At 42.9% G+C, this 70,943-nt stretch overlaps 4 protein-coding genes across 5 annotated transcripts in view; 2 read left to right on the top strand and 2 right to left on the bottom strand.

Moving 5' to 3' along the window:
- fgf16 (fibroblast growth factor 16) overlaps positions 1-3,681 on the bottom strand; it is a 4,059-nt gene extending 378 nt beyond the window's left edge. Inside the window, exons 1-2 of the mRNA XM_068759196.1 lie at positions 3,378-3,681; positions 1,936-2,039 (exon numbers count right to left, since the gene is read on the bottom strand). Of these exons, the coding sequence (XP_068615297.1) occupies positions 1,936-2,039; positions 3,378-3,681 (408 nt within the window). The remainder of the gene's footprint in view (positions 1-1,935; positions 2,040-3,377) is intronic.
- A 31,925-nt stretch (positions 3,682-35,606) lies between these two features.
- Positions 35,607-39,516, top strand: LOC137916072 (palmitoyltransferase ZDHHC15B-like). The gene is made up of 11 exons (XM_068759192.1): positions 35,607-35,724; positions 36,115-36,141; positions 36,243-36,337; positions 36,444-36,564; positions 36,816-36,885; positions 37,171-37,203; positions 37,280-37,400; positions 37,560-37,692; positions 37,859-37,985; positions 38,265-38,383; positions 39,053-39,516. The coding sequence occupies exons 1-11, from the start codon at positions 35,607-35,609 to the stop codon at positions 39,091-39,093; spliced, it is 1,005 nt and encodes a 334-aa protein (XP_068615293.1). The 3' UTR covers positions 39,094-39,516.
- An 11-nt stretch (positions 39,517-39,527) lies between these two features.
- Positions 39,528-46,621, bottom strand: LOC137916073 (uracil phosphoribosyltransferase homolog). Of its 2 annotated transcripts, none has more exons than XM_068759193.1 (8): positions 46,600-46,621; positions 46,116-46,428; positions 45,224-45,266; positions 45,078-45,147; positions 44,813-44,875; positions 43,501-43,662; positions 42,248-42,346; positions 39,528-41,505 (listed from the first exon to the last, which is right to left on the bottom strand). In XM_068759193.1, exons 2-8 carry the CDS (start codon positions 46,334-46,336, stop codon positions 41,399-41,401), a joined length of 765 nt encoding a protein of 254 aa, XP_068615294.1. In that variant the 5' UTR covers positions 46,337-46,428; positions 46,600-46,621; the 3' UTR covers positions 39,528-41,398. The 2 variants fall into 2 exon arrangements, with proteins under 2 accessions (XP_068615294.1, XP_068615295.1); XM_068759194.1 differs by having other exon boundaries at positions 46,116-46,337; positions 46,600-46,608.
- Positions 46,622-46,696: 75 nt separating this feature from the next.
- On the top strand, positions 46,697-69,586 carry abcb7 (ATP-binding cassette, sub-family B (MDR/TAP), member 7). The gene is made up of 16 exons (XM_068759195.1): positions 46,697-46,843; positions 47,550-47,628; positions 47,707-47,784; positions 49,354-49,473; positions 52,325-52,457; positions 54,198-54,466; positions 55,099-55,187; positions 55,693-55,780; positions 59,017-59,191; positions 59,601-59,758; positions 61,406-61,569; positions 61,732-61,861; positions 62,974-63,145; positions 65,901-66,004; positions 66,611-66,718; positions 68,118-69,586. The coding sequence occupies exons 1-16, from the start codon at positions 46,698-46,700 to the stop codon at positions 68,337-68,339; spliced, it is 2,235 nt and encodes a 744-aa protein (XP_068615296.1). The 5' UTR covers position 46,697; the 3' UTR covers positions 68,340-69,586.
- The last annotated feature ends 1,357 nt before the right edge of the window (positions 69,587-70,943 follow it).

Here is a 70,943-nt window from a genome sequence, read left to right as displayed (position 1 = left end):
CGTCACGTCGCATGTGGGTTCCACTCATCCTGGCTTTTGTTTCGTTGTGCATTTCATTGACTATTCTGAACGGCAACACGGAGGCTGAGAATGAACCGGGAGAAACTCATTGAGGCAGGCGCTCGTTGCGATAAAGGATGGAAGTCCTTCTGCTCCCACTCTCATTCCTCAGAGCTGCTAACCTCTTGTTTTGTGTGGAGAGTTATTTCTCTCCCTGTGATACAAGAACAGTGAGCTTCCATTCTCTCTCTCTCTCTCACACACACACACACACACACACACACAGCAGCCTCCACTGACAGCGCAGCATGAGCGATGGCTGAGGGTTCAGCAGGTGAGAGTGTGCTGGCTGAGTGAGTATCTGAGAACAATAAGAGACATCAGGGTTAGAGCTGCTCTCCTGCCAAGACCAGTCAAACATGCAACCGCTCTGCAAGAGGGTCAGGCTTCAGCCGAGTCAAGTGTATCGCTGAGGACTAAGTCCGTTATAAAGGTGTCCCACACACTCTCCATCCTCCACTCGACCTTCTAAATCCCTTCCAGCAAATCTTTTCTTTGGACCGGCATTATTATTATTTTTTTTGCCATCTCTAATCAAAGATCAGTCAATCTCTGTCTTTAATAACACATGTTCTTAGTTCTCGTGAGTGTTTGTGCAACAGTCTCAGTTTTTAGTCCAACAGCAGTTTGGTTGATTGGCTGTCAGGCTCTTCTTGGCTGCGGCGGTGTGGTGAAGCTGTTGTCTGTAAGCGCAGCCCAGAGGGCGCATGACTGGGCCAGCGCCATCCAAATTCGCACACACGGAAAAAAAAAAAAACCCTCACTGGATCAAAAGCTTCTCAAGGTCGTGGGACGACAGCACAGTTCTACCTGTTACCCTCCCCTCCCCCCAGCTTCTGGCCTCTCAGCCTCAGATAGACGCGTCTACGCTGCTATCTCCGTCTGTCAGGTGACTCAGTCAGGTGCATGTGCAATCCCCCCCCCACCCCCCAACAATCGCTGGTTCCTACCGTCACCCCCCCCCCCCCCCCACCGATCCAAGGTCAAAGCTCCAGGATGCCAAACTGATAGCAGGCAGTAACAATATCTGCACTTTCAAGATAACGGTCGTGCTGAAAAGTAGCCTCTGTTCAAAATGTTCAGCGGCAGGGGGAGCCGGGACCCCTGAGAGGGCCTCAGGTAATGTCCTGGGACACCTGATACAGGTAACCCTCACATATTTCCCGTTCGTTGTCTTCATCTCTCCCCTTCTCTCTTCTTGTTTGTCTGTCCCCAGATAGCAAACGCGAGTTAGACGGTCAGCGAGGATGAAAACGATCATTTTCACCTGCTACATTTACAGGCAGTGGGAAAGTACCGGATATTTCTTCTGCATTTAACACTTCAGTCCAGCTGTGCACTGAGAGGTAATCTGTGAACTCACCCCACCCCACACAGCCACAGTGAGCCCAAACGTTCCTGTCCCCACTTTGGGGAAAAAATGTAAATATTTCTGTACATCTCAAAACTAAATGAAGAGGTCGGTTTGCTCTCTAAAGCAGGAGAACAGGCTTTTTTCTTAAAGCTCCTCACACGGAAAAGATCATTTTAGTTTCTTTTATCTCGCTAAAAACAAATCATTTCTGGGTTTTTAACCATTTTTATTAACATGAATACGAGCAGCAGAGAGAGAGACGTGAGTGACGGAGATTGTGAGACCATATAAAAAAAAAGAAACACACTTGTTTTGTCTTATTGTGGGTTTCCCCATCTGCCTCAAACAGGATCTATAGCTCGATAACAGATCTCTCTTAGATTTCTCCTGAAAGAAAAAAATAATTGCGTCTCCTGTTATGCAAGTCATGTGTATCAAGTCCTAGACTTGTGAATGAGAACCTGGGCTGTTCTGCCGGGGCGGGGCTGAGTGAATGAAGCTTCTTTTTTTTTTTGACTCACCGACCCATAGAGATCTCCTTTCTCATTCATGCCGAGGTAGAGTCCAGCATCCACCCCTCTGATGCTGACCAGACCCACCGCCAGACTGATGAACTCCAGGATACCTGAGGTCACGCAATGCACAGAAACCCATCAGACATGCAGCAACAAAGCGGCTTCCATTTATCTGATCAGCTTGGCCAGTCCAAACGGACAAAAAGTCTGCAGGATGTGGGCAAGAAAGCTTTAATTTACCGCTGAATTTGCTGAATTGTTCATTTGTATCCTTTGTATTTTAAGTTAGTATTATTTATATAAAGAATATTAAGCCTCTCCTTGTTTTTAGGTAAATAAATCATTTATTTAATTGATTTACAGCAGAAAGACAAACAGACCAGATACGGATCTGCTTCTTTGTAATTTTTAGGCTGGCTTTGAGGACATATATATCACTCACTAATCATAAAAGGTTTGTGGCGTCTGCAAATGTCTTTAGAACTTCCCGACTGGCAACATATTCAGACTGAGAAGTGACTTTTACGAAGCTGAAACGAGGGCAGGTTTTTAATGGGGCTGCTGACTTCACAGGAAGTTACAGTAAAGTGAACATGCACTTCAAAGGCGAGGAGGAAACAAGGTGAAATTAAAAGCCATTGGCTGTTGTGATGCGGCGCTTAGTCAGAGAGGATCCAGCTGGCAGAGACCGTCTTTACTGCCACCTGGTCCCCATCTCCAGGACCTCATGTGATGCCAGAGGATGACAGAGAGCATCCCTCTAATCTCTATGTGGGGTGCATGAAGAGTGCGTTTTATATCCCTCTAATCAAAGCCATTTCTGACAAAAGACCGTTTTAAAGTGAAGCCAGAAACAAATAACGCGGACCACCCATTCTTGTAAACCGGCTTGTTTTGCCCCCCCCCCAAATAAATAAATATGGGAACATAAACCCTTCCATGAATCCTTACTATTCCCGTCTGCACCTGTGAGATGACTGCATGGATATGAGGCACGAAACATGTGCGTATCTCATGCCCTCTGACCTCATCTTGTGCACTGTGCGTGAGCCGCACCCCCCCCCCCCCCCCTCGCCCCCCCTTGACATTATCGGTACCAAATCTTTAGAACTGTCGCCCCCCCCGGGCTCGTCGTTGGAGAGACACCTGCCTCCCATGCGCATCAGGGGGATTGCGCGCAAGGTGACGGTGACGCACGAACGTTCACTGGGAACGCGCGGTAGGAAAAGCCTCATAATTAAACTCACTGCATCCAGATTTAGAGCCGCAACAGGGGAAATGATTACCAATCGATTGTGAGCTCGAGTCTCTTATTTAAATACGATAATTTGATTCCTTAACTATTTTTTATTTTTAATCTCTGTTCATTCAAACCTATTTTATTCAGTGTGATGTTTGTGTCTGTGATTTAAGCCGAATGAAATATCTTGGTAAAGTAACATCCTCACCAAACCGGCTGTGGTCCTGTCTCGTCCCGTGCACTGTCCCATTTGGGAATACCTCCAGCTGAAAGCCGGTCCTGCAGTAGAGCTGCCGCCGCCTCAGGATCCCTTTGAGATGCCCGAAATCCGTCGGCGACCCCCGCTGCAACCTCCCCTCAATCTGCCCCAGCCGCTCGCTCAAGCCCGCCGGAGGCTCCGGCGCTGGAATATTCCCGAATGAAGGAAAAGTTTGTAAATCCAAGTCGATTGTCCCCAGGAAATTCCCGACCTCTGCCATTGTGTGCACGGCTGTCAAATTAAGCGACGGCATTTAAAGTCGACCGTGATTCAAAGAGGGGGGGGAGAAAAGTTTACGCAAAGTCCGGTCCATGTACGCACAAAAGCGTCTCCAGCACGCTCCAAGTCCGAGGCCGCCTTTCACGTGTATTGATCCGTCCTCTGCTGCAATCATCAGATTGATATATCTGTTTATCTGGTGGAAAGGCTTCTATTATATACATACTCAGATTGGATATTCACCCACAAGCCACGCCTGGCTGGCATCCCTTCTTACGCGCAACTTTCCGTACTCAATCTCACAGTCCAGTTTTTTTTTTTTTTTTTTTTTTTTTTACCGCTGATGATGCCGCTGTCTGCGCGTCGCTTGAGATCACTGCAAGACGGAGCAAATCCAAGCCCAGAAGGATCTTCCCAGTGATCCTGCGCTCATGATGACCGCGGTCCGAAGCTGTCTGATAAAACCCACATAGGGAGGGGGGATGGAGGGGGCAGGGGGTGGGGGGGCAGGAAACGCTGGCAACAGTTTGTGTTGCATTGAAATGCGATAGATGCAGAGGGAGAGATCATCGATGTTCAGTCAAATGGAAGCGGACTCAAATGCGTAAAAATGCGTAAACCTGCAACAAAGTGTAAAAAAACAACTTCCTCTTGAAAGCGATCCATAATTGACTGATCTTTTTTGGGGGGGTTACATAATATACTCTTATAGAAAGCAGTGGGGGGGGGGGGGGGGGGGGCAGCAAGCATCAAAAGATGCGGCAACAACAAGATGCTCGAATTAACCCGTGCGTAATGTTAGCGCAACCCAACGTTCCTGCGCAAGTGGCAGCGGCAACCATTTTCATTTGGACGTTTTCGTGAAAGCATTTTCTCCACCTCTTTTTCGGGAGCAGGTGCTTCCTCGCCCCCTCAGCTCAACGTCTGCAATGCGCACCGGCAGCTTAACCCACTCGAACTATACCGGGAGGAAAAGGGGAACGAACAAATACCCATCCCAAGTGGTGATGACGTGAAGCATCAACCTCGACTGGTGCAAACTCATTACAAACGTGGAATGATGATGATGATAATGTGTGACCCTGCCGTGCACGCTCAGGCAACGCATCCGAGTTTCTCTCACACAAACAAGCCAATGCTCAGTGGAGACTTTATTTCTGTGTGAATGTTTTATTGCTTCAATGTTCAATGAATTCAGGAGCAGTTTTTGCCCATTAGGCAGGGAGCCCCCTTCCTGGGGGGCTCTCACCTCAGGAAGGGGGCTCCCTGTGCACAAATATGATTTATGACAATGTAGTGCTTCATTAATGTGTTAAATGGGAAGTTAAATCACCATATATATATGCAGTAATTATATATATATATAATTATTTTTTGCTTCTTGTTTTTTTTGGGTAATTTATCTTCTTTTTTGTTGGTGGAAAAATCTGTTGAAGTCGATGTGATTGTCTTTCTGAGCAAGACACAGTATTCCTGACTCTCCAGAGCATGCAAGTCTTTTTCATGCTACTAATTTTGCCACTATAAATCTTACGGGTGTGTCATCATGGCTGCATTGAAGTCAGAGGAGGGACAGTGGCTTTCAGCTGGTACCAGGATATGAAAGGTGGTGCGGGCGATGAAGGGCCTCTCCTTGATGAATTGGGAATGGGGTTGACGAGGAGTCGGGAATGGGTCGGGCTTTGCGTGGACAGACTCCAGCGCCCTCACTCATCTCCTGTACTCTAAAATGAAATCACTTATCAAAGCTGTGAAGAATAAAAATCTCAAGGTGGTAAATTTCTATTAGATTTTTTTGGTAGCTATTATAGAGTTATATCTCATGCTGGCCAGCAATAATTTATAGGTGACATAGATTTATAGCTACACACACACACAAAAAAAACAAAAAAAACAAATCCAGCCTTAAAATGTTCCCATATGCTGAGAACTTGCAGAGGATATAGAAATGCAGATAACAATCTCAAGCTTTGAAGCTGCTCCCCCATGAGTCACAAGCAGAGAGTCCAAATTGAGAATGAAGTTACACTTGTGGTGGGGATTGGGGCTAATTAAGTGCCCCCACTTGTTGATCTGGATTAGACAAACTTTGTGTGTGTCCTCTTCAGAGGGGTCCACTAGGCAAACAAAGCTGGTTGTTGTGCGGCTGGAGAACGCTCGTCTGTGTTTTGTGGAGTCATGTTCAATGGAATCGTTGCTCCAGGAAGTAGCCTGACTCACGATCTGTGTATAAAATGACATCTTTATTTTACATTTCAGTTTTAATATATTTTGCAATTGGTCTCCCTTTTTTTATTTACTTATATTTGTATTTCTATTTTATTGATCTTTTTTGCTACGCTAAGCTAACAAGCTGCTATAACTCCATGCTTGACAGTGGTTGCTGTAAACATTTGATATTGCGATGATTTGATGTTGTTGCATTCTATTATCTTCAGCATCAGAGGTATGTTAAAGTAATGCCTTCATACTGGTTATAGTGGGGGCAAGTAGCAGCCTCCCTCTCCCATGATGGTTGCCCAGTTTAGAAAAAAAGCCCCCCCTGCTGCAAACCCCCCCTGCTGCTGCCGATGGCTCGCACGTAATCGTCGAGCCGGGATCAGGTTCCTCAAACCCCTCTTAACCTCAGCCAAGTGAGGGCATGAAGGAAACGGCTGACTCCAGGTCAGCGGTTATTACAAATGAAACCCACGTCTCTCCAACTACCCGGTTAACAAGGTCACCACCCCTGCATCTCCTGGGTGGAAAAGCAGCAGGCAAAAGCGTGGCTTCAGACGAGCGCTGCAAACTCCCCGTTAGAGAAAGCAGAGGAAGGACATCATCTGTTCTTATTTTACCTTTTGTAAAGCAGCGTGTGGAAAATGATCTTCGCTGTGAGTTATTTGCAGAGCTGGATTCCGTGTTATTTCATTCCCTAGCAGAGACATAACAGAGAGGGTCTCCTCTTTCACGCAGGTGGTCCTTCGGCCTTGTTCAAGGGCGGCGCTGTGTGCAGTGGGACAGGAGTGGGGTGGGGGGGGACTCAGACAGATGCATGCGAATTTAGGTAATGGTGTAACATTTCAGCCGCCTGCTTTCCTTGGCCACCTTGTGTAAAGATAGTGTTAATTAATTTGTTTGCTTTTGCTTTGAAGCACTAACGAATGGAGCCTCCGGGTTTGGAGAAGCCACCAGTCTGCGAGGAACACGGCCTAAAACCAACATTTGTCGTACAAATTGCTTGCATGTGTTCTCGGGAGAGGGAGAGCGATCCTTGTCATGACACCCCAACAGAGATGTCACACATTTCTTTTTTCTTCTTCTTCTTCTTTAACTCAAAGGCAAACCTTTGTTGGAATATTCCGGTTTAGAAGTTAATTATCCATATTCCAAACTTGTGGTTTTGCTGTTTTCATCAGATGGAGGACTTTCATCTCAGCTGGAACTCGGAGTGCTGTATTTCCTGTCAGCCTCTTTCACCGGGGATCCTCTTATTGTCACAGCCAGCCGTTTATCAGCTGAGGCGGCGATGCTCATCAACCGCAGTGTCACATCAGTCTGCCCCCCCCCCCGCTGACAGGATCTGTCTCTGTTTGAGCGATGTTCCACCTGTCCCCTCCATGCTGATGGCTGAGGCGTGGCGTAATGACATCAGTAACAGCCCGACTTGTGTTTCTCAGCGCTGCAGCCCTGTGGTCTGACGTTAGAGAGCGTGTATATGCGTGATCATGATCCAGTCTGATGAGGGAACAGGCCCTCAGAGCGAGACTATTATTCTTACAACAACACAGAGCAGGAATCTACCCTCAAACAGATGTTAGGAACCCTTTGTAGAGCCTCTGGCTTGAAGCCCAACCCTACCTATCTGCACAGCTATTTACATGGCAATCCAGCTGCTCAGTCTCTCTCCTTTTCTTCTCTCTTTTTCTTTCACCCCTCCCTTGCTTTTGCCCCCCCCCCCCGCTCAGCCCGGGTCTATACATTTACGTCCCCCCCTATTTCTCTCCCTCCCTCCTTTACCCACCCTCAATTTTTGAAATCAAATCCCAGCTCTCCTCTAAACTTTGATCAATCAAACGTTCTAATTTGCTTAGTTGCTGAGACAGTGACAGTTACACTGAGAAAAAAAGGCCAGGCGTCCTGCATCTCAGAATAACTCGGTGACGACGCAAAGCTTAGTCGCACACTTTATATATTCTCACTCGCTTTTGCAGAAAAGCAAAAAAAATATCCCCAAACCATTTACCTGCTGAGGGAAGCTATTTTTTTTATTTATTTGAGTTTATATTTGCGTTCTCACTAATCTTTTGACATGTTATAAAATACCTTTATGTATGTATATTTTAGACAAGATGGCCATTGATATTTGAAATGCCGAAACCTGTAGCAGCCATTTCTTTTTGTCATTAAATTTCATTTAATTTATCCATCAAGAGAATGGCAGGGGCCGTACAAGAGTTTCTGTAGTGGGCTTACCTTTGGACTGTCTCACGTATTACATTTCAAGATTGAGATTGAGTTAAAAATTCAACTTTAAAAGTATTTTTAAAGAAGGCTTGCATAACGATTCAATCCAATGATAAATGGTCTCTTCAATTTTCACATAACTAAAATATGACAAATGTATGTTTAGCTCTCGTAGAGCACAAATAATATTTTTATATGATAAAAAATTAAATGAAAATCACAGTCAACCCCACAAGGGAAAAACAGAATAAAATAGAATTCAAGGACAAGCTTTCTCCACCTCTCCAAAAAATGTGGCCAGCCCTGCCTTCAGCAGAAACTTCCTCCTTTTCTTCAGTAATAATTTCTGCACGGTCTCTAAGAACAGAAGTCAAACTGACGTTGCTGCAAAGAGTCACAGAACTGTGGAGAGACAATATATAAGACTAATTGATCATTTATCTACTAGTTTATGACAGGTCCGTGGATGAGCACCCTGTTTTACGTCATATATATTATCCTGTTGTTGCATATTATTCCAAATGTTTCCATCTGTAAGCTGCAAGAACTCCAACGGTGCAAAACGGCAGAGCGGATTGAATCTGGTCCTCATTAGCAGGCAGCTCAGTGGCAACATTATCACAAGATGATAATTAGACAAGCAACCTTCATGCAAATGAAAGGAAATGACTTCAAATGCCTCTGGGGGGCCCCTCTGGAGCAGGCTGGCTCGTCAGTAGAGGGTGCTGATGTTCCCCCCCCCCCCTCCCAGAGTCCAGCCAACATCTCAAATTGCCTCAGAATCATGCAATGTCACGCTATGACAAATGGAGATGCATTAGTTAATTAAAGTGGGGGGGGGGGGTCTGAAACATTTCTCCGTGTCACGCTGCAAAGGCGGCGCAGAGTCCAACTCGCTGACTCTCCTGGCGTGGTTGGATGAGTGCTCTTTCAGCTTGTCTGTAATCAAGGCTGCTTCAGCTTCTGACGTAGCCGTGCTGTTATTCTCCCCTCTGTTGTTGAGCGAACGCTCTGATCTGGTGTATTAGGGGGAGGTAATTCACAGGCCACAGTGATTTACCATTTGTTGTGACAGTGGGGGTCTGTGTGTGTGAGTGCTTCAAGTTTGTTTGGCAAGCAGGAGCTCTAAAATGTGTGCTTTTTTTTTTTGGCGTGTTAATTCCACAGTTTTCCTCTCAGAGATGTTTAACTGACATGAAGAAGAAGAAGAGGAAGTACCAAAGGAATTAATGGGGGGGGGGGGGGGGGTGAATGGGTTCAGTGTTGATGACTAAAACTGAGAGGCAAAAATAGAACATTAACCACAGAAACCCTGTTGTTAAATGTAGTCTCCAAATTCTTTGTCTTAGCCGTCATGAGAGCGAATAGTTGTTGGGCAGATTCAGCCTCTTTGCTGCCAGAAACAAGGCTGGAGGCTGAGACAGGTGCATCGGTTCATCGCATCCCGATGGAGGAGGTCGAGGGCCAAGATGTTGTCCTCAACATGTTGGAAGTATTTGTTCACAGACGGAGACATGTGCTGGCAAGCGTTAGCTCACTTTGTCCAGAGAGAGGGGGACGGGAAAAGGATGAGGTGGAAAGCAACATTGAATTTCCAATGGCATGAAGGACATGGAGATAGAAAGGCAGACAAAGATAAGGATTTTATTTTAATACTTGCATGTCGGACGATATATTTTACTGCTTTAGATGCTTCTTGTGTTTTATCTGTCAATCCAGTGTTAAAGAAAATAGTCGAGTCTTGGTTTATTCACAGGTTTTGACTTTAATATCCAGCTGCAAATTGTGCAAAACCACAAGCAGGTTAAGGACCCCCCCCCCTGAAGAAAACATTTCTTTCATCCAATGCCTGTCATGCTTTTTCTTCGTTACATGTGTTCCTCCCCTGAATCCTCTATCTGTGTTTGTATCACAGCCTTATTTCACTTGTAAGGTCATGCAGCTACAGCTGGCATCAATATGGCAGGGGCTTTTTCTTTTTTTTCAAGACGTCCAGCACTGGAAAGTTATATTCATAGGGCTAATCAGTTTAAAAGATAATGAAAGCAAAGATTGTTTACAGAGATTAGGCCTTTGGAAATGGAGTAATCAGTGCTTTGAAAGGGCGGATGACAGCGGCGGGCTGGATCGCTGTCTGTAGCAACTGAGCGAGGGTGCTCTAACTCTCTAACAAGCTCTCAGAGCCCTGATGTCATCACAGATAGAAGATAGAGTACCTTATCCTCCATTCCTCTCCATTTGCTCCTCTTTGCTGGAATGAAATTACTCAACGTTTAACAGATGGGGCACCTGTCAGCCAGATGTTTTAGAGTAATGAACAAAATGTAGGATGAAGTAAGCGTTTTGACAAAAATGTCTGCAGAACATTTCACAATAATAATAATAATAATAATAATAATAATGCATTGGTTTTATATAGCGCTTTTCAAGGCACCCAAAGACGCTTTACATTGTGCATTATTCATTCACTCCATACTTGGTGTATTAAGTGGCTTATTTTCTTCATGACCACATTTTTTATTCTGCTGTCTGATTTTTGTGGGGATGGATCGATTTATATCAGAGCAGAGATAATGGATTACTGTAAGAACATGACTTAATATAGAGCATGAAATATTTGCAGGGCTTTGAATTATATTCTCATTTGGACTTAAACCACATTAGCTGTCGGCCAGCAGTGACGTTTACCTCTCTTGAGGTTGAATCTTAATCTTTGTGGCTTTCATGGTGTTGTTATTTGCCTCTGCCATTCGATCCGGTTCCCACGTTATTGATTGGAGAGACACGTGGGGCCCCATGTTTAATTGGGGAGCGGTTCCCTCACCCCAGAAAAGCCATGAAAGTAACGATCAGTATCTGAAATCTCATTTCAGTGAGGGGAGAACATGTGTTTAGGATTTGGACTTACACGGTTGCCCCCTTCGCCAGCCAAACACAACTTGAATCCTCTCACAAACTGGTGGAGGTACGTATGTAGCAACGTGTCTTTGGACAGAGAAAAAAAAGATCTGTGAGAAAGATAGATGCATGTACAAAATGATAGTGTGTGTGATGTGCCAGGAGGCAGAGCAGCTTGTTCTGGCTCAGGATTTGACTCAGTGTTTGGCTGTTCACAAGCTTTTCCTTTTGCTATTGAGGGAAGGAAGAGGGGCGGCACCAGATGCACGTTCACCCCACAATGCTCGGCCTTTTTGCTCAAGTGTATGAAAACCTTTTCCACAAATATACTCAGGTTAAAGATAATTTAGCAGCAGGCAGAGCCGCAGAACAAAAACAAGTGTCCTCGGTGAGCGGGATTCTTCTGGAGGGAAAAGGATGGGTGTGAATCTTTTGTCTTGGTCTGAGTCTACTTTTGGCGACGAAGCGCTTGTCAGTTGAAGAGCCCAGCGAGGATAAGCCCCAACCCTCCGTCTCTGACCAATGGCTCTGGCATCCTCAGCTTTGGCTCTGCGGAGACCTCGGAGGAATCGTTACTCTGATCAGAATAAAAGGCAGAAACCGCCCATAAAGTCCCACGATAAGGTCAGACGGCGAAACCAAAGGTCGTTCATCTTTTCCACTCGTTCTGAAAGCCCCCCCCCCCTTAGATCTACTGCCACGCTGCAGCTGCTGTCACTCTCTGAGACATTTTAAGGCCGATGTAAAAGTTTGGGTTTTGAGAAGCGCCGCACGCCTTCCTGTGTTATCCGTTAGTGTAATGCCGTTGTTTAGGGAATATGGCCACTGATTGTGAAGGAGACTCTGACGGTGCACTTGACAAACAGTCCACCGATCCATTTCCTCCCAAAGAGGAGTGACAGAGGGGGCCTGCCTTTGCTGCGAGCGGCCCCATTGTGCGCCTCTGAGAGCTGAGAGTTGGGTGGTCTGTCCGTCAACGGCAGATTTGGGCTCAGGCCTGAGAAAAGCAGCTCACCCCTATCGGTTTCAAAGAGTGAAACCCAAAGCGCTGGCCGCTCTCTGCCCACTGCAGCCTCGTGCGCACAAAGACACCTGTTGTTTGACTCTGGTACAGAGGATTAATCAATCGAGGTGTTTGCAGTCCAACAAACACAAATGTCATTTTCTATTCAGTTTGTTAAGTTTCACCTGAAGAAAACATGTTTCGTTCGTTGGCACTCACGCAGTTGGCCGACTGCACTGATTGGATATTAAAGCGAAACTACTGATTACAAGGTTTTTTAAATGCCAGGTCTCACACCTCGCAAGATGCTTAATGTAGATCTGACTTTCTAGATCTGCAACACGAACATGGTAATCTAGAGGAATGAGTCCTGCAGGACACCAGGAGGAACCTCTGAACTGTCCTCTCCTATAGAAAGGGACGCCTTCTAATCTGTGTCTCTGTGGGCCACACATAAATGACCTGCCTCACCCTGTGTGCGTTGGAGAAGGGTTGTTTTGTTGTTGTTGTGTGTCGTGTGTGTGTTTTTAATTACACTAGGTAATTGATTTCATCTAGCGAAGCCAAGCTGGGATGACGTTTGCTTGTTGCTATTGCAGAGACCCTGCAGCCTGGTCTTTGGTTCGCGGCTACTTGTCCGTCTTGATTTTGATTCATGATGAGGGCTGACATGCAGAGTAATTTCAGTGATTATCTTTGGACGACACTGGTTGATTTGTGTTTCTACTCTCGGGAGCAGCAAGTGGGCGTCGCCAGCTCATGAAGGCCATGATGAACTTCTCATTCCAGTTGAACAAATAAAACCCACGTTTGCTTGTTTTAAAAAAAAAAAAAAATTGTAATCACTGCAATGGCACTCGGTGCATGCCTACACCAACCTAAACGTTCAGAAAATAGTAATGGATCAATGTAATATTGAACCTTTCAGAGATATATGAACTCCATTTGATTCATTCTTCATCATCTCAGCTACATTTTGATGCAATGGCGTGTTTCCGCCCCTCTCCGTTACTGTATGGCTGTATTGCCCCAACTCCAAACATATATTTTACCTGATTATGATGCAGATTATCAAAATGATTAGTTTATAATAATGTTAAATTCAAATTGTTGAAAAAACTTTGAAAAAAAGGCACTATCTAATAAAGAAAGTGCCAAATTCTAATCAGATTTACCACCACCAATTAAAAAATAAGAATCAAAATCCAGTTTAGGCCAAACATCTTTAGAAACAAAACAAAATAAACTTTAGTGATTACAAAACCTGATGGCAAAGAAAACTATTTTTTAGACTGTGAAAGGTAAAAGGTTGAAGAATTGGGATATTTTAAATGTATTTTTTTGCTTTATTTTCATTGGTTGGTTTAAAATAAGAAGCCCTAATCTCACTGCTGCTGGCTGTGCATCTGATGCTATTTAATCCAGCAGCTAAACAGTGACAATTAGGACAATCTAAGGCTGCTGCAGAAAGATGGGATTGGTTTCTACCTAAACCTTTCCAGGGGAGGCAGATATGAATAGCTGTGGTAATTGGATGAGGCACTGCCTCTCCTTTGGGATCACACACTGAGAGGCCTTGTTTACATGCCAAATGGATTTGTCGAATCAAATAGAACTTTTCATTTCCTTGTTTAAATTGACATGCAGGGGATTAGAGGGGGAAAAAATGTGGATAAAGATTAAAGGAGTTATCAGACACACTGTGGAGAAACAAAAGCTCTTTGGTTTAACTTTATGGATCGCTGTTGGTTAGACTCCAAGAGGGTTGGCATGTTTTTTTTCACCTAAAGTTTTTTATTATTTTATAACAAAAACATATTACATCAAATAATATATATAAAAGAATTTAGCTGGTGGGCCAAAGCAAAGAAAATATCTCCCAAGAGCATCTTCTCAAAAGAAAAAAAAGATCTGAAATCAAAACTCATACAATTCTAGGAGAAACACAGGAAAAGATTGGAATTGATTAAATATATTGAAAATGACAACAAAAAGATAATTTACGCCCTAAAATGGATTTAGTGTTCACCATCAGAGGAACATTAACACATTAAATGTCATCAGTCATCAAGAGAATTGGTTCTTAACTGACTTGGTGAAATAAAGGTTAAATACATTTTTCTTCATGCAAGCTAATCTAGCAATGTAGAGACAATGAAACATATATTTTGCCACCCAGCTGAAGATGAGAAGGGAGCTCTCATCTCTTTTGAAAACCATGCCACATTCTATTTTCAGCATATTGCAACATGTAAAACGTCAGGAAATATCTCTTCAACCTTTCTTAGTAGTATGAAGTTTACAAGATACTAGAATAAATCAGTATTGCACAGTATTCACCATCAACTTGTGACAAGCATCACCATATGAAACTCTCCTGGACACCACTGACCATCAAATCCGCTTCGTAGGACTATTTGTCACGGCATTGTGTGCATTTTGACTTTAAACATGCTCTTATTGGCTCTGAAGTGTGACGCGCAAATGAGGTTATTAATTATCGGAGTCCCACAGCTCTAGTAACAGCAACAGCTGCATTTCATGGGGGGGGGACTTGCAGTCGGCTTTGTATATAAAGACAGAGACAGGAATAGACCTTCCTGCCTGAGAGTGATCAGTTTCTCACAAGTTCATCAGAGAGATAGAGTTACTGAGAAAACAGACAAAACCTTTTTCTGAAATATCAAGTCTGCCAAATCTGATGAGAAGTGAGCTGTAGTTGTTTCCTCTTCTCCGCTGCATATTCTGACACGACTGGAATATATTCGTACTGGTCGTTCCTGCAAGAACTCTGATTCATGTTTCCATTGTCGCCTTCCTGCACGAACCGTGTCTTCACATTTCTCTTTTCAATTATATGCTGTGCCTGTGTCGTTCGGTTTGGGCATGAGAAACCTATCTTTTTTTTTTTTTTTTTTTGCCTCAAGCAGCCTGGAACTCAATGCCTCCTTAAATATATCTGCACAAACAAGGCCACACAATGTTTAAATAGATACTAAATTTAACTTGTTGAGGAGGATCTCAACCCATTCACCTCTATAAAGAAACTCAGATCATCTTCATCTTCATATTCCTCTTTAGGCTGACCAAAAAAAGGGTTCACTCTCTAACAAAACTGAATCTGTGGGCTACAGATAGCTCACTGGGGGGGGGGGGTGCTTGCTATAAAGCAAGGCTATTGTCCCTTAGCGGTTGATGCTATCTTGCTTGCACCTGTTGCCATTTGTGACATGAAAAAAAAGAAAAGGCAGATCAGTTGCTTTTGCTATAACTGTCAATCTTACACACAATGCAGCAAACAATCTCAAAAGGCACTACTTCATCACAAAAAATAATAATCTTAGAATGTTTCTTTCAAGCTATCTTATAACACCTGCCAGTGAAATCTGTCATTCCATCTCTGTCTGTTAATTAGACCTGCTAGAAATGATCATGAGCTCAAGGAAAACAACTGTTGTCCCAGCCACTTTAGAAAAAGTGCACGGCATTCTTATCATAATCTCGAGCACACGACTTCAAAGTGTGGAGAACCCCAAGGCTTACAGGTCTGCCATGTCCAGGTGCAGTTTCCAACCCATGGTTGGAGGAGATAGGAAATTAATGAAGCACCATTAAGCCATAATGAGAACTGCAGCTAGAGGGTGACTTGAACATGTTGGGGACAGAGGAAATCTGTAAAAGCGCACTTCCTTCTGTTGAATTCAGCATGAGGATGATTGAGACAGAACACACACACACACACACAGTGGCAGCTTCTTCGGAAGATATGAGCACAGCCTTTGAAGTGACTGCTGACAGTAGTTCGTATATCTGCCAATGGTTTTGTCAGCTGGACACTCGTCTATAAACACATTCCAGAGGTCCAGACATAGGCCGTTTTTCCAGAGAAGGTGGACAGCGGTGATGCTAAGATCGCAGGCTTGTTTCGCTTGTGCAGAGTGATCACTGCATTATGAAACTTTAACGTCTCTGACCCCCGGGGTTCTGGAAATGCCCCACGTGGACACACGGCTTTTTTGTTGTCCTCACAAAGCCTGTGCATTGTCTGCCTCCAGTCTCTGTGTCTCAATCAGAGATTCTGACGCTGCTTTGCGGATGCATCTGGCCCAGGAGGTTTCAATCATACGTCCCGCAGCTTTGGACTACAGTAAATCGACGACAGCTACACCGAGTGCTGCTAACGTCTTTTAGCACACTGCTCTGTGGTGCAGCATTCGGAGTCACTGTCTGGACAGGATAGATCTTAAATCAGACTTATCATGCGTTCGGGGGAATGATTACAGGGCTATTGGAACTTGAAAGGCTGGTTACCAGGAGGTGAGGAGTCTGAAGGTACTCCGCTCTTACACAGGGCCACAGACTCGGAGAGGACTCATCATGAGCCTGACAGATGTGACTCTGCCTCTGTTCCTTGTCCGGGCGATCGTGGCAGCCATTCGATATACTTTGTCAGGGGTTTAGAGCAGGGAGTAGAGGTTCGGGCCTCGCGTGTACCCTCCACACACTCTTCATCCTGACAGCGTGGGCGGATGCCGGCTAAAAACAGGCAGCGGCCGATGATGTCCGAGACTGATTGAAGTACCGTATGTGCATTCAGTGAAGAAGACTCTATTAGCCATTGGTGTGAATGTAAAACTTTTGTTCATTGAGGACAAGCCTCAAATAAATGAGGGGTCATCTATAGTCCTGTAATTGAAGCCACCTTTGTGTTTGCGCCGCTCGCCCTCCATCCCTCTCTCTCTGTCCAGTGAGTGATTTCATGACTTTTGTCCACTGGCGTCACAAGAAACAGATGTGAGCAAGATTCCCTGCTGGTTTCTGTTTTAGATCGGAAACCTGGTCGATGGTGGAATTGATGACATTTTGCTTGTCTGTGAACATTTTCTTTTCTCGATTTATGGGGTGTTTCTCTTCTTTCAAAACACCTGCTGCGCCGGGGCAGATGTCAAGCCAACGCTGATGCTCTTTCGTCTCAGACATCACTGCGCAAAGGGAAATCAAGCCCCCCCCCCCCAAAAAAAAAAAAAAAATCAATGGTAAAGCCAACAAAGTCAGGAATAGACTTGATCTGTGAGTTTTTTCAATGTTCAGAAAAATTTGGGCAATAGAAGCTACATTTTGTACACCAAGGAAAAATAGTCATTAATTTATACCCAATCAAAAGCATTATCTTATCAAATCTGACAACTTGCTGGGATGAGAAAACGCTGATATAGCATGTGTAGCCATATGTTTTAGATTTAGTCAAATCATCACACAGATATTGATAAATCTGTGATCCACAGTCGAAGTAGACGCTGTCCTTTCACCATTTATCAGTAAAATTCAGCAACATTTAATCAATAGTTTGTTTAACCTAAAGAAATAACCTGTAGTTAACCTGATAACTCCTAGAGCAGCTCTGGAAAGCAGAACGAAGCTCTACTCTTAAAGCGGCTCCAGAGCTCCTGTCACTTCGCATTAGATCTAACAGTCAGCTGCACCCCGGGCTGGTCTGTCTGGCACTCGGCTCCAGAGCCTGAAACACCTGCTCGTGTTAGACAGTTTCCATGGAACAATACAGTAATTCCATCAGGAATTGATTAGGTTTGGGAAGAAAGAGGGTGGGTGGGGTGAGGGGGGGGACAAATATGCACCAGCACATACAGTAGACTCGATTGGAAAGAATGCCGCTTTTTGTTTTTTCGAGCCACAGGGAGAGAAAAAAAAAAAAAACGCTCTTCTTTTGCTGCTCAAAGAAGTTTTCTGAAGCTGAAATCACAAGACAAACCTTGAGGGAGAGCTAAAATAGTAGATGAAGCCTTAACTCCTCATACGACTTTGTGTCTTAGTGGTATTTGCTGGATCAGGTAGACATACTGGAAGACATCGACTCTCTTTTAAACCCTTCCAAACCCAAAGAACTCCCTTCAAACAACCCATCTGAATTCTCCTCAAGACACCATTATTCACAAGTGGTATCTTTGCTGACATTATGCATATGCTGACTATCAGGCTTCAGTCGACGTGAGTCTCTCTTCAGGGTTGCAGGTGCAAGGGTGCGGGTGCTTCCATGTTTCCAGTTATTCCCAAATGTCGCCGCGTATGCCAGCATCAGACGTGCTGCAGGGAATGCATGTTATTAAAGGGCCGGGAGAGTTTAGAGCGAGGGGAGGCATTCCTCAGCAGAAGAACAACTTCTCATATATGCATCATCACTCCAGAGCCCATGGTTCCTCTTCCCGCAGCAGAGGACAGAGTGTCTCGCTCAAACCGGCTTTGCCTCTGCACATGCAATCTGAATTCCTGCATTCCTTTCAGCGCATCTTTCTCATAACTTCCTTCCTCTGTGATTGCAGTTTGTTTGACAGACTATCCTTCAGAGCAAACTACGGCCTCTAGTGGTCACCAGAAAACATGATCTGCAACGTGACTGAAGACGTGAAATGACCCACCTTGTGTTTTTAACGAAGGCAGCTTTTAATTGGCTTGCATCTCTCTGTTTATTTTTATTGCGATATCCAGTAACGACTGACACTTTGATCTTTTCTCATATCAAAGCTGTGAGCAGTGGAACTTTCCACCTGATCAAGGAGCAGGTTGTCATGTTCCTGCTGTGCTCGCTGTTTACATTGTCTCCTCAACCTGCTAAGACATGAGGTAGTCTCCTCCTGCTCATAAGTATTCCCCCCCCTCACACCACACACACACACACACACACACACACACACACACACACACACACACACACACACACACGTTTGCGCAAAAAAACAATTTCCCCCTGTGTTGATGGCTGAGGGAGAAAAAACATTCCTCAGTCAGGAGTTGGAGGCACCCTGAAGGATTGTGTGCGAGAGAGGAGAGGTAGGAGTCATTTCACTGCACACTGTCCCCCCCCGCCCCCCCCGCAAAACAAAGGACACTCAATGTAATCCTACTTTTAGCAGTAAACATACACACTTTGCATACACACAGTCATCAGAGATGTACTTGTGCTGCAGAGCAAGGTCAGGTGGATTTCATCTGGAGTTGGGACTCCAGGCGATGCCTTCACATACACGGGGCATTCCGCTTTGCAAGGGGACGTCTGCATCAAACTCCCAGGGGAGGCTTTTTTTTGTCAAGGTGAAGGCAGAACAGCAAAGAAATAAGCATGCTGTCAAGGCAATAGCAAGCGAGTTCGCTCAGGCCTGCAGCTCCCAACGGGAGTACTTCTGAAGGCTTGTCGCTGTTTCTCTACTTGAACACCTGCGACACACAATATGAGCAAAGCCTGGGAAAACCATGGTTGTGGTTCCCTTGAGGAACTGTGTGTGTGTGTGTGTGTGTGTTGGGGGGGGGGGGGGGGGTCCTGGGGTGTATGCCATGCAACACAGTGCGTAGAGCTCAGGGCTGCTAAGGACTCCGGTGTGTGTGTAGGATGTTTTTATAAGGGAGGTGATCACCTTCTGCACAATACACACACACACACACACACACACAGGTGGTTACAGGCCATAGCAATGACGGCACAGGGCTATGTGGTCGGCACACCACGTAGCACGTAGTCACTGTGCAATATGTTCGGTATGCGGCGGCGAGGTCGCTCTCGTTGCAGCACTGGGGCCTTTCCTGTGACCTCTGCCTGATTCCTGCAACGCCTCCTGCTCTCTGCTGTCAGTCTGTCAGAAAGCTTGTTCAAAATCCAGAGGTCTGGTCTGCCCCGCCGGGCCTCAGGGGGACCTCCACTCACAGGTTTCCCACAGGCAGCAAGGAGGGAGAGCGGAGGAGGCCTGACGCTCGCAGCCAGCTTTGAGTTCTTGAGTCTTGCTGCTCCCCGCCAGGGGGAAAATAAATAAATGAAGAGAACTCTAATTCATAACATTTTAATTGGCTTTGGAGGCTTAGCTGTGGCTCGCCTGCGGTTATCGCGGTCAGACAAGTATGGAGCGTGGCAGCTACCGGATTTCTTAGCTTCTCAAACACGGCAACGTTCACTGAGGAACACACACACACACACAGCTAACACACTCTCACTCTCTTTCACTCGCTAAAGGCCACGAGTGCCACACCACAGACGTTTCCTTTGACAAAACTTCTTGTCAAAATATGAATCCATTGCTGCACACGGCGACGAAACATTTCTGTGAACCCGCCACTAGCCAAAGCCTATCTTCCAAACAAGCCGAATCAGACTGTAAACACACTGGGCTTGTTTCTGTTCGACCTCCCGTCCTGCTGCCCGTGTGTGTGTGTGTGTGTGTGTGTGTGTGTGCTGAGTGTTTTGATGTGTTTTGACTTGAGGCTTTTGCGGTGTGTGTGTGTGTGTGTGTGTGTGTGTGTGTGTGTGGTTCCCATGCCATTTGGAGCTGCACTGGAAGCCCGTATGTGGTTTTGTGCGTTCCTTACATTTGGTTATAATATAATCTGGATTAAATGTTTTTTTAGAGTTCTGATAAGATATTACAAAAGCCTGTGCAAGTATAAACTCTTGTGTTTCAACATGCAAATGTTCCCTGGTTGCTTATACAGTGATAGTGAGAGATAGAAATGACGCCAATTAAAGCCTGAGCTCATGTCACACATCTGTTGATCCCATCCGCCCAGCTCCAGGAGTTTCCTACCTATTTATGAGAAAGCCATCCATCCGCCTTCACGCCTCCTAATCCCCTAGCCTCCATTATCCTTGGGAAACACGCTGTCACCATAGAAATCAGGAGTGAGAAACAGAAAAACAAAACAACTACAATGGGAGGGAAATGTAGTAGAAGAAAGCAGGGAACGAGGCAGGAAACAATAGTAAATAACTTTCAAAGATATATATGTATATAATGTGTATTTATCATATTCATAAAAAATAAATAAATAGAGGGATACGTCACTAAAGGGGAGTTTGGTCATGGATTGTCTGTGCAGCATTTGCCTCCTCGGGCAAATGGTTCTCCTGGGCTCTTTATATTTGAAGCTTGAGTGCATTTTGGATAAATGCACTCACGACAAGCTGCTCCAGCACTGAGTCTCTGTGAGAATCCCATTCTTAATGATGCCGGAGGAAAATACAGACGTGCACTTAACACACTCATGCATCTTGGTGCATATTATCTGAGGCATGCATGAGACGGCGCATACTGCATGGTGCATAGAAACACCTTGCAGCGCGGACGCTCATCATTGTGATCGCTGTGTCTTGTTTGTCCTCATTTTTCCACTTCTTTGTCTCCTCTAACTCCATCTCCACTTTAAAGCAAAGTAAGACAAGCGCTGATAGCACTCTGACTATGGAAATCTCAAATCATCTGTGGCAGCAGACGCCACAAAATAGCAAATACAGAAGAATGCAAAAGATTTACACCTACATACATAGTAAATGAGTTTGAAATGCAGTCAAATGCAAGATAAATGTATCCATGGGAAGGATGGATAGTTTTCCACATGTGGACAGTGAGTGTGACAGCAGTGTGGCTGGGAGAGATGGAGGGGTGAGGGCTGTTCCTGTTTTTCTGCTGTTATTACAGCAAAGGTTAAGCCTCCAGATGACCGGCTGCTGACTTGCTGATGGAGAGAAAACACAATTGTTCACCGGTCACATGTGTCATAATAAAGAGACACCAAACCCTTTGTAATGAGGATTATGTGTCTTTTCCACTGTTTCATTTCTCCGCTCTATGACATTATTGTGCGCTCGGGGCTCGGAGAGCCTGCGTGTGTCTCTCCCATCCTGTCTCTCTTTGCTGGATTGCACACATGGGCCAACTACCTTGACTTTCCACTTTGTACTTTAAGATTTTTTTACTGGTCAGCGTGGATACAGAGCACCATTGGCCAAAGCCTGTAAAACTAACACAAGCATGTTTCATTGCACTACAAGGCGTGAACTAATAGAGTCGCAGTGTTTGGCAGCCGAGGAAACTGGAAGTGAACTGTTGGGCCTCTACTAATCGCAGCAGATAATTATTTTTTGCTTTCACTCAGAAGTCAGATGTTTGTTAAACTTGCTGTTTAGGGTTTTTATGGGTTGGACAGATGGAGGCCGTTGGTGGAGCCTTTTAAACAGCCTGCAAAGCTGTTTACTGGTCAGCATATTAATTTGTTTTATTTGCTCCTGCAAGCTGAATGAAGTCAAATGAAATAGCAACATCCATCCATTCATCCATCTTCCACCACTTATACGGGGCCGGGTTTGTCTCAACGGGGATTTTCTTCTGGGACATGCCCAGAAGACCTCCCCAGGGAGATGTCCAGGAGGCATCCAAAATAGATGCCTTAGCCACCTCAGCTGACTACTCTCGATGTGGAGGAACAGCAGCTCTCTTATGGCCCTGCAGAGGAAACTCATTTCGACCACGGGTGGGAATAGAGTAGGAATGCAGATTGACCGGTGGAGAGTTTTGTCTTTCATCTCAGCTCCTTCTTCACCACGACAGACCAAGATACTTAAACTCCTCCACTTGAGGCAAAGGCAAAGAAATGAAGGCAACTACTACGGGATGAGACTTCAGGACTCAGCTACATCTTTAAATGCAAATAAGAATTTTCTGATATATTAATTTTATTGATGAATACCGTACTTAATAAAAGTGTTTAATAGATCATTATTTTAACAATTTGGCTATCTTCAACCCTCGTAGGCAGGGTGGGGGCACATTTCTAAGACACATGCATCAATCTAGTTACTTTGAAAGTAATACAAAGGCTAACTTATAAGTAACAGCAATAAACAAGAAATAAAATTGAAAGCATAAAAAAAAAAGATGAATTCATTTGTTTGTTAACTTGTGGCTACTAAACATTCCAGCAGCTTGCTCTCACTTTGTTTTTACCGGCGTGATAGCTCTGCTTCAGTCTCTCCGTGAAGCTCCCGACACTTGTTGCTTATTTCCTGATGTGTCTCATGCAGATGTTAGAGGGCACGCTGGATGAGAGGTTGTGTTTGACACCCTGGGAATTAGACCCAGCTGGAAAGAGAAAGCTTTGAGTAAAAGAAAGAACATTATAGATTCGGTGAGAGAGACACTCAAAGCTTTTAATTCATTCATAGTGCAGTGAGAGTTGCCAAATATTAAGTGCCAGCATAGATTTGTTGGGCCCCTGGGGGCCCGTCAGACTCTCCGCTGCTTTAATGTTGTTGTTGATTCATTTTTCCCGTCCCACTGCTTTCCTCTCTCTCTACCTTTTTCTGCCAATTTACAGTCAGTATCCATCTGGTTGTATAATCACATGTAACACAGATGATTATAGATGTGTGCCTGTGTTTGGAACAAAGTGACACTGGGTGTAAATGCAAAGTGAATACTGGCGCAAGCACTGAAATAAGGCTTGGCTGTGTGGAGAGGAAACATTAAGTGTTGAACTGCACAGCAAACAGCAGAAACGGCAAACGTTACAGTCACATTGTAATTTTACAGCCTGTTTTATTATCGCTCGTGGCTTTCATGTAAGAGTGAGGCAATCAGTGCGGCTGAAGCTCAGGAATCCGAATGAACTTTGAAGTACACGTTTGTGTAATTTGCTTTCTTGCACGCCAGGCAAGTTAATTGTGGGGGGATTGGTGGACATAGCGAAGTCCACAAAGCCTGCTGAGTTGTCAGAGGTGTTTGCAGGCTGTCGGAGGACCGCAGCTGCAGAGATTATGGGAGTTGGAGCTACAGCAAAGAGAAGAAAAGAATGCCAGTGAACCTTGAACAGTCCTGACAGTCAAAGCTGTTGGCTCTCTGAATAACCTTGTTCCTCTTTGCTCACCAGAAACTGATAAATAAGGTGACGCTTGTCTCAGTGTCGTTCAAGTCGCTGCTTCAGCTGACAAAACCTCTCTGACTTAAGAGGCTTTTAGTAGCGTGGGATTGAAGCTATGCCAAATATTTGGACCTAAATAATGAATACTAGGTAAGTTCTGTTAGTAGAGGTTAGTGGCTATAGCTCAAAGGACCAAATTAGGTCAACCATTTTCAAAATTGTGATAAAGTCACATAAACAGCAGACCAGATGCCATCACTGCTACATGTCACACCTCTTTTGTCCATTGAATACCTGCATTCTATCGATAGAAAAACTACAAACTATAGAGAGAACCAAAAAAAAGAAGGAGAAAAAAAAAGTTATTTTATTTTATTTTGCGTATGGCATCGAAACATTGGCTCTGAGGGACAGGAGGCGGAGCTAGAAGTGGCGGATATGAAGATGCTGAGTTTCTCCTTGGGACTGACCAGGTTGGATAGGATTAGAAACGAGACAATAAGAGGGACAGTGAAGGTTAGATGTTTTGGAGACAAGGTCAGAGAGGACAGGCTTCGATGGTTTGGACATGTCCAGAGGAGAGACAGGGACTATATCGGTAGAAGGATGCTGAGGATGGAACTGCCAGGGAACAGGGCTAGAGGTCAACCCAGGAGAAGATACATGGATGTAGTGAGGGAAGACATGAGAGTGGCTGGTGTTGGGGAGGACGATGCAAAGGACAGGGTGAAGTGGAGAACGTTGATTTGCTGTGGCGACCCCTGACGGGACAAGCCGAAAGTCCAGTAGTAGTAGTAGTAGTTCTATCTACAGACATTTTCCAACAGCCTATCAAATTAATAATAAAAAAATAAAAATATTTATTTAAAGTGAGATGTGCATTGTGCCCCTGGGTGAACAAACTATGGTAAGTAAAAATCAACTTAAGGTTAAACTTAAGGCGAGGCTGAAAAACAGAATCTTCCTGCTGATTTAAAAGCAATTGACCACCAATCCTGCAGAATGTGGCTAGTCTGTGCCCACACCTATCAGCGATGTAGTGACTTTCTGAGTACACCTGGGGGGGGGGGTGTCACAATTATTATAATTTTTTTTTTCTTGGCAGATGAATTTTGAAGCGATAGTGTCCAGCATTCTTTTATGTTGCCGTTCTTTTTTGCGGTTGGACAGTGTCGGTGTTTCTCAGAAACAGACAGATCATTGAGTTTGTGGTCCTGCTAGTGTACTTCTTCAACACCCTGAGAAGCATAAAATGGCCCTCAGTGGACCATATCTCCACACCGCCTATCACTCCATTACCAGCCACACCGCTTGACTCAGACCAATGTGCAAAACAGCTGTGGAAAAGGCCTAATACCTTCTCTTTAATAGAGTCCCCTTAGAAATGTTTTTCCCCACTCTCTCCATTTTTTTTATCAGAAATACAGAAATACCCACCCACCTCTGTCATGTAAGATTGGTTTCTCTCCAAGTATGACATGATGGAGATCATCTGGATTGAATTAGGGCGTGGCACCCTGTGGAGATCGAGTTGATGGGAATGCCATTGCTGAATCGATAAAGTCTTGTTAGCGGTTCAGACTCACAGCGTGCAACAAACACTCGGGTAGTTCAGTCGGCTGTGGTCTTCAGAATCAGAGAGAACCTACTTCACAATGATATCGCACCATTTTCCTTAAAATAAGCCTTGTCTTCCCCCCTTCCCACCCCACACCAGCTCCTGTTTCTGGTATGTTACTAGCAAAACACATGTCGCACAAATTTCAGCACCATTGAAATGCTCTCTGCTGCTATGATTCTGTCCAAAAAAGCAGCAGCTTCAGTGCTTCTGGACTTATTGCAGTAGCTAAATCTGTTACATGAGAGACACAACCTAAATTATGCAATATGTAATGGAGCTTTCTTCTTCCAAACTATTAATAATTAAACTACAATTTAATATTTTTTATTTATTTTTATTTTTTACATGTGCACAGAAGTTGATGTGTAGAAATCTATTTTTGTTAGGCCTGAATAAATTCTTGAACGTCTAACACGCTCATCAATCTCATTCAGCAAAGGCAATAGAAGCAGTTTTGGAGCCACATGCTACACAGCATGTGATAAGGAAATTGATTTTAATTTGTTGCACATTACATAAGCTAAAAGTTTTAAGATTCCTAGTAATGAAAAATAATGAACAGCATCAGTAAATAAAAGAGCAAAGAGTCTGACCTGTAACCATCTCAGAAGTAGGAAATAACACGGAGCATCTCAGCTACTTCATGTCAGGGAGGACGTCATGCAGTGAAGGAAGGACAGTTAGGAGTCCCTAATCAGGACGGCAGTACTGTAATGCAACAAGATCATCCACTGTGATCACCCGCAGCAGACCTGTGGGGCATAAGACCTGTGGGGCAGCAGACCTGCGGGGCATCAGACCTGCGGGGCATCAAACCTGCGGGGCATCAGACCTGCGGGGCATCAAACCTGTGGGGCATCAGACCTGCGGAGCAACAGACCTGTGGGGCATCAGACCTGCGGGGCAACAGACCTGCGGGGCATCAGACCTGTGAGGCATCAGGGTCCCATTATAAATTAAAAAGAACATCGCATGAAGCTGTCTGAAAACACACTGTTCATGTAGACTCATTGATTATACTTCAAATGGGATTACCAGAGTCTAGGTTTCTCAGAGGAAATGGAGTATTATAAAAAAAATATTGGATTTAATGTTTGACATTCATTCATTCATTTATTCATTCATTCATTCATCCTCTTCCGGTTTTCCTCTGTGCGGGTCTCGGGAGTTGCTGGAGCCTTTACCAGCTTACTATGGGCGAGAGGCGGGGTACACCCTGAATGCGTCGCCAGCGCTTTGCAGGGACACACAGAGACAGACAACCATTCCCGCACACACTCACACACTATGTACAATTTAGAGTCACCAATTCACCTACGTTGCATGTTTTTGGAGGTGGGAGGAAACCGGAGAACCCGGAGAGAACCTATGCGAACACCGGGAATCGGAAAATGATGCAGGGGAGTGAGGTCCAGTGGAACGGCGCCGTGTTACTGTTTGAGAGAAGAATGCTGAAGGTATTTGCGGCTCATCGCTCAGTCTTTTCCTGCTTCAACACAGATTGTTTCCACTTGTCCTCCTGGAGCTGCATCTGTAATATCTTTTGAATGACATATGCTCTTTTCCTCATGGGTGATTAATTATGAAAAGATTTCCATGTTCCGTGTTAATCTTTAGCCATGTGCTTTCGTCTCCCAATCAACCATAGTACATTTGAATTTCCAAATAAAGGGTGACACCTGCATTAACAATGCTCTCCCTGGCTGCCTCTGCACCTCTGGATCTTCGCATCGGGAAGATCTCTTCTATCTTAACCCACCAGAGCTAAATTATAGCAGATTTTTGGTCCTTGTAACCGTTTATCCATGCAGACATAAACGCATTGCTGAAATAGCTGACATTTTCCTGAAGACTTGTTTGATTATGTGAGAAAAGTCTAATGAGAGACATCAGGCTTGTTTTCCATTTCTTCTTGTGCATGTCAAACAGTCCCAGGACCCATCAGGCTTGTTCTCCCAGACAGTCTTTGATGCTGGTGCAGAGCAATCAGACTAATAGGCCATGGCAACACTAATGAAACATTTTAAAAGGAGAAAAACATAGGCTTGAGGAACTGAATCAATATCATTAATCACGGGCAGGAATCTGCTATTAATGGTGTCTGTTTTCTATTAGGAGTTGAACATGGACGTCTAGGGGATGGGGCTCATCAGGCTGGCGCTGTGACCCCAGTTGTCCTCTGCATGACCAAGCAGAGTCAGCTGTGCGTGCTGCCGAGATCGCAGATGTCACTCCCTCGTAATACAAGACATCTTGATCTATCAAGGCTACAGCGCACGCCTGCAGCAGAGCCGAGACAGTTTGTGAAACAGAGGAGTGTTAAAGGCAGCCCCTTTGCTTTTGTATCAGGAGCAGGTGGTGCGTGTCGTCCTTTGTTTTAGACGCAGCAGAGACGCTGAAGGGCAGACGATAGAGGAGTCTATCAAAAAACAGACATGTATCATCCTTCCAAAGCTCAAGGCTTTTTCACTTGATTATCTTTCTTTCTTTCTTTCTTCGTGTCTTTTGCTGATGTGCAGCGGCCCCTCATCTAAAATCTCTCGGTGGTTGTTTCTGCTCCTCCCCTTCCTGCTGTGTGTGGCCCTGCGATGAACTGGCGGCTTGTCCAGGGTGTACCCCTCCTCTTGCCTGTAGACTGCTGGGATAGACTCCAGTAGATCCCACAACCCAGATTAAGCGGTTAAGAAAATGAATGAATGAATGAATGAATGAATGTTATTTATTCTTTAAAAGCTATTACAATGTAATAAAGCAGCAACATCATGAGATGCTTTCGCCTGCATTAGCTTCAAACTGTAAAATAAAGTCAGTCTCATAAAGTCTCATAGTCAGTGGAGGAGCTGAACACAAATGTTTTTAAACACCTTGTGCGCTGGTCTCTTGATCATTATTTGAGCAGTTTGAAAATAAAGTTGGGGCCCCTCCTTGGATCTGGTCCATCCTGACTGCAGATCAGTGCAACTTGTCGTGCTTGAACTGTTAATGGCTTCAGGGAAGCCAAAAGAATCAGTGGAAAAACCTCGTAAGCCACTGTCCTCCACTCTGTTCTTTCTTAGCGGTCTGTTTGTTGTTAACACTGGCCAGGTAACCGATACTCGGCTTTTGTTAGAGCTGTTTCCTTGATAGCAGCTTGAAGTTGTTGCTTTGAGCTACGCCATTACTGCAGTGAGGGTGGGACAAAACAGTAAACGGGCACAGCACGAAACCAAAACCAAGTCCGATGAGTTGAAAGATGCTAAGAAGCTCTGAAAAGCAGCGGTGAATTGCAGACTCCATTGTTTGCCTGTTTTTTAGTGATTCCCATCACACACAGAAGTCATGTGATCCATTGAAAGCAAAATGTAAATTACATTAATGTTGATTATACCATCCTCAGTATCATTTTACAACAAGTTATTCTAAGCACCAGATCTTGGAGTATGATAATTGCAAAAAATTAAAACTCATGATCAATAAAAGGGCAACAGTTGAGCACTGGTCCAAACCAGATCATAAAGTCAGCTTGACTCCCAGTTGCACAACGGACTGCAGCGGCTGTCCACCAGTGGCCGTCCGTCCGTCCACCAGCAGACAGACATCCCACAAAGACCCCGCTTCACCAAAGGGAACTACCTCAAGTGGAAAGTTTGTCATGTTAATGTGCTCAGGGACTGCAGGGAGAAGCACGAAGGCTAAATAGTTAGGCTGTCGTCCCAGCTCATAGCTTCAGCGCTGTTGCTGTTAGGCACTGCGTCTGCTACTTGCCAGAGGGGTGGGAAGAGGGAGTGGGGTACACAGGAGTAGTATGAACCCGCTCCCTCTCCTCTCCTCCATCTGCAATCCCTGACTTTGATGTAGCACTGCTGGTTATGCCATATTTTTCTTGGCTACTGACTTCGAATGGAAAATACAATGTAACAAAGTTCTCGTTGCTTCCCAACTGCATATATTGAACTTTTTTTTATGTGACTTTAAAAGATGGAGGAACTATTTGGAGGTGACACTGGGACTCTAATTCCACCCTAATCCCAAACTCAACACAGAGCTCTTTTGATAATGAAAAGTCTCTTCCACACTCTTTGACACTGGAGCTCTCCTTTGTGTGGCAGTAGTGACATCATCACCACAAGATGTGCCCATTATCAGCCACCTGATGACACGTGGGCCAGTTGAATTTGTTGTCATGGGAAGGAAACACTGCTCTATACACAATGCACATCTTTGCAGAGGAATATTCATTTTACTTTCGCAAAAATGCAATACATCATAAATAAGATGTGTACTAAATCTATATCTGATTTCAATCAAATAATCACACACAATAAGAGTATTTCTATTTAGACATTTTTAAAAGTGATCTTATGCAATGGAGGTGCGAGTGTAGATGTAAATTATAGTCTGGGAATGAATGCATGTGTCTGCACAGGGAATATTTGGGATATTATAGAATGGATGAGGACTAGCATTCATTCCAAGACCCCATGGATTCCATCTAAGGTTCTATTTGGACCAATGGGATTGCCTTTCCAGGCAGCTGTCGGGCTGGCCAGTGGCTCCTGACAGCAGTGGGATTGTAAGACTGGATCTAACACAGGGGAAGCGGAGCCACTTGCCAGGGTTTACATGACACTGCCAATGGAAAGACGGAGCGTTTAAAACACATTAGTGGAAAGACCTTCAATGAAACCAATTTTCCTCTGCTGATAAAATAAGATGATGACAATAAAACCTCTTTACACTCATTAAATGATGATTCATGAGGCAATGTTGGGTCGCTGTGGTACAGACTGAGATACACTGACAGTCATTCTACAGGTTTCCATAATGATGGTGCAGACAAGTTATGGTCCCCAGTGAATTCATCATGTTGCTTTTAGTTAACCTTCCATCATTCTAGGATCATCATGAAATATCTTCGGAACCTTTGGATGGATTGCCATGAAATCCATCGGTCCATCCATTTTTTTCTGCTTATCAGAGATTAGGGTTAGGGTCATTTTGGCCAATCGTCTCTCCAGCAACATTGTTTAGTTCTTTGTGGGGGACCCTAATGTATTCCCAGCAATGGCTCCAGCGAGTTCCTGGACTACCTGGGTCTCAACCCATTTCAGCTTGACAGGAAAACCAAAGGGAGGCACCCTGCAGGTATCCTATCAGATGCCTGAACTACTTCAGCTGCCTTCTTTCAAAGTGAAGGAGCGAGGGCTCCAATCAAAACTCCCTTGATGTTCTGAGGACGAGTTCAGACACCATATATCCTCCTGGGACCCAGCCCGCCAGTTAGCATGTCATCAACAGAGGACATGCTAACTGGCTGGGTCTCAGGAGGATATTGTAAACTAGTTTTGGCCACTTCTATCTATAGATCTAATCTTATTTTTTGGGTCACAACCCAGAGCTCATGACAATAGGTAACGGTTGGATGTAGATACTCTGGTAACGTGAGAGCTTCTCCACATGATGGTATGATGTCTGTCTGTCTATATAAGATATTGTTTTTAAATATCAATTAGTTTGATTGTCCTAAATATGGTTCACAACTCAGTACACAGTGGTAAGAGCTCAGGCTGCATACCCACTCTTTCCACCAGCATACACAATCTATTCAGCGCTTTAACCCCTATGTCAGCTCCCCACTCGTTCACAAATCTCTTTTACTAATATGCTTTGTTGCTTCTCACTCGCGTGACTCCTCAGTCATTTCATCCTTTTCTCCATCCCTCACCCTCCCACATGCATCCCTTTCTGTTCTATTTATTCCACTCAAGTCAAGTCTCAGGCCGACTCCCTGCCCTGTGTGTTAAACTGGAGCGTGGAAACAGATTCCCATAAGTACCTGGTCTGGAATCTCTTTCACAATGATTACTCCAGACCCCTTTCCACACAGAACCGGGAAAACAGTCAACCTAATCTCACATTTTCAGATGGAAAGAAAGAAAAAAAAGCAGCCATAAAAGCCATTATTGCAACCTCTGAAATGTAAAGTATTTTCACTGATAGCGTCTAGCTCTGTGCTCAAAGCATTTGTCAGGATTTGTATTTATGTAATCGTGTATGGTTCAAGTAGCAGACAAACTGCTGTCACCTAGACTTCTTATATGCCCTGTCACAGCAGGCTTTTTTTTACATGACCCATCTCTAATAGAGCTGCACACACGTTACACCGTAGGGCTGACACTTCAGTTATAATCAGAATCCAATGAGGCCTTCAACTGTATCCCTGGCTATATTCCCTGCTGCACCATCAGTGGCTAATCTGTACTCTGTGGCTGCGTGTGTGTGTGGGGGGGGGGTGCTTCACATATTTTTGTACTTATTATTGTTGTTACATTTTCTTACTTGCTCTATCTCAAATACCTTTTATAAAAGCGTGAGAAAAAAAGTCTGCTTTTCCTTCGCCTACTTGAATTCATATCATTCAGCAGTAAATGCTTCATGAGTGTGCTGTTGTTGTGGTGTGAGTGCAGCATCTCAGATCAGTGTGATCTGATGGAGGCTGGAGGTCAACATGAAGCAAATGGCATCCTAGCCTGTGAGTTGATAGACTTTGCAGCGGCCCCCAGTGTCTAGTGCTGTACTCTTCCTTTCCCCCTGCCTCTGTTTGCACCCCATCAGCACTTCTTATGAAACCACTTCATTTTTGCTTGGCCTAACAACACATGTAAACAATCATATTTCTGGAGACCTCAGGTAATGAAAATTAGTTTTAGTGAAAGGATTTTTCTTTTGTTCTACTGAGGAGAAAAGGGTCGTCTCCATCTGTATTTTCCATATCGTTTAGCCAGTCGTCAAGCGTTAGTTCAGTTTACACAGACCAAAGGTGGGGGTTTCACTTTCAAAAGGGCCCTTGAAAGGAACAAAGCTGCCACTAATGCCCTTTTTGATGTTCTAACCACAAATAGTAGCTGTCTTATTTTCCCACTTGGCAAAATGAAGTTAATCTATTTGATGACAAGTGCAGAGATTAAAAAAAAAGATAAAGATTAATTGTTGGTTTAGTTTAGATCCTGTCTGCGTGTCTGTATCGAGGCAACGGCATGAGCTCTATGCAGGTTCTTATGTCATAATACAGAAATAACACACACACACACACAGAGTTAAATCAAATTTATTAAAACACATATAGCCCTTCTTCATGGTAGGGCTATTGCAGAGGCCCTGATTGTTGAAGACACACAGATCTCCACCCTTGAGCAGATTTATTTTCACACATGCTGGGAGAGGTGTCTGCAATTCCTCCCCGCCCTGTCATTGTTAGTTCTACTGTTAAGTGTGAATATGAGCAGAGGCCAGGCAGAAATGTCTTCTTGTTTAAGGGCTTCTCTCGCTCTGTTGAGTGCCAAAACAATGGTTTTCCAGACATCTGTAGCGCACCATGTCCATCTGTAGGGAGAGAACCAGACCTGTGGTCATCTTTGGAATCAGAACATTTCACTGTGTGAGGCAAAAAGAGACAGAAAAGGTGTCCAGCGTAACTTATTCATTCATGCATAATGCACCAAAACAAGTTTCTAGACAGTTCTCAGGGCAATGTATTGATGTTAATAGGTTAATGGTAGAATGCATTAAGTCTATTTCTGTGTTGTATTACCGGTAAGTCAAAATTAAAATGACTTGTGTGACCATGTTCTCTGAAGCCAAAGCTGTGTTTTCTAGTGCTGGTCTGTCTCTCTAATTACTCCTATGCCCATGTCTGATTTTTACACACACACACAAACACACCGTTTGTCTAAATGTGGGCAACAGCGAGTCTGTGATCACCTGGCCGAACACCAATGACAATATATTAAGAGGAAAGCAGACTTTCCAGTATGTGTTGGGAATAACATGGTGACATTCCCATCCAGACACCGAATCACACATTGAATGAAATTAAGATTCTATCAGATTAAATTCTGCTTCATCTTGCAGTATTGCAAAAAAAAAAAAACAAGAGAGAAACTTTTATTTTGCAAACATGCAAAACAAACAATACCTCAGTCCCACTTCTTCACTCACACACAGTGCATGCATCAGCCTTGGTGCTCCATCACTTGCATGAATGAAATTAATGAATCACCCTCCGAAGTGCTCAGCATCATTGGCATTCCCTGAACCAGTTGTGACTGCAGAACACAACTGCATGACATGAGGGGTCTCAGGGGTCAAATGAAATGCACACTCTAAGTGCCACTTCATCTTCAAGGCATAACAGTGAAGAGCAGCTCAAGAACAATCTCAAATAACTCTGGATTGTTTCAACCATTGTACTCCCTTCTCCGGTTAATACGCTTGCATTGTGGTACTTTTTCAAACTGGGGCCTTTTGGCACTTTTCTGCAGCCATGCACAACTTCTCTTCAACGTGGATCTCGTCTAGTCTGTTTATATGGTAATATAAATTTAAAGTATTTGATAATACTGTACTATTGCCAACATACCCCACTCACAGACATCTCTGAGAGAAGTCTGCCTCAACCTGCTAATAGGAGCTGTTTGTGTCTTTCTCTCACTGACCCGGGGGGGGGGGGGGTTTCATTAAGAGCTTGTTACTGTTTTGTTTGTCACAGCGGCTTCGTAGTGGATGAGGATTGCTGCTCTGCTGACGGATGGACGGCCGCTCCCTGATTCCGGTGATCAGTCGAATGAGGGAAGAAGAAGAGCTGTCATCACCCAGACTCCGACACCATTGCACAAAGAGAGAGAGGGGGGGGGGGGGGTGCAAAGAGAACAGGAACTGGGTGGAAATCCAGCAGCAGATGATGTGTTGAAGTGGGAGAAGATTTCAGGGAAAGGAACAGGCCTAAAGAAAGAGCGGAGAGAACATATGTGATGGAGGAGAGGAGGTCAGCAATGGGCGCAGCTCAGTCTGCATTACGTAAAAAGAAGAGATCAGGCGGTTCTGTGAAACACACGAAGCCTCGCTACACAACCTATAATTAGTCCTGTTGGTCTGCTAGAGGTGACAGTTAAATAAATGCCCCAGAGACTGGAGGGTCTCATGACATGATGACAAGTTCCACTGCATTCTGTAATGCTTGGTTGTTGCGCATCGTGCCGGACAGTCACGCAAACGAATGATGGCATGCCATAAAACCTCTGGATAAAAGGAGTAAATGAGTGAAGGAGCATCTCTCTGAAGGGATGGATGAGGAGTTACTGCATGGGACATATTAAAGATGACAATCAGAAACCGGTGCTGATGATGACATCAGTCCGGCTGGTCTTCCTGGCATTAGATCAGTTTGTTTGTGTTTGACAGACAAAAATAACTGTCAGCTATAAAAGAACGTATTTGCTCAAACATGTCCTATGACCAGTCTGCTGATTGGAAACCGTGATGTTTACTCAGTCAATAAAACTCAACAACCAATAGCTTTTAATGCAAATGTTAAAACCTTAATGATGAGTTCACATTAACCCAGATGACCAAAGAGAAATAGCAAAATGTGTGTTGTAGTCTGACAGCACAGTCTGACAGCGCCTCCTGTTGGCCAGCGCATAAATGTGTTTTTTTTCCTCTCTTTTCTTTTACCCTTTAATTCTAACCTGCAGGATACAGCTTGAGAAAATCAGGAAACAATTGTCTGCTTTAATTATTGTATTTGTATTGTATCTTTCAGCACATCAACTCTATAAAAATTTGGTGAACCCAAAATGATTATGTTAGGCAGAGCTAAGTTCAGGGGAACCATGCACTGGACACACAGTCCTAATTATAATTCAAAAACCAGGTAAGATTTGTAAATGTTCATGGCTTCAAAGAATCAGGATCAGTTTATTGTCTTTCTCAATGAGGGTTCACAGACTAGGATTTTTTCTCGGTGGTCGTGCAACATGTAACAGTAATGACAATAATAAATGCAAGCTAAATAAGTGATGTATAAATCACAGTATCACAAAAAATGATTCTACCAGAAGAAACTTTTTGTAAAAGAAAATTGTAACCCAAGAATGATTCTTCCTACTTCCTATGGTATGAATGTAGACAGATAAATATCAAGTAAATGAAAGAAATACCTTGTTCTTGTTGAAAAAGACAGCTGATAAATATACCCATGAATAATATCTGTTCAATAACTTGGAAATGAATCCATGAGTACGTCTGCATATGCTCAGCAAAAAGTAATTGCATACTTATACTCAAACATATATAATATAATTTAATATCTAATAGTTACTAAGTTATAATATATTATTATTCTGATACTGAAAGCACTGATTCCTTCCAGGACACCGGTCTGAAAACTGGAGCCTGTTAAATCGCTCACCGATGTCACTGATGGATAAGATACAGGAATAATAGTCGAGCGCAGAGCAGCGCAGCGGCTCGTTGAAATATGGCTCTCTCCAGGGGGTTGCGATGCTGTCAGCGGGTCTTCTCTTGGATACCTGTCCTCATAATAACCTCCGTGGTGCTGTGGTCATATTATGCCTACGTCTTTGAGCTCTGTCTTTGTGAGTACGACAAATCACAATGTCGCCTGTTGTTATTGTTGCCGGTTTAACTGCGGACATCGCAGATTGCCGCACAGCGGTGTTGACCAAAAAAAAAAAAAAAAGGTTGCAGAACTAGCAAGAGGAGCTAGCAAAACAAAGCGGAAGTTGCGAAGGCAGTGCGCCTTTTATTTGGACTAAATAACGTTTGAAAGGTGCCAGTAAATGATATTTTTCATTGATGCTTGCGTTTAGAGGTCAGTTCATACAAAGACCGGCCCGTTTTACCGCAGCCTGTAATCGGGCTCGTTGTGTTAGCCCGCATGTGTTGATTTAAAATGTTCGCCACATTGCTGTTCTTCCCTGGAAACCGGCGTTTACCGTCGATTTGTTTTTTTGTATTTTTTGCAGTTACAATCAACAACACATTCGAGAAAGGTGAGCTACACTTGTAAATCGTCTTCCGCATGCCGTGCGCGTTGATAAACAGTGCGTGCATTTTGTTTGTTTTGTCAACAATGCTGTTATTGTTCCCCCAGTGGCTTATCTACTGGTGTTTCATGTTTGCTTTGTGATGTTCTGCTGGACTTACTGGAAGTCCATATTTACCCCTCCGGCCTCACCATGCAAAAAGGTAAAATGGAACTGCTTCCTGTGACAGGCTGAACAGAAAGGTGCACAATAAGTGCATTATGTAGACCCAAATGTGCTGCTCGTCACGGTGGACGTGTGTGTTCTAGTTTCAGCTCTCCTACTCAGACAAGCAAAGATATGATTTGGAAGAAAGGTCGGACGACCAGAAACAAATACTCTTTGAGATTGCAAAGACGCTGCCCATCGTTACTCGAGCGCAATCTGGAGGTACATGCTGTCCTGTAAAGGCAATTCATATATGTTATGATACACGAGTTAATATTATATAAAATCATATCTGAAAGCCAGGTTAATCGCTCATCAAGCACATGATTGTCATTCCCAGCCACAGTAATCGATCGGTGTATCTCTTTCATTAGCGCTGATGGGTATTACTAGCCTATTAGCTAGCCTTACTACGTTAATGCTAGTCTCTGCTCGCGTATCACTCATTCATCTGAACCATCTTCATTTCTCAGCTATCAGGTTCTGTGACCGCTGCCAGGTCCTGAAGCCTGACCGCTGTCACCATTGCTCAGTATGTGAAACGTAAGTCACTCTTTGCTCCTCAATTACATTCAAAACACTTTATTTCTCCCCCAATTTAAAAAGCAAGCGTTTTGAGAGACTACTCACAGCACGGGGATATTAGCTGAAATAATTAGAAGGTGTTGCTTCGTTGGCCTCTCAGGATCAGTATGTTAATGATCGGGTCAGAGCTGAGGTCTACCAGAAAGACGACATTTTGATAATACTGTACTATTGAACGTATTATTGACACAGTTGCTATCTTGTCATGAGGACGTGCATAAACGCATGCTTTTCCTTTTAAAGATGTGTATTGAAGATGGATCATCACTGTCCCTGGTAAGTAACGCCGTGGCTGCATTTCCCTCCTGATGCAGTAATTTTGTTCTGATATTAGACTTTCGTTTTGTTTTAGGGTGAACAACTGCGTGGGCTTTTCCAACTACAAGTTCTTCCTGCTTTTCCTCACCTACTCTATGTTGTACTGCATATACGTTGCAGCAACAGTCTTTCAGTATTTCCTCAAATTCTGGGTGGTGAGTGTCATTATTGTGAATTATCTAATGATTGATTGTGACTTCCACAAAGTCACCAGGATTGCCTATTTACAACAATAGAGAGCCTTTTTCACAAGTTGTATCTTTTTAAGTTCCTGCTTTTCTCAGGGTTCGACTTCTCTTGTTTCTCTCTCCCAGGGGGACTTGCCAAACGGGCGTGCAAAGTTCCATGTCCTCTTCCTCATGTTTGTGGCACTCATGTTCTTCGTCAGTCTCATGTTTCTCTTTGGCTATCACTGCTGGTTGGTGGCCAAAAACAGATCCACCTTAGGTGAGGGTTTATCAGGGAGACCCCCGGCTTTCTTCTTATTGGGCTAATCTCTCACGTCCTAAATTACATTTCAGTTATTTTCTAGGGGAAGTGTTGTGTTGTGAATATGTTTCCTTTGTACAAGTAGATGTAGAAATTGGAAGCATCCCCTGTTTTTGATTTTCAGAGGCCTTCTCAGCGCCAGTTTTTGTCACTGGACCAGACAGAAATGGCTTCAACGTTGGTTTACACAGAAACCTGGAGCAGGTTTTTGGAGAGAATCGCAGATTGTGGTACATTCCTGTCTTTACGAGGTCAGTAAGATGCATAATTGTTTGAGTGTCTTTTCTCTTTCCAGTTTTTCATGATTGGTTCGTTGTCTTGTATTTGAAATGCACCTTGGTAATTTATAGATTTAGCTCTAATCTTTAATCATCTGAATGATTCTATAATATAGTTTCAAAGGCAAGATATTATGGATCTTTCTAACTTCCTGAGGCGGAGTTGATGAACATTTAGTGGCTTTATTAACATTATTGGTCCGCGTTTCGTAACCTGCTTCCGTCCTCTTTTTTATGAAATGAACATGTCAGCCAAGGGAATGGGCACTACTTCCCGCTGAAGAATCTGAGCGCCGAGTCCCACGACCCGTTATTGGCTCATGAGAATATGTGGGAGGAGTCAGAGGAAGGCTCTGAGCAAGAAAGCCTGGGTGAATCACTTCAATTTTGCTATAACCAGATCTATATGTCCACTATAGATAAAATATAACACATATACCATAAAAAGTTGTGTATACATTTTATTGGCACAACCAAAACTGGATTTTATTTTTCATTTTTGGTTTCTTGTCTTTCCTCTGAACGTTCTGTTTTTCTGCACAAACAATACTTTCCCAAATACCCCAAAAATGTGAAATTGTACCCACTTTAAACTGAAATATAATCAGTAAGGTTAATTTAAAAAAAGTATAAATTCTAAGTCTCTTGTTTGTTGTCTCTTGTGTTCTTCCTAAATACTGTAGTTAAATCAGAATAAATCTGATCTGACTCTCCATCACACTCCGAACTGGAGCTTTTACTGCCTTTGTTGCGTTTTATTTTTTTTTATTGTCAAATAATATCACCTGGTTTAATTTGTAGTCACTTTATTTCTACAAGTTACTAAAAAAAATCACCATCTAGCGGCCACTGTGATGACGCACTTCCAATCTAACAAGCAACAATGCTCTCTCCATTGCTGTGTTTGTAATGCATCTATAATATTGTGCTACCATCTGGTGGTCGTGTGTAATATAATGTCACAAATCATTATGTGAACAGAATCTCTGATGAGCTCTCCAGTAAACATGCTGACATGTGTTTTCCCTCTTTCTTTCCAGTTGAGGACCAAGACCCTTCGGTTTCACTTGAGATGGAGTAGTAATTGTAAGGACTATTTAAACACAAGGCAAATGCATTCCAAATCGTGGGGACGTTCAGTGAAACACTGAAGGGGGGCCAAAGACCTGCGTTTGGATTTACATGACCACTTTTACATGTGCGTGTTTTACAGAATGATGAGGAACTCCGTGAACGACCAGTAATGTCACGCCTCCTCGCTTGTTAAAAAACAGTATTTAGTTTAATTCAGAAAAAAAAGTCAAATATTAACTCACGCCGACATTAGTAAAGTGTTGTATATTTATGTACAATTTTAACATTTTGTACTTTACTCGAGTCCATTTTCTGTTCATTTATGCTTTATGTTCCACCATGTGTTGGTGGAAAATATTATTCTTACTCCACGATATTGATTTTGGTTACTTCATTTAATTCACAGATTGTGATTGAGTATAGCTAATTTGTCGAGTTGATGAAATTGAAAATAAATAACATTCAAAGGTATTCTTGTATATTAAGCTACCCAGCAGTTTAAAAATAATTAGTTCCATCTTTACCACCGGCAACTTGAACAGATTGTCCCATTTCAGCAGATTCATATTAGTGGGTCATTCTGCACTTTTTGATTTGTTACTTTAAGTGTACTGTATTTCAATGCTAATACTTTTGTACTTTTACATGACATTACGGTTTTGAATGCAGGACTTTTTCCTTGCAGCAGGGTATTTTTACACTGTAGTACTGCTCGTTTTTTTCTTCTACCACCACTCCACAGAATGCTATTTACTGTACAGTGGGCCACATCCCGGCACTGGCCTCTGAGGGATTACAAATTGCCGTTAACTGGGAAGTCTCTGTCCAGCACTGCATTTACTGATATTTTATACGCCTCTCGGTGCTGGACCGAGAATCTGTGACTTAGCGCTTGCCTTATTAATATATTTATTCCTGTGTTTGTGGGAGTCCATTTCTCCAGAGAATGTATCCAGCACCTTGTTTGTGAATGGCCATCAGTTTGGCCACCTATTTACGAAAGAACCTGTCATATTCTAATACAGCTACTAATAACAAGTAATACAGTAATACCTTTTGAGTTATGAACTCGGCCCAGGAACGAATTAAACTCGTAGGTCAAGGTATTACTGTACAAACAGTCATTTGAAACTTTGCTTCACTGCTGCAGCTTATGTTTAACGACTGCTGAAATTCTAACCAGAGCGGTTATTGGAAACATATTTTTTTTACGTTTGTGCCACATGAGGATACTGCACATCGTAATTGTCTGATGCAGTGGTCATCTTGGTATATTTATAACATGTCGTGACTTATAACTGTGGCGTACTGTGCTAGGAGAGGTCTATTCGTCTGCATGAACATGCAGATATCTACATGTATGTCCAGACTGATCTTCATCCACTGGCTGGTTGAGGTCAACAGTTCCCCGCAGTATGATGATCTACATTTATATATTCTGGAATTTGTAATCCCAGTGAAATGGATCCTCATCAACTGTTGAAACATTTTTTTTATTTATTAATTTGCCCATTTATTCAGTAAGAGGTCAAAGTTGGACTTTTTTCACATCCTAATAAAAATCCTATTTAATGAGATCTGATTTTCTGTAACGTCGGGGAGGCCAAATAAACAAGTCCATGGCTGTGAAGTTTGTATCATGACATACACAACTGATTAACTGTCGTTTTTATCTGAGGTATAATTCCGTGTTTAATGTAGGAAACATTGGAGAAGATGTGGATGTTGAGCGTCTCCTCATGCAGACTTGAGTCCATTAATCATAATGTTCCAGCTATCTTCCTGTCTCGTTTACTTATTCCTAACTGCGGCAGATGGCGTCTGTATGTTCAGCTCAAGTGACAAATTAAACTACCGAAGCAATTTACATCCATCAAAGAGCACCGTATTTATAAAATATGATCTTCAGCCCAGTTTGCAGACTGTGGAGTTCAATACTGCCACAGTACATCTTGGAGATAAATAAATACGAGTATGTGATTGTGGCACTTATTTTTCCAAACCACCCACAGTATTGACACAGTTTCAGTTGCCGTTCTGAAATACAACAAATATAAATTCTTTATTTCCCCATCAGTTGTCACATGCAAAATAAAACGATCCAAGTTTAGCGCTCCCTGATTCCGTCTCGATTTCTTTCTTGGACATGATGTATACACAGCAAAAACATAAATACAGTCAATTAAAATAATTGTCATCGTTGGTATAGGAACTTTGGGGCTAAAATAACAGCGATCGGCACAAAGAGAACATTATATAAATTTAACAAGATAAAATATGACTCGGATCTTGTTCCTCAGGTTGTCTTCAGTTTAGTCGGTGCCAAAGTACCGCTGCCCAAAGTGTGTCGGAGCCACCGAATTAACCTCTGTTGTCAAGATGGTGATATCTGGGAACTCCTGGATTATAGATTTGGCTCCTAGGAGAAAAGAAAGGCTTTGCATGTTGGATGATGTACTGAAAATACTCAATATACTGCTGCTGACACAAATTAGGTACTCTTCTGTGTTAAGTTCCATACATATAATGTAGTTCTGACATTAATGAACCCCCCCCCCCCCAAAAAAGGAAGAAAACCATGTAGACTTTCCATGAAATAACATTTTCAACTTGCTGATCGGATGTTCTTAATAAGCTAAATCAAAGTGAGACCAAGTTCAGATCATGCTCAGCGTCGCTGTGTATACAAACAGCAGATCACTTATTCCTCTTCACATGCCAACAGCTCGTCTCGAGGTTGATGAGAACGGAAAGTCTGTGGGGGAAGCGCTTATAAAACTTCACGGTGACAATATCCTACGCATTTAATTATTGCTTTTATGGAAATCGGCTCAAGGGGTGAACAAGAAGGCAAAACTAAACAAATGAAGATGCTAATTTGATAATATTTGCAAACTGACTTGTCCTAAACCAGAAGGATCCCGGATAATCCCATAATGTAGAGTGTTTACATTTACAATATCTAAGGAGGTATTCATCCAAGACAAAAACATTATTTGCTATTTTGGGAACTAACTGAAGTAGACAGCTGAGCCTCTGAATAATATTGTGCTTATGAGCAGTATATCATATAACAGAGTGCTACAACAGGAACAGGGATAGACTGGAGGCTGAAATGTAAGCGCCGGCTCAGCTCCGTTTGCAGCGAGCTGGTGGTTTACCGTGAGGCGTGGAGAAGAGGCTGAGGAGGATAATGTGTCTGGGCTGGACTCCATGCTCTAGCAGAACCCTCACTGCCTCAATCACAGTGTTCCCTGTACCTGCAGACATAGAAAATTAAAGGTTTGTTCCTTTTACAGGATGAAAAATGCCCTGATGTCCCCGATGCTAGCGTCTAAAACGGGAACCGCGATGATTAACCTGTTGGCGAGTCATTTGTTCCACCACTCTGACATAGAAGCCCCAAGGTCAAAGCGCTCCAGCTGTGTGGCATTGCTGCTTGCATCATTAACAAGCAGGGACCCATCAGTTCTGAGTGCAGTGGGTGCACACCCACATTTATAGACATAAGAGTGCAACACCAGTCTTTCCCCTTTTAAAGCTCATCAACAAAACACTTTGCAATCCACCAAAAATAATAAAATAAAACTTACTGTGACCTCCAGTGCTTTCATCATTGCTGCTCAAACTAGTGCTTTTCCTTTCAGAATCCAGAAATTGATTTTTTTTTTGGGTTGAGATAAGGACTCAATTTGAACTGTGTTTTTTTTTTTAAGAGGTCTAAGTTGTTTTTCAATTTGGTATTTCAGTTTCTTTCTTAAATGACACTTGCTGGACTGACTGTAGGCCAAAGGCTCACTGCACAAATTAAAAACAAAATGCATTTTATTTATAATACAATTAGACATAACTATGAGAGATAAGACTGGCTTTAACTTAGTCACAAATGTCTGTAGAATTTCTGAATGCATGTTTACAACTGTGGGCCTAAAACTACTGCCCCTAAGAACATATTTCAAATAACAATTCCTCTGGTCTCAAAGATACAGCCAACAAATTTGAAGTCTATCGGAAGTTGAGAAACTCAGAGAAGAGATGGATATTACATTTTAAATAAAACATACCATCCACCCTGGGAGCTGTGATATATATATTTTTTTAAATGAGCATGAACATGCTGCTTTGTGACATTAGGAAACCAGGGCTATTAAGATACTATTTTTTGCTGGCCCTCATTATGCTATTCAGCAGCTTGGTGGCTATCTCAAAGGCAGTGTATAATTTCCTTCATGAAAGCTATAATTATTAGAACAGCGTGAATGTGCCGCTATGATGGGGAAATGCAGACGTGGTGGTGTAGGACAAAATGAATAAATACATGCTACCGCTTTCCGTTTCCACAAAAATAGATGCGCTCCTGAGGGCAGTAAATTGGAGTCATCAGCAAGATAAACTGTCCCCCTCGGTGACTTACTAAGGATCGGGTACATGAGCAGCACTTTTCTTCTGTACACATCTGGAGGGAATTTGGCGTAGTAGACTTTGGCTTTCTGTGTCTCCTCGTCGCTCTGGATGAGGATCTTGCCGATCCGAATGGAGCGGCAACAGTCACGGAGACCCTGCTCCATGGCCTCCCCTGTGTGGGGACACAGCAGGGACTGAAATGTTTTCTTTTTAATGAACCCGTCGGCAGCGACTGTCAAAGGCTTTCACACGATGTGTTTGTAGGACTATCAATGACATGGATCATGTCTCGCCAGTGTTTACACATCACTTGTTTGAGACAGGAATCAGCACAGGGTCACTGATTATTAAGATATGAATGATCAGTGATGCTTCACTTCCCTCAGGTGTAAGCGACATGCCGAATACTGAACGAAATATAATTGAGACCTTTTTGACTCCAAAAACATGATCAAACTGTTTTCTTATTTGGGAACAGTCGATTTGATTCTGCTTGTCAATTCTGAAAATCAAAAAAAACACAAACATTTAGTAATAAATATTTTTTTTTTTTGCTGAACACAGACAAAATCATCAATTGCCACTTTTATGAGTATATATGAAACCCTAGATGTCGATCAAAATGCAACTGTGTCAATTTTCCCTGCACAATTACAGGTAATTGTTATTAACAATTGCCTTCCCATACATTTAAGCTCAACACACGGTGCCCTCAAGGCCTAGTAATGAGTCATTTTACATCCAGAGGACATGCTGGGGGGGCACCATGCAGAGAAATAATAACATGCATTATAGCCTGGATCGGACAATCTCAATTCTTTTTTTTTTTAATGTCTGCTTTTCAAAGATGTTGTCATGACAACAATAAGTAAGACCTCAATGCAGCCCAACATGTCGATTAGCAATTGACTTAGATGTGTGATGCAGTATTCGAGCGACACTATGTACTCATCTTTTTACATTTCATGCGCAAGTTTTCTGGTCATAGAAGAACGAAAAAAATCTTTTTTGCAATTACTGCATTATTAAATAAGAAAAAAGATGAAAGGAGAGAAACACTGACTGCATTACTTTCATAGATGATGCTTTGAAAAGGTACAGTATTTTCACCCTCTCAAGGTCCCATATTCTACAAAATCTTTTGGTATTTGTCGACAGCTCACCAAAAGCATAAAATTCAGAGCCAGAAAAGAAGGATAAAAATGTGCAGAGCAGAATGTACAGCATAAAGGTGAATTCTATGTGCATGGAAGTCAGGATACATACAGGTGCAAAAGAAAAGACTTGAGTTTCATCAGTGAGCGACAGCAGCTGCGACTTACCGCTCCTCATTATACTGACTCCACAGTTGCCTCTTTCAAACTTGACACCTTCATACTTGTGCCCTGAGTGAAAGAATGAAATGGGTAAATTCAGAAATATAGCTGTTCTGAGCAAATCAGTTCGAGGTCAAATATGGGAGCCATTTATTTTTGGATTTATATTATCATAATTGTTCCATTTGTTCCAGAGGGCTCTTATAGGTTGCAGCAAAGAGTTCAAAAGGTAAACCGGAACTTTTTTTTTTTTAGAGTAAAAGTTGCTTGCCTGTTGGTGTGGTCACAGTGCACTCTGAATAGGGGAGCTGATTTAAGCCCTCTTCAACGACTAGTCTGATCTGTTGTTGGAGAGAGAGAAAGCTTAGAGCCGGTGGTTTATAACCACACAGAAGTACACATGGGCCAAAATCTTACCAGTCGATCAGCACAAAACACAAAGTCTCCTCTGCTTGTCGTCCTGAAGCAATGGATATAAACATTTAGTTAAACAGCTTAAACTTTACTTACATTAAAAGAGGGAATCAGCAAACCCACATTCTATTTCTGGTTATGTGCCTAATTTCTCATCACACATGGAGTTGGGATACAAAATTATTCAACCCCCATTGCATCTTAGATTGATTGTCAAAATGCACTGTTTATCAGCAGTTTGCAATACTTACAAAATATATACTACAAAAACAGTTTAAAAAGCTCAACAAAACTGATTACCAGCCGTTTCACTCACGACAAAATTCTTTTACACGTTTTCAGAAGGTCATTGCAGAAAAACAGTTTTTATAAAATGCTAGAGATGCTTGTCCTTAAGGGGTTGAATCACTCTGACGCTGCATGAGACAGGAAAGGCAGCAACTGGTGTTGTATTTGGGGGGGGGCAGTTACAACAGTACAACTACTGCATTAAACACTTCTTGCGTGATTGTGATTATTGCTGGACATAATACACCATGTAAGTTGAATTATAAATGTATGGCACTGCCTAATACCGACCACTTCTTTCAATTGTTTTACTTTACTGCATGGGAGTACTTTAAATGTATTTCTTAGATGTGTACCATTATATATATATATAAAAAAAAGAACCTGACATTTTATCTTCCAATGTTTTATTGGACTGGAATCCACGCTCCAATCAATCAGGTGGGTGGATAATGTCAGACACATTGACATGTGACAACCAAAGACAGCTTAGATGCCCTTGTGATGACCTACAATAATGTAACATTTGAAGTATAACATCCTTCATGTTTCCTCTCAACACCTCTGGGTTCGTGGATGCGTGAACATGGCGGAGCGGGGGACTCACTTGTCTCTGATTATTGTCTGTAACTCCCGGATCTGGTCGTTCAGCGGAAGCAGTTTGAGCTGCGGCCCCAGGCTGACCGGCTCTAGGGCGGCATCGGTCGGCTCAGCGTCGGCCAGCAGCACCGCCGGCACGCTGTCGCTGCTGTTCGCAAACCGCACCTGCTTCATCGGATGCTCTTGCCCACTGTTGACATTGCTCAGTTGCTGATTGTGACATGGCATCCTGAGGAAGAGGTGAAGGGTCTTCCCTTGAAGCTGAAGCTGAAGCCAGGTGGCGTTTCCCGACCGAGCGACCCAACTTACTCGACGTTTGCCTGTCCGACAAAGGAGACAGCGTGTCGTTACTTTAGCATCCACCGCGGCTATCGCGTGAAATTATCCCACTCACGACGCTAGCACACATTTACAACACCCAACAACGCTGCATCTTAATCAAAGAAACGGCTGTTAAAGCGACACAAACGTGTCGAGTCGCAGCTACTTACTTGCTAGCCTTGACAGTGACACTGACAGCGTTGCCGAAGACCGGATATGACGTTGCCGGCGCGTTCGCCCTCCTTCCTGCATCGTCATCAACAACAACATGGCGCCGATCATAGCAGCGCTGAAATGCGGCTGTCACTTCCAAAGACGAAAATGGGCTCTTCTTGTTCGACAGACGAGCTCATATCACATTTGGAATAAAAGTCCAATCGAGAATAGGACGGAACAGAAACGCCAGAGCACGAAGTCGGTGAGTGAAAGTGTCCGCTGGCCGGAGAGAGCGACGCTTTCGGTGCGACGCTCCGCAAGGTTAGAGATGGAAAGTGTCTCCATCTAACTTTTATAAAAGTCATCGTGATAAGAACAGGAGACGCCATTCATAAATGTTAACACCAGCGTTATTAGAATGACAACGAGTGGTTTACAGAACGGAACGGCTCACTCCGGGATCAATACCCGGTGTTTAACACCGGTAAAGTCGCCGTTTAGCGCGCTTGTCCGGTGTCGGTCACGTGTTTGCCGATCGACAAGTCAACAAACAAGATAAGACTCGCTTCAGCCAACAGTGACGTCACCGCAGCTTTCATCACTTCAGGATTTATAGCCAACACTAACACTTTATTATTATTGATCTATTGATTTATGCTGAAAACAACTATTTTCAATCCATTCCTCAGGTTTATTATTACACTTTTTCTGAAACCATATTACAATATTTCTTAATTTTGACCCCATTGTAAGCCTCCGATTGTGATTTTAAACTAACTATTTTGAAAAAAATTACAAGAAAGACAATGTTTGTCAATATTTTAATTACATGTGCTTGCTTTTATTTTACCTCTTGGGATTTATTTTATGTAACATTAATGATTGATATTTGAAGCATTCATTTAATAAATTGGCAAATATTGGGAACATCTCTCTCATAAAACATCCACGTGTTTCAGCCGAGTTTCCACCCACGCCTGCAGAGCACAACATGGAGCACAAGCAGGAGCCCAAACAGTCATCAAATTCTGAAGGCAGCAAAAGTAAGTGTAAATAAAAAAAATAACTCGGTGTCTGTTATCAAAGCCAAACACAGATTAACAATGGATGATATTTCGCAGCACCTGCAGATTACAGACAAAAGAGCGTGTTGGCATGGAAATGCAGGAGCACGGCTGAATGCAGATCCAAAAAATGTGGTGAGTGGCAACTTTTTATTTTATCTTAATGAAACAGATTGGCATGGTGGCGCAATAGTCACCATGCCTACGTTGCACGTATTAATTGCTTTAGTAATTTATTGTAATTTATGTAAGTTATTTATTGGCATTCATTGTCATTTTGCATCAGTGGTGTAATTTATTTTAGATTAATTGTTAGTTTGCACTGGCGGTGTAAAATCATTTTATTTTTGTTTTTCTAATGTTACGTTGCATCAATTGAGTAATTTAATATTGGTTTTATTTTTATTTGTATCGTTAAATTTGTATTGTTAATTGTGGATGATTTATGTACGAAGGACTTTCAACGGAAACAAGACCGCAAGGGCTTTTTTGAAATGCTCCTCTTAGACAGGATGTTTGACTTTATTTGTACTGTAATACATGCTACTGTGTGACTGTACTTGTACTCTAACATTCTATCTAATAAATATATTCATCATCATCAGTCAGCGCTGTTGCCTCACAACAAGAAAGTCACAGGTTTGAATCCGACTCACTTTCTGTGAGGATTGTGCAGTTTCTCCCCGTGCCGTATTCTCTCCGGATTCCTCCTACCTCCAATTTGTTTATTTGTTTATTTCACTGTGTCAGAAGAGAAAAAGCTGCTGCTGTCTTAAATCCTCAAAGAAAATGTGGACGAGCACTGAGAGCGAGCGTTTGTTTAGCTCAGCTGGACGTGTGGAAGACGAGAGAGGAAACAGACGAGGCGTATCGGATGCGTCACAAATGCTTCCGTTTGTTGTCATTCATAAGTTTTATGTATCTACTGATGTGTGACACATAAATATATAATAGGTTTGAAATAATAAACATTACCTTTCTCCATTTATATTCTTTCTGTTAAAGTATCATAGTGATCATTCCTTTGTCTTCACGTGATCAATGCATAACAACTCTGCTCTGCATATGGTACAGACGCCTCAGTCATCCATTTGAGCGCTACTGTTGATCCTCTCTTTGCAGAGTTGCACGCTGCTTCACTGTGTTTGATTGAAGGCAGGTGTCGGGCAGATTTTCCCTGTAATTGTTGGAAGGTTCTCTGCGCGGCTCGGTTCTATGGCACTGCGTCTATATTGGGTGGATTAGAGGAATTACTGCAGAGTCTGGGGTTTTGTGGAGCATCCCTGTTGCAGTTGTGTGGTGGAGACTGGGTAAACAAGAATGTTGGCGCTCTCGAGCTCAGTCGGGATGACAGCCCAGGTGTCTCCTGGGATGTGTAGTGTCAGACTGGATCCCGAGGTCCACCTGGAGACTGCTGTCATTGCTTCTCCCAGACTGTCCTGAGAGACTCGCGTTGACATTTGCTGTTCCACGTGTCTGCCCAGACACACATATTTACATTATTATTATTATTATCACTCTGAGATGAAAGTGAGTCACTAATGTTAGCAAATTATCAGCAGGTTATACTGTGTAGTAAACAGATTGTTGCTGCATAGAAAGTAGTGTGGCTCATTTGACCTACGCCATACAGGAGAGATTTATATATTACAGTACCGTTGCTATAATCTTAGATGAAGATGTGTTTTTATTTTTCTACCGCAGCTAAAGGAGGTGAATTCAGCCCAGATCCTCTCTGCTATGATGTCCTACGTGTGGCCAAAGAATAGACCGGACCTGCGAGCCCGTGTTGTCATCTCTCTGGGCCTGCTCGCTGGAGCCAAGGCAAGTTTACCGATAATGGCCGTTTTATAATAATACAGTACCGTACCTAGAAAATTTTCCAGCGCATAATTTTATGCAGGACTAATACTTCTAGTACGGTTTGTCTGTTAATAGCAGAAATGCATGCGTCAGTAAAACAATGAGTAGCTGTAGCAGAACAGAAAACGGCTGTTTTTCTGTTTTGTTAGCCGCTCAGTGTCAGGCTGTAAGCTCCTGTATCTGGGTCCTGAAAATGCTGAGTCATGAAGGTACGGCGTGAGGAACATCTGGAAACATCATTTGAACAAAACGGTTCAAGTGAGATGTATTTTAAATGAACACACCATCAGCTTGGTATGACTTAGAACATTTGCATTTTTAGATTCTCATGTTTGAGAGAGAGAGAGAGAGAGACCAAAAAGAGTGACTTTTAGCACTGTCCCATCAATTTACAATTTTTGTGGTTTTTATGTTTGATTTCTTTTTTTCATGTAAGTTTTCACAATGTTTTTGTGAATTTTGAAAGCTACTATCAACAAAACACATCACAGCATTCCTGATCTGGAATCTGATGGTAGTTGTACCTTCAACCAGGAGGCTGTGTGTTGTTCACTGGCGTCGGCGTCGTAGTGGAACAATGAAACCAGAAGTTATTTCAGTTGAACAAATGCTCTGTAGTGGAGTCAATTTAATTAGAAGTGTGATTTAATAGGTTTCCCTTTTGAAAACGGATAATACCTTTTTTGAAACCAAATTAGAATAAAAAAGGAACAGGATGTCGATAATGTAATCTATGCAAAGCAGGATTTAACTTGAGATGGAGCTTGCTAAACAAACAGACACCACAGATGTTGCTGCAGGGACGAGGAAAATCATTTTTCATTCTGCATTTTCTGGATGACATTTAGATGGAAATGCCAGAATTCTTCTTACCTGAGCCATAAAATGTAATGTGATGGGGACGGATCGCACAGCAACAACAAATTGCTCATTTTCACCATTTAAAGCTCACGGTGTTTTCAGGTGACTCTGCAACAGGAGAGGATCCCACACAAATCCACCGGTCTGTGCTGATCTCAAACTGTAACGGTTTTTCCATGCTCTGGTTTCATCAGTGTTATAAATGAAATGGACGGTTTTGGTTGTTTCAGTCCCTCTAGCTGATGAATATTCTTTGATGAGCATGTCTCTTTGTTATGGACTGAGGTCTTGCATGGGGGGGACACACACTAAATGTCTGAACATGGTGAACCGGTTATGTGTTCCCTCCTTCAATAGATTCTTTGCTAAACAAAAATGATCATGTGAGCTGGTTATTGGTCCTCGAGGACCAATCCTTTTTGTTTCTTTCTTTTTTGGGTATCCAAATTAATCCCATGCTACTGATTTGTTTGAATTTTTTTCCCCACAAACATGGAGATCACTGATGTCTGACCCTACAGCATAACGCTAAAGTTGTGCTTTTTATTATTGCCATTACCTTGTGTTGTATGTTGCACGATTACAACGAAAAAAAATCCTAGTCTGTGAACCCTCATGGGCAATAAGATGATTCTGATTCTGATATTTCAGGAAAACGAGACAAACTGGTAGAATTTTCAGGCCTTTGGCAGAGTTTTGAAATCTGACTGCCAGTCTAGTTTGATTGTATTGAAACGGACCGGTACACTTCCGAGGACCGCATGACATGCATGCAATTGCGTTTCCAGACACTTTTGCCAGTGGGTGCGCACGGAATCCAAATGTACTACTACCACTGAGTGTTTGTGTGTGTTTTGAGGCCATTTTAAATCAACTGAATAATCGTGTGGTTTTAGTAAATTCCACCTCTGCACTCTGTAATATTCGTGACATTTTCATTTCGGATATGCTGAAATTAAACTCTTGGTTGCCGCTACCTCAAATGAGGCTTTTTCTGTCCGCGTGGAATCAAGTTTCACTCGAAAGGCTCAGCTAATTCTCTCTAAAGCCTACACTCTGCTCCTCTACTTGACTCGCTATCTCTATTATAAGATGACATATCGCAAGGCACGGATTGACATAGTGTTGATTTAATCTCCAGGTGGCTGCTGACGGCCTCAAACGGTACATCCATCCTTATCTTGTGATAGTGGTAAAAACTGAGGACATGTTTTGGCCCTCTGATAATAGCCCAGGGTATTTTTGTGTCATGATCTGTTGCCTTGGTAGCAAAGATATTGTTTTTAGCCACCCAGAGGACGTCAATTGTCTAAGTGCAAGTAAGAACCCCATGATGTAGTTTTAGAGTATAAATAGTACACTGTTCAGTGTCCCTTGGTATTCACAGGGTCATCATGATGACATTTCTTTCTTTTGTATGGAATTATTTTTGCATTTAATTGATAAAATATATTCCATGCAGAATTTGAAAGGAGTAAAGCAAACAGCTGTGTGCTGTGTGGGGGTAAAGAGGTTCAAATGAAACAACAGTCCTCTGCTGTGTGTTGATGTGTTTTCTGGCTGTCCTAATGCACAGCGGACCGCCTATCCCGAGTCACGCAGCTGTCCCTGTGCTTTTAATTAGCGCTAATAACCATTTCAGTTCCATTAACGGGAAGCACCATCCACCTCACCAGCGACTGCTCAGTCAGTCAGTCAGGAAGGAAAACACACATGCACACACCACGACAAACATACGTTCTGTACGTACGTGCTTATTGTTGAAACTGCCCGGGTAGTGACTGTTGGCTTCACTGCCTAACTGTAGCAGAAGTCCATTCTAGTGTGCGTGTGGTGATTTACACACACAGACGACACACACATGCGTAGAGTAAATAGGCTGTTGGAAGAATGTTTTTTTCCTCTTCTTAACACTCCCCCCTTTCCCCCCCGATCCCTCTCTGCTTCCCAGATCACCAACGTGACGGTTCCCTTCATGTTTAAGTATGCAGTAGACGAGCTTAACCAGATGTCGGAACACATGCTGAACCTGAGTGACGCGCCAAGCACTGTGGTTACCATGGCGACGGCCATGCTGATTGGCTGTGAGTCACAGACTTGCATTTGCTCTGGCAGGTGCCGGGCTCGTCGGAGTGGGACGGCTTGACTACCTATTATCTACACGCTGACCTTTCCAAACACGCACCCTGGCCACGCTGCAACCTGTGGCTTTCCCTGACACGCTCTACATCAGGCGTTCTGTTCTGCAAAGTTCAGTTCGCATCAATCCATTCTGAGTTCACTTGATTTCAATCTCAGCAGGCCTTCTTGTGAACACTGACAATATTTTAGATGATATCTGTTTGCTCTCCAAACACACAGAGCTCGGCGCCTTTCTAAAGCAGCAGGGAAGAAATTGTAAACATTCTCTCCCAATTGAAGTGAATTTTTTTTGGTCTTACCCAAAGGCCAGGGATGTTTCTTTCACTTCATTCTTTGAGAGTTCCTCCCTTCTTTCTTGCCTCTGTCCAAATGGCACCTGTGAAAGAGAGGTCATGGAATAAATTAAATGAGCTGCTTATAAAAAGCAAAAATAAATTTAAAAAAAATAGATATTGTGAAGCTGACACCCGACGCAAGTTACTGGCCTTGAGGGAAGATCATCTTGGATGCAATATACACTTGTCCTGTAGCCACTTATTTTAATGAGCCCACTTAGTTGCACACCAATTCTGGCTGTTGAATAATTGGAGCACATGAACACAGCTCCAGACAAGACAAATTAAGTTGACAAGGAAAAATGAACGGGTTTCTCTTGAAGAAAGGCGTTGTATTTTTCGTTCCCTCTTTGCAACACTCGGGGGCTCCCGTATTTTGGAGCCTGCTGTGATGAGTGTAATTTGGCAGAAAGGGGAGCACAGTGCTCATCATGCCTTGTCAAATGTGGACACATTGTTCATTATATGAGCATTCCTATTTAACGCCACATTACAGCCCCTGAAGACGGCAGACAGAGCGATTATCACCCGACTTCAGTCGTGTGTTCGCACAACTCTCCGAAATCACCGCAGGAAAGCCATTCTGCCATTCAAACACACTCTAATATTAATTTGTGAGAATTATTCGAGCGATCTGCTGATATAACTGTGAGAAAGGAGAGCTCACGCCATTAATTGTAATAATAAGAAATTGTGATTTTTATTGGACTGAAATAATTACAGAGCAACACATATACGGTAATATCCTTTACTCCCAAAATGCCAGACGATAAAATTAGACTTAGGGAAATGCTGCACGTGCGTACCCACTCTCATTATAGTGCTCAGCCGGAGGAAAATCAAGACACAGATAATATTGTAATTAGGTCTAACTTGGTCTAATCTGCTCCTGACACAGTTAGAAGTCACCTCCCTCTCCTCTTGCCTTCTGCCTCCACGTATTCTCTCGTATTCTGCATGTGATCCATCAGATATCCCCCCCCCCCCCATTCCCCTCTCTCTGCCGCGTGCTGGCCAGTGATCGTAGAGAGGCTCCAGGCTGCATCGTGCTTTGTAATTACAGACGTCTGGGGAGGCTCCTGGTGCTGTAGAGTGTCGCTCTCAGACCAGAGATGACGTAAATAACTTGCCCTGTCCTCACTCTGGAGCAAGTGTCCAGTCCTTTCTGTCTCAATACTGGTCCATCTTAAAGTTAAAGCAAGAGTTGGCCTTTGTGTGCAACATAACAATCCTTTGTGTTCAGAGTGAAGATACATTCTCTCTTGCTAGCACCCATTCACACGGTCTGGACTGTCCTGCTTTTTGCAGCGTTTGTTTTAACCTCTCCATCTTTTCCGTTTATCCCAGATGGGGCGTCAAGGTCTTGTGCCGCCCTTTTCAATGAGCTGAGGAACACCGTGTTCGGCAAAGTGGCCCAGAGCTCCATCCGACGCATCGCCAAGAACGTCTTCCTGCACTTGCACAGTTTAGATCTGGGATTTCATCTCAGCCGCCAGACGGGAGCGCTGTCAAAAGCCATTGATCGTGGCACACGGGGCATTTCTTTTGTCCTTAGTGCACTCATATTCAATCTTGGACCCACTTTCTTTGAGATGGTGCTTGTCAGTTCCATTTTGGTGAGTCTTACTGTGATATGCGTGCACAAAGATACTCATGAAGGCAATCAGGACCTTTTTGGAATTGTTATTGACTATCAGTAGCGCTCCATACAAATGTCTTGCTTTTGTTTTTCTTGACGCTGTTCCTCTCTGTCATGTTATCCCAAAGTCCTCCATCACAGTGGCAATCTTCACACCAGGTTGTCCGGAAAAGTATTTTGGGGATACTGTCTCATTTACGTTGAAAATATAAAATAACTCCCCATGAACCTTTTGGTGGCAACTTCCGGAATTAATTATTGGCCATTATAAATCCCAGAGCTTTGTTGCAGCCTAATGGTTATGTCTTGAAAGAGTGAAAGAGTTGTTCATCTACAGCTTCCTGCAATTACTCCTGTCTGGACTATATTGTCAGCTGCTCTGTAATTAGGGCAGATTCAATTGGCCAAGTAGCTGAAGCATTAGTATGATTAGCTCTTGTAGTTTCCTCTTCATTTGTAATGCTCAATTTCGTAGTGGCGTGGTGAAAACCAGTACATTCTCTAAGCGCTTGGTGATTCCAACAGAGTCTAGTTGCTCGACTGTTTGTCACTAACCTGCTGAGCCTCGGTGTGGCTCGCTCGTTTTGACTGTGCGCCTCTCTTCTGCAGTATTACAAGTTTGGTGGACAGTTTGCAGCAGTGGCCTTGAGTACCTTATCTGCGTACGCCATCTACACCGTTTTCTTCACACAGTGGAGGTAACAGCAATGGTGTTTGTGCCAGACCGGCATCTCTAGTTCAGACCTTTATGTTATTACCGCCGCCGAGGCAAGGCGGAGGCTATGCAAGTGCCGGCCTTTGTCTGTCTGTCCGTCCGTCCGTCTGTCCGTTAGCAAGATAACTCAAAAAGTTCTGGACGGATCTGGATGAAATTTACAGAAAGGTTTGGGAATGTTACCAGCAACAGATTCTTATTTTTGGAGACGATCCAGAAGAGATCCTGAATTCTGGATCACTTTGTTCCTCAATATCTCGTGGTTGATTATTGACCGATTGTTATGGAATTTGGCACAGTCATGTAGGGTGGGGACCTCTATCTTTCCGCCGAATTTCATCCGGATTGGATTCAGAATGGAGTCGGTAAAATGTATTACATTTTAATATTGAAAACCCCATTTACAGATTGAAAAATCCGAGATTCAGTTATTAGTTCCGTTCATAAGAAAGTACCTTGGGGATTGAGAAAGTGTCTTTTTTGCGCAGGACTCGCTTCCGGATAGAAATGAACAAAGCAGACAACGAAGCCGGGAACACAGCTATCGACTCGCTACTCAACTACGAAACTGTCAAGGTGAGGTTGAGTCACCGCACGACCAAAGTCCTCTTCTGTTCTCACTTTTCATCATTTGTTAACTCTGCATGTGTGCGACCTTCTGTCTTTTCCCTCTCGCCTACTGAAGCCAGGCTCATTTAGTTGAATATTTTTACCCTATAATGAAAGAATAGTCGGTCTACCTCTTCATCTCTCACGTTCTTCTTCTTCTTCCTACATTTTACATGACAGACTCCATGCCACTGCAAAGTTTGCATTTTTGAGAGGAGCATAATGTGGGCCGCCAGGTTTACATAAAGGTTTTCATGTTCCATCTTGTGTTGTAGGGCAGTGTCACATGAATGTAAGCTCACAGAACCAGGTTGGAGGTGTAATTATGGAAACTAATTGTTATGGCGTGTCAGCATTTGGTGAGATTTATTACAGGCTGTACGAGATTCATATCCTCATCGATAGACCATCATATGTGTGTTTGAATGAGGGCAAAGTTCACTGGTAGTGAAATTATTGCAAACTTACACCTTTTCCTGAACTGATCTGGACAGATATTCACTGAAGCCCTTAGAAAACGAGGTATTGATCCAATCTAATGAGAGTGAGCCAGCAATCCAATTTTATTGGCTGTTTTTTCTTAATATAATTTTGATTGAGATGACATTCCCATGGACGCACAGCTGTTCATAGGTTTCATGACTAAAGGGGATGGCATTTTACTTGCATCTGTGAAAGTAGTTGATTTCAAACGCTGACATTCAAAGAACACAAGCTGCCACCAAGGATTTCCCCAATTTCTCGTTGATTCCAAAAGCAATAGCTTCAGGACAGCCTGATGATCACATTAAGACTCCTCGGACATTAAAACTCTATGAAAAAAAGCACCGTACAATCGCTGTACAATGGTTAACAACACCCCCGACCACACCTCAACCCCCCCCCCCCCCCAAGCAGTAGCAACACAAAAACAGCAGCAGGCTTCACTAGAAATAACATGCTATTTAAAATACCCCAGGGAAGAAGACAGCCATCAGCACACCTCTGCAAGGTGAAATCTACTTCTCATATCAAGACAACTCAGGGGGGGGGGGGGGGGTTAAACCTGGCTTTTACAACAATAAGATTCAAGATTCCTTTATTGTCAGTTGTACAAGCAAAATCGAAAAAACCCTTTCTCTCTCTGGGAATAAGCACAGCACACAGAAAACTACAATGTACAGCAGATTTAATATTGAGCACGACCACTTCATAACGGTGGAGGTCATTGTAACTGGATGGGGAATGAATCTTTGGGACTGGAATTATGCTTGCGGCTAGTTAGCATACGCACGTCTTTAAGCCCATGGTCGTTGATCGGCTTCTGCAGAGTGTGGAGACAGATCTGCAGCTCAGGTGTCTTAAATACTCCATGGATCACGGTGCAACTGAGCCGTAGTTCTACTGTGCAGCTGGAATCAAGAGCATAACTTAGCGTTCACTATTGTCCACCTCGTACCAAATGTAGTGACAATGGTGTGTGAAGCTGCTGGTGTGCTGCTTGTTAGAAGAGTAGCCGACACAAATGGTGACGGGCATGCCGGAATATCCAAACATGACAGGAGCTCCTGCTATTCATGCTGTATTCCACAATATGCACTCCTGGCGCCTTCACCAGCAAAAGGAAATGGCGATAATGAGCTAAACCTAACAGTAGGCGTCACACGACTGTGGTAACAGCTGCAATAGCAATCGTGGTGAAAATCGTGAAACCAATTTACATGCACATATTGTTTACATGCAGGCAGCTGACATTTGACATTGTGCTGCTGATTTTAATATTAATTTCATTTTGATCAGCCTGTTAATGGTCTTGCTGTGTTTTGGACAGGACGTGTCCACCACTGTCCGTTTTAGTGGGCTGAGGGTCAGGGTGCTTTTCGGTGCCTGTGCCCTCCTGGCGTGTCGAGGATCTAAATATTGCCTGATGCTTGTCCTGAATGTTCATCTTTTGCTGCTTTAAGCCTCCTTTGAGGTAAACCCATTATGAGTAGTAAACATTTAAGTACTATTAATATCCAGTTTTAAGTGCTTTGTTGGCTGTTCCAGATATCTTTGGTACCCATGTTATTTTCCTTGCTGTATTATTGTGCGTCCTGTTTTTTGCTTAATGTTTTCTTCTGTGGTATTTTGTGTCATCTGTGCCAATGCGGCCGGATTTAGCATCACTCTGAGCTGTGAGTGTGCATATGTAATTAGATCTCCGCCCACTCAGAAATCCGTTCCACTTTCACAAAGGGCTGGATGAGAACCTGAGCACGGTGCCTTGCACTGCTTCTTGTTTGCCTTCCATGCGCTACTTTCTTCTCTCTCTCTCTCCCTTTCTGATTTCCTGCATTTCCTTGTATGCAAATCGGTGGCAAGTTGGTAGCAGCGCAGCACCACTGCCGTTAGCCAGAGAAGCAAATCGCCCACTTAGCCAGAGCAGAGGAACAATAGTCCAAACTACACTAAAAGCAATATTAGTTAATTGGCAGCAGAGTTGAAGAGGGTGGTTGTTTTGATTGTGCCATAGTTTTTATGTGCTGAATTTAAGAACTGCGTCTCATTATGAATGTTGTTCTTTCCTCTCTCTCTAAATTCTCTGGCTGTATTTGTCAGTAAAACATTGGAGCTGCTTGGATGGTGTAACACTTGAGAGCGATCTGTGCTTTGTTCTTAGATGTCTCTGTAAGCTGTTGCAGACGGGAATGCTGAGACCGATGACGGTGCCAGCGATGAATTCTCTGCAGCAACTCTTGTTTAATGTGCAAGTGATACTTAGAAACCGTTGCTTTTGTAATCGTGTACTGTTCCTGAACAATTCATTTTCTTACAATCACTACATTCTGCCAGAGCCTAACATCCAGGGCAGGCTCTGGATTTTATATTATTGCCCTCCACATTCTTACGATTAGCGGGGAGGAGATGAAGGTACAGAGACATGAAGAAAAAAAAACCCTGCTTTAAAAGCAAAGCAAGACTTAGATGATGCCCAGAGCGGCCACTGAGAACAAATCCAGCATTAAGGCAGGCTGTGCTGAAACGTCTTTTTGCCCGACATCCTCTGCATGCTTCCTAAACCTTTAGCCTTGACCATATTTTCTGTTTGTCTCGTGTCCTCGTCCTTTCACAATTTCCTTTCCTTTTGTGAGACTCTATGTTATCTCTGTGCCGTATGCTCCCGTCTCTCACTCCCTTTCTTCGTTCCTCCCTCTCTTTATTTTTTGTCATTTTGGCTGTAGTACTTCAATAACGAGAAGTATGAAGCTGAGAGGTATGACGGGTTCCTGAAGAGCTACGAATCAGCCTCTTTAAAAACCACATCCACGCTCGCCATGCTCAACTTTGGCCAGAGTGCCATCTTCAGCGTCGGCCTCACAGGCATTATGCTGCTCGCCAGCAAGGGCATCGCTGCAGGTGGGTCAGTTGTTTTGAGTCCGTGCTTGCTGCCATTTTTGTGGAAAATAATTCTGTTAATATTGAAAAACCATGAAAACATATTGGGTGGTCATCAGGCCGGCCTATTAGTTTTGTTACTTTTATATATACGTCTTCCAGCCCATAATCTAACCACAGCACAGTTAGAGTAAAATATAATTTAGAAATGTGAAAGTTCGATATTAACGTGCAGAAGAAAATGACATGAAGTTAAGTCTTAATTGAACTGGATAATGGAAATCACAGTGGGTGGGCGCTGTATTACACTTTGTCTGCTTTTACAACTTGAATATATATATATATATATTTTTGTGTGTGTGTATCAAAAATCTGATGCAGTATAGATACGTTTGCGTGTCTGTCTGAGATGTGCTGTTGCTGTGTGTAGGTTCCATGACTGTGGGAGACCTGGTGATGGTGAACGGCTTGCTCTTCCAGCTCTCCCTCCCCCTCAACTTCCTGGGTACCGTGTACAGAGAGACCCGGCAGGCCCTGATAGACATGAACACTCTCTTCACCCTCCTCAACATTGATACGAAGATCAAGGTAACTTGTCAGCTTGACACGCACTTTAAAAGTAATTGCTTTTTTTTTTTTTTGTATTTCATACTGACATACTGAGAAAATTAGGGATGGGTTTTTAATACAAGTAAAGAACAAGCATAGAGTTTAATTTAAAAATCTGCTTGAGAAACCAAAGCAGCTTTTATGTTTCTCCTGTATCTACTGTGAGACACATAAAATATCCAATTGTACAAGTGGCTGCACAAAAAGCTGTAACGTAGTTACGACACTGTTAACGCTGGACATAATGGCATATTGTCTTCAGATATAGTATTTAGGGCTCATCGTTTGCAAATCTGAGGTTTCTTCATTTGTTAAAACTTAAAGAGCGTGACATGCTGTTTAGTGTGTTTCGTATCAAGATTAATATATATATATATATATAAATATATATATATATATCAAGATAACAAATGTAATCTTGATTAACAATTTAATTGTCTTACTTGTATATGATTGGTTAATGGTAAAAAAAACATAATTCCCCAGAGCCAGAGGTGCTGCGTTCAAACTGTTTTTTTTTTTATATGGCCAGTGGTGAAACCCAAAGGTGTTCTATTTACTACTGTATTGATTAATGGCTCTAGATGTTAGGAATCACTAGAATGAAATGTTTAGTTGATAAATCGATTATGGCAGGGAAAACACATCAGGAAATAAATTCAAATTCTTATTTTTGTGTTTTGTGTTTTTGTAGGCAGATGATGAAATGTTATGAAAATTGTTGTCTGGCATTTGACTAATGGATTCATTAACTAAACATTTCATTCGAGTGCTTCTTAACATCTACTGCCCTTTATATGAGGTTAAGCGCCACAAAAATGGACAGGTTTTAAATTGTAAATCCACTGTTACTGTTTTTGCAGCAATTATTTTGTATTTTGCTTATCTGGATAAAGCCGGAGCACACCGTGCATCAGAGGTCTTTGAAGTCAGTTGGCTTCCTGAACAACATGAATGCCATCCCCGTCCCCACCCTGTAATTACAGAAGGAGAAATGAATCTGTCGGGATATTTTTCTGGCTCTTACACATCTCTATTGTGACTCCCAATGGAACAGCACTGCCCAGCAGGCCATTACTGTCTGAATGCTTTCAGCGAAAAACATTAGCCTATTATGTAGATGGAAAAGAATTTCAAACTCCACTGCTAGACAACATTAATTGAAAAAAGATTTGGGCTTTTTTTTGATGGAACAATCTGTTTATACTAATGCACTGTGAGTTATTTATATTGATGGGCTGAGTTGAATTTAGGCTGTTTATGTTGCTATTATCTAGTAAAGGAAGTGAGAGAATCAGGCTTTAACTCTGAGTATTGCTGGAGTGTTATTCACTTCTGACCTTTGCTGCCGCTCATCACTGTGGCTCAGCTCAGTATACTGAAAGTTTTCACGCCTATTGATCCTTGAGTCACCATGAAGGGCGGTGTGTGAAGATTCCAATGTTTTTTATTTTTTTTGTAATGTCTTCCAATTTGGCTTTAAATATCTCTGCTTAATGCGATGTCAGCTCGGTGCTGATCCCTCTTTTCAAGGTGTAGAAATAACGTTTCATTATGTTAAGCCTCGTCTGCCTCTGGCTGTTCTGCATCCGTCTTCCCTCTCACGGCTCTGATGATTTTATCCAGGAGAATGATCGCGCCCCGGTATTAAGCATCTCACCACAGGAGGCCACCATCCGCTTCGAGGACGTCTACTTTGAATACCTGGAGGGCCAGAAAGTCTTAAATGGAGTGTCCTTTGAAGTGCCTGCTGGGAAGAAGGTGGCTATAGTTGGTAGCAGCGGATCAGGGTAGGTCGTCCTCAGACAGTGTCAAACCTTTAGCTAGATATGTGTCACCTCATTTGTATGTGCAGCACAGTCTTATCATCAGATATCATCAGAAGACTGGGCGGGGCAGGGGGGGCTCACAGACAGAATTATTCTGACGATTGGTTCCACGTCTGGTTGCAGGAAGAGCACCATTGTGCGCCTCTTGTTCCGCTTCTACGAGCCCCAGCAGGGGAAAATCTTCATAGCTGGGAGGAATATCCAAGACGTCAGCCTAGACAGCCTGAGGAAGTCGTTGGGAGTCGTACCTCAGGTCTGAGGCACACAATCCATCCATCCATCCATCCATTTTCTGCTGCTTTTCCGCTTTGAGAGTCACGGGAGCTACTAGCGCCGATCCCAGGGGCAATGCAAAACGATTTATAAAAGGGAATGAACTCAGCCGCGTGTAACATTCCCTCTGTCTGCTGTTTGTCTGGCGTTCCTGTGTCATGAACCATCCTTACAAAAGGATGTATAGTAATTGGTTCAATAATTTTGCCATCATTAATTACAAATGCTGAAACATTTCCAATTTTGCAAAGTTAAAGCAAGTGAAAGAAATTCCTTTATCCGCATACTCTCCCGTTTTTAAAGGTGGCTTCTTTGGGACATGATCCAACCTTCTACACAGTTCCATTGTAATCTGTCAAATAGGGAATGAATAATTGACAAATATGTCCAACAAAATTTTGGAAAATAATTTGTCCTTTTTCCAGATTCACTTCAAAATGATGTTTAAATGCTAAATCATTTTACCAAATGTCATGAAGTTCTATGCGGACGTTTTTGCATAATTGTTGGAAATGGAAACACCCCCCCCCCCCCGAAAAAGATTATGGATACAAGCCGACACATGCATCTGCATTTTCCATGAAAAAAATCAAGATTTAGCAAAATAAATTAGAACACTTGTATATAAAACATTATGTAGATTTCCCCCCCCTCTATCAGGTCCTTAATCCTGCTAACAGACAAACAAACTATTACCTCATTGGAAGAAGTATAGCAATTATTTTCTCTCCACAGATTAAAAAAACAAAACAATTTCAAGCCATTTCACCACAAATGAAATGTACATTTATCTAAGTTTGACTTTTCAGTGGTCAATGTTGCATACTCCATTCAGAGTCATTTTTAGGTAAATGTATTCAACAAGAAGGCATCATAAACATTAAAACAGCATCCAGAATGAGTGGGATTCAGTTAGGTTAGTGAGCTCATAGGCTGATCTGAACAGATGGTACATGAACAGTATTTTTGTCATTTGCGTTCTTCCTCTTTCTCCCTCCTCCCCTTGTCTGCGTGTGTGTCGTCCTCTGCCTCTGCTGCAATAAAAACGTTCTCTGAAGCCTCATTTTTTTTCCCCCTCTGTGTTGTTGTCAGGATGCTGTTCTGTTCCACAACACCATCTTCTACAACCTGCAGTACGGAAACATCAACGCTACACCGGAGGAAGTGTTCCAAGTGGCGCGTCTAGCAGGCATCCATGATGCTATCCTCAGGATGCCCCATGGCTATGACACCCAGGTTGGGGAGCGGGGCCTCAAGCTGTCAGGTTTGCTGCACTATAATGACTACTATAAAAAAAAATGCTCTCCTCCGCAGAAGGCAGTAAAAGAACTGTGTGCTTTATGACTCTGTGCCATACTAAACTCAAAAATGTACAATTCAGAAATCATTTCATGACCTGTTAATAATTAATTCATGATTTATCTTCAGCCAAAGCGAGCAGGGGCAGATTACTGTTCTATTCAAAAGGCTGGAGCATTTATTTTCACTTATTTATCATTTTAAATCTGCTCTTTCTTTTTTTAATGAAATGTTTTCCCTATAAGATTTTATTTTAATGATAAGGGACCCTGGTGACCCTCACATATCTGACTTTGTTCGACTAAATTTAAAAACGAGTGAAAAGAAAAAGGTTTTATTTAAAAATCTGTTTTTAAATAATTGACTCGGGCTGTTAATGATTCATGCGGTGGTTGCTGAAATCTCAACGGCATTACGCACGATGTGATCACCCACCGAATATTTCCTGAAATCAGAAATGGTGCCATCAAAACATTGTCTCATCATCAATAACATTTTGATCAGTGACGCTTGATCAGTTGTACAACTTAACATTTGAATGTACATTGTGCACACCTGGTTATTTCTGTACAATTACTTAACGAAATGAAGCGACGTACCAGAGCCCCAGTCCTCTAATTGTCCTCTGTCTGCTGCCAAGAATATTTATCAGGATGTAATTGCCATGTTTTAGTTACTGACAGAGAAATATGACTGAGATGGATAAACGTCACGTAGAATATTTCAGTTTACACTTTGCATGTAGCTCATCTGCAGTAATAGCACATTTCTGTGTCATATCTGGCTCCTAGCTTCATTCTCATAGTGACTCATGTAGTCCACGAAAACAAGCCGAGGATTTAGACTTGATCTGCATGTGAACAGTGTAAAGACACCAGGACATGATATAGTTGCACCCAATAATATATTTCAATAGCATGTTGTTACACATTTTAAATCAAAGTGCACAGCACAAAACACACGATAACATTTTAATTTAAAAGGTGCTGATGTTTAAAGAGCGTGCCTAATGCAAACAAATAAATCAAACTCAGATAACTATTTCTGGGCTATGAAGAAAGTAATTTAAAGTGGTGCTTTCCCCTTTCTAGTAAATCTGGTCAATATGACATGTTCTCAAAAGGTCAGTCCTCACTAAGTCTATTTTAAACTTCTTTTAACTGTGTTGCCATTTTTGAAGACCATGATCATCTAATGGTGCTTGCCTGCAGCCCGGCGCCATTATCTCCTCTTCATTGTCTGAGATGAAGAATCACTGGAACAGCGTTGTAGGACTGGGGGACATGTAGCATGGCTCCCTGAATCAGCGACGTCCGTAACCTAATTCTAGAGGAAAAGATCTCTTCTGATGTTTCCATACTCCAGTTTCCCTTGTCTGCATGTAGGAGGAGAAAGATACACAGTGCAGTCTCTCTCTCGCTCTCTCTCGCTCTCTCTTGCGCTCTCTCGCTCTCTCTTGCGCTCTCTCGCTCTCTCTCTCTCACACACACACACAGTTTGCAAAATTAGCAGAACGCTTGCCATATACTGACAATATAACCTTTAAAAAAATATATTTAAAGGCTGATGTAATTGTTGCGTATTTTAATTGTTTTTCATCCATGGGAGAATCATCTTCATACCAACTCAATTAGAGGCAGAGAATGCGTCATGGCATCGTCCTAGTGGGATTTATAAATAGTTGCGGTGCAGCTATGTAGGCGTACACATAAATCGTGACTGAGTTGGTGGCCCCTGGGCCACATCCACCCGGGAGGCAGCCTCCAAGTGGCCCATCATGCTTTTCTTGTCTTAGGTTGTCTATAAACAAAGTGTGGACAGCTACATTGCTATCTTGAGTTAGCAGGATTCAACTGCATCATTTACAAATGCTGGGTCTGAAGACCAGCTCCTCTGATTAGAGGACGATTAGAGCTGAAGCAAATGTTAACGGGCATAAACGCTGAGAAACTAAAAGCTGTGGTCAGAAACGTGAAAGGTAACTCCGTTTTCATCTGGAGGATGACTATTTCAATGAAGTGCCCCGTACGCAACGTTTAAATAATCAATAATCAGTGCTTCACGGTGTCTCTTTTAATCGGGATTGCACATATTGTTTCTGCTGCTGGGGCATCACACCCACAACCCATCCAACATTTGCTGTGTGACTTTTTGTCAAAAAATATATTGACAAAAATGAGTTAAGAAAGTTAATTTGGTTAAAAGCCTGCTTTTCTCCTCCGGCTGAATAATGTGGAAACATCTTCCGTCACCTGCTGCCTCCGGTGCTCATGATGGCGGCACCAATATCTTTATAAGCGAATCACAGAACGGGCCAAATAAAGACATGACAAAGTTCTCGTTAATTTCAATGCTTCTGTTTCTGACATCTTCCAGGGAGTTTGTCAGAGGGGGCTTCTAACTTCCTTCGTTGCCGTTCTTCACTGCCAGAAATATTTATATCTGCTGAATGTTACTATCTTTCAAAAATGCCACACAGAGCTCCAACACAGTGGGAGAACTCTTTGTGTCCTGCTGCTTTTTTTCTCTCAGTGAAATCAAAGTCTGTTTCCCCAGTCTGAAGCCTGTAGCATTAGTGTGTGTGTGTGTGTGTGTGTGAGAGAGAGTGCTAGCCCTCCGTTTTAGATAATTACCTGATGAAGAAGGGCTTGCATATTTCAAACCTTTTGTATTTAGCCTGGTTTGCTTTTATTTTTACAACGACTGTTGTTTTGTTTCAGGAGGGGAGAAGCAACGTGTCGCCATAGCCCGCGCGATCCTGAAGAATCCGCCCATCCTCCTGTATGACGAGGCGACGTCCTCCCTCGACTCCATCACAGAGGAGGTTGGCCTGACCACGCCTGAACATTTTAACGCTGACCCGCACATGCATGCAAACAGAGCAGGCCCACAGATGCCCGTCTTCTGCCACACGTCCAGTTTGATACCTCACCGTACCTGCACGCCCACTCGGCTCACTCCTGCAGCACCCAAAACACGCAGACAACCCCCCCCCCCCCCGTTCATCTCTGCCACCTGCCGCTGTTTTCTCCCACCAGTTCTCCACCTCATCTTAACCCCCCCCCCCCCCCCCCCCCTCTCCTCAGTCTTAGTAAATATTACATTTAATGAGAAAGTTTTGCATGGCCTCTCTGAACTTCAAGAGAATGAGTGGGTAGATGTGGATGTTAATTGAGATTTTATGTTACCTTTCAAAAAAAGTATTTTTAAATAACCATATATAAGCATTGGGGAGAGACTCAGGAAGGAGGATGTTGCTGAGCAACATACTGTTGACTTAACTTGTGTGTCAGACCAAAGTTTAGAAGCTTTCCATGCCTCCCCTCCACTTTTGTTTCTTATATACAAACAGAGCTGCTGTTTTGGATTGGTTAATGCTCCTGTTAATCTTCACAGAGTGATTAGCTCATTTGCCTGTGTACACTTCCAGAACATACTGGCCTCGATGAAGGTGATGGTGAAGGACAGGACATCGATGTTCATTGCCCACAGGCTTTCCACCATCGTAGACGCTGATGAGATTATTGTGCTCAATGAGGTAAAAATTCATCTACTTACATTTTTACTTGATCTCATTGACCTCATTAACATTTCTTGTTGTAATGTCAGGATCATAAAAAAAACAAAAATCCTATGATTTTTGAGTACAAACATGTTCTGCACTAGATTGCTAGTCCAATTTGGCAATTTCACATTGAGGTGGGAGATAATGGCCTGTACTCTGCACGACCTTCAGTGCACTCTATCTGCCAGCAACAAGAAATGTCCAAGTAGCCTCTGTTTTTGCAGCTCATTTAATGTGAGTCACCTTTCTGCAGCATGTAATGCAAACATTCTCTGTTTAGCTTTTCTCATTGACTTCGACAGCAGAACGCTGTTGGTGGGATTGAATGTATTATTTTCTCCATAAGGGCTCATTAAAGCAGTCAGACTCGACTGGCTGGCTTTGGTCAGATGGCATTTCTCATTTGTCTCGGTGACTAATAAAGTATGGGCCGGCTTCCCAGACACTGATGAGTCCTCACCCAAGACTGAACATTTATTTCAGTAGACTCCACCAGCGACACGGTCCGACTCTATGGTATATCAGAAGCGTCTGATTCAGGCTGGAGGGGCAACGGAGGAGAGGATATTTAGATTTTAGAGAGCGACAGTACACTTTATTGGGTGCTGTAATTGTGTTGTACATTAGGGAAATATAATATGAGGGGGAAAATGCTGCAGCACATAATGGGTTGGGCTTAAGGCACTCTAAATGCAGGAGTGAAGTCTGTTATTATAAAATTAGAGTTAATATTGAATATCACCCGGATGAAGTGACGTTTCCACGCGTTCCACAGTCACACAGGATGAAATAGGAAACGACTTTGAACTGTGGCGGGGAGCATGTGTCGTTCCACATTTCCAGAGTCGGATAGCAGGGATCAGAGGGTCATGCCGAACAGCCGTGCGTGTGTGTGTGTGTGTGTGTGTGTGCTGGTGTCACCAGAGGGACTGCCTGCGGCGCTCATTAAAATAACGAGTGAAGGCAGTCACATGCTTGTCTTGGGTGCACTAAAAGATGATGCCAACACCTCTGCATGCTCATTGTAGGTGGGGGGGGGGGTGTGCCTTCATTTGTGTTTGACTGTGTGGGTGGGGTGTGCGTCTGTTGCGTGTTGATGCATGTGTGTGTGTGTGTGCGTCTGCGAGGCCTTGTTTTTTGTGAGAGAAATTGCAACAGTTGTTGGGGAGGCGGCTGGGATTCTAGAGGGGAGCTGACTCTCTGCAGCGTGGTCACTGTTGCGTCGCCACGCAGAGATGCCAACTATAGCTCTGTCTTCACGCCATCTTCACTTTAACTCCGTCTGTGCTGCAGCCGTTACTTGGAACAATGTTCGTTTTGTCTCTTCCTCCACTCGATTCTCTGCTCTGACTGTGTTACTGCCTTTGCTTAGGGTAAGGTGGCGGAACGAGGCAACCACCAGGCCCTCCTCACCAACCCGAGCAGCTTGTACGCAGAACTGTGGAACACTCAGAACAGCAAAATTCTCAACAACAACAGCCGGGAGTCGTCCAAGCTGCCGACTGATCGCCTGTCCCAGAAAGAGGAGGAGAGGAAGAGACTGCAGGAGGAGATCCTCAACAGCGTTAAGGGCTGTGGGAACTGCTCCTGCTGAGAGGAGCTTCCACCTCCGTGCACCTTTGTCGTTTTTACATGGTTTATGACGGAATCCGCTGGATTCTGTGAAGTATTGTAGGGGCGGGGGCGAGTGGGATAAAGGTAAATCTCCAATTCCTACACCCACTTCAGCTAAGCCCCCCCCCCACCCGCCCACCCATGTGACTATCTCCTCCTCCTACTCTGTGAATAAAGAGACCACTGCTTGCCAAAGAGGAGGAGGAGCAGAATAAGGACCAAGTGTGTGTAGCACTGGCTGGTGTCCAGGGATGGAGCATCTATGCCAGTTGCCTTAGACGAAGCCAAGCATAAGAGACCTTGTATATCACATACGTGTGTGCAAGACATCTGTTAGTCAACATGGTTGCACCCCCCCACCCCCAGTTTCATTTTTGACATCAGGTTTATTGACAAGTTCCATCACTTCTGTTTCCACTGGAGATGGCAGAGAATGCAGGCAATGATTTACATATATATATATATATATACACCTCAGTGGATTTTTTTTTTATTGACTTTCAAAATAAATTGGAATAAGCGTCTTTAACATTAAGAGTATCTTGTCATATATTCAATTTATTCTGCTTGTTGGAGGTATTCGCTGTTTAAATTCTGAAGGTTGTTTTAAACACTATTGTAACAAATGTGATGCAGTCGATCTGCACTTTACACTGTTTTCAAGGCATGTTCTAAAAATATCATATTTGGCAGATAATCAATTCTTGTAGGCAAATCACAACATAAATTGGATGTTTTTTTTACTCCGGAACATACAAAACAGCTCCCACAGTTTTCCACAGTTACATTCATGTAAATATCTCTTTTTTTTTTTTGTACTCACAAAAAGCAACTCTAATAAATCATGAATTATTTCCACCACAATCGGAGCCAGTGTATGAGGAAACAACTTGAAAGCTGCCCGTGGGAGCGTTTTATACATCATCATCCTCTTGCAGTAAAAAGTTTAACAGCTTTTTGGATTGTATGATCACAGTTTAGAGAATTCCTTGTGGGGGTTTCATCTTAATATTTAAAAATGAGCCGTCTGTATGTCCTTATATTCTGAGGGCTATTTATGGCTGTGCTGCACTTTTGTCAGGGATCTTATTGTCTATTTAAATACAAAAAGGTTTCGACTGGTGTTTTGTTCTTTTAACTCAGTGCTTTGTATTGTGGACTAAGATGACTGAGTACAATAATAAATGCTGGCTTTTAAACTATTGTTGTGTGAAGTAACATGATGATATCCAGTAAAGCTTTAAGTTGATTTGTTAATAACATTTAGAAGTGTGATACAAGTGTGAGCCCTCTTTACCATGGCACCAAAGATAAAACTAGGAAAGCACTCAGAGAGCACAGACCTCCACCAAGCAGCTCATTCCCCTCATAACTAGATTTACACCAAAAGGTTCTAAATTGTTCTTGTTATCTTGATACACCATCCATGAAAAGTAAAAATGATGTGTATTTTTAACTGATATTGGAATCCGTAAATGGAGTTATAAATGTTAGAATTTCATATTTTTTCTGTAAGTAAAATCTGTATTTAAAAAAATAAAATCCAGACAGATATCTGGATCGCTCTCAAAATTTTAGGGGATGTTAATTAGACCAAGACCCATCTTCAGATTTTTTTCATCAAGATCTATCCAGAAGTTTTTCTAATCCTGCTAAACGCAATGTCTACCGAATACTTTTGAAAATTTGCAATATTATCTGCAGTCCGGATCCAATTCGGTGGTGACATAGAGGTCCCCACCCAACATGACTGTATCAAATTCCATAAAGATCAGTCAATAATCAACTGAGATATTGAACAGATATTGAATCTCCATTGACTGCAATGTTAATTAAAATTAAAGTGATCCATAATCCAGGATCTCTTCTGGATCATCACCAAAATGTAATAATCTGTTCCTGGCAACAATTGCAAGATTTGTCCATAGCTTTTTGAGTTATGTTGCTAACAGGCAGACAGACTGACGCCTCGGCGGAGGGAATAATTTCTGCTGCACAAAGCAACTGACACACCACCTTCTATTTGCTTGACAAGTTTAAGGAATAATACCCTTTTTACACCATGATGATTATTTTAGCAATATTGGAATTGAAGGATTTTAAGAGCGCACACTCTGAAGCAAAGCTGCACAACCTTTACATACGCTCGGTTTAAAGTCTAAATGATGTACTTATCGGGTGTTCTAAATTACCTAATCAAACCAAAACATGTTAAAAGCTCTATACAGCACATTACACAAGTAATTTCTAAATACAAAATGTGCTTCTACGGACTGCTGCCGTCTCAAAGTCACTCATCCCCTTATTAAGCATCTGTAGTGTGTTTTAGATGCATTCTACCACAGACATGTTCCTTTGTAGGCACAAATGGGGGGGGGGGTCCAGATATATGCGTCATTCTTCCCCAGACAAACCACTGAACCCTTTCTTGTTCTTTTCTCATTGCTCACACAGACATCATCCCGAGACTTCTGTAGCTGATCTAGTTTGTTTTTTTAAGCATACTGACGGCAACCTTTCTTGCATTTGGATTAGCAGTGGTGAATGTTGTTGTACGGACGCTTGATGCAACTTTAGAACTCAA

Source organism: Brachionichthys hirsutus, unplaced genomic scaffold (genome assembly GCF_040956055.1).
Source record: "Brachionichthys hirsutus isolate HB-005 unplaced genomic scaffold, CSIRO-AGI_Bhir_v1 contig_1480, whole genome shotgun sequence".
Classification (NCBI taxonomy): Eukaryota; Metazoa; Chordata; class Actinopteri; order Lophiiformes; family Brachionichthyidae; genus Brachionichthys; species Brachionichthys hirsutus.
Note: the sequence above shows the minus strand (reverse complement) of the source record. Positions and strands in the feature narration are given on the sequence as shown.

Excerpts from the sequence above, each read along its gene's own strand:
- LOC137916073 (XM_068759193.1), bottom strand. The coding sequence starts at position 46,336 with ATGCCATGTCACAATCAGCAACTGAGCAATGTCAACAGTGGGCAAGAG. Across the intron at positions 45,148-45,223 it reads TGTTTTGTGCTGATCGACTG|ATCAGACTAGTCGTTGAAGA; the intron begins GTAAGATTTTGG and ends CTCCAACAACAG. Across the intron at positions 41,506-42,247 it reads CCTCTTCTCCACGCCTCACG|GAGCCAAATCTATAATCCAG; the intron begins GTAAACCACCAG and ends CTTTTCTCCTAG.
- LOC137916072 (XM_068759192.1), top strand. The coding sequence starts at position 35,607 with ATGGCTCTCTCCAGGGGGTTGCGATGCTGTCAGCGGGTCTTCTCTTGG. Across the intron at positions 36,142-36,242 it reads CAACAACACATTCGAGAAAG|TGGCTTATCTACTGGTGTTT; the intron begins GTGAGCTACACT and ends TTGTTCCCCCAG. Across the intron at positions 38,384-39,052 it reads CTCTGAGCAAGAAAGCCTGG|TTGAGGACCAAGACCCTTCG; the intron begins GTGAATCACTTC and ends CTTTCTTTCCAG.
- abcb7 (XM_068759195.1), top strand. The coding sequence starts at position 46,698 with ATGGCGCCGATCATAGCAGCGCTGAAATGCGGCTGTCACTTCCAAAGA. Across the intron at positions 61,862-62,973 it reads CGTTGGGAGTCGTACCTCAG|GATGCTGTTCTGTTCCACAA; the intron begins GTCTGAGGCACA and ends TGTTGTTGTCAG. Across the intron at positions 63,146-65,900 it reads GCGGGGCCTCAAGCTGTCAG|GAGGGGAGAAGCAACGTGTC; the intron begins GTTTGCTGCACT and ends GTTTTGTTTCAG.